Raw genomic sequence first — 67072 nt, 5'->3', positions numbered from 1 at the left:
TTTTTAATATTTGCTGATTTGAATGAATAAATGTCTTTTTTCAAGTGACTTCAAATATGGCCTCATTTCCTCTTCTGTAAAATGAGAGGATTGGCCTGGAGTAGTGATTCTCAACACCTAGCATGCACCCCCTCTATAATCTCTTTGGGTGATTCTTCCTCTTAATTTCGGTATGATTCTGGCAATTTCCTGTTGCTTCCCCCACTCTGTCCCTGCATCCCTTAAAGGGGTGGCAATTTTCTCTTCCTGAGCTTGCTGGCTGACCTCTTTTCTCTGGGGAAGCAAACCCCTCCAACCTTCACATCTGGGTCTCCCCTAGATTGGAGGAGAGCTGGGTAGCAGCCAGAGAGCTAGCTGGCTGGACACTTGGTGTGGGTTAGGATGGGGGGGGCAAGGGGGTGCTTAGCTTTCCCTGGTGGGGAGAAGCACTCTGGGAACTGGCCCTGCAGCTGGACCCCAGGGAGGTGAAGCCCCAAGTAGAGGGAAAGAGGTGGAGGCCAGGCATGGGGGTAGGTTTGGTGGTGCTGAGGCAACCCAGCCAGGCAGGGAGGTGGGGGGAGTGGTGCAGAGCAGAGAAATGCCCTTTTTCACTGAGCGTGCCTCGTGCCTCAGTGATGGAAGGAGGGCTCTTTTTTTCCCCAAAAAACCTCAGAACCTGCTTTGCACTTTGGGAAGTCAGGTCACTTGAAGCTTTGGGTTAGACTGCCTGCCTCCCCCTCCCCAGGTGTGTCCTGAGTTAAACTGGGGAAGCTGAGATGGATCTAGAGCCTCCATTTGGGTTGGGAGCAGGTCCGAGGGGGGAGATGGGAGCAATGCCACTGCCCCTTCACCAGCCTGGGCAGTTGGAGTGCGCAGATGGTTCTGGCACTGTACTCTAGGAGTATTCGACCTGTCAGTCTGGGACCAACCTAACTCCCAAGATGAGCAGGGTCTTATAGGAGGGACCGCCTAGGAAAAGGTTGACTTCCATCATACGCATACAGAGAACCTCAAACCCTCAATCCTTAGCACTCCCGAATTCTCTTAACTGGTCTTTAGTCCCCACCCAGGGGTGCTTTCCTCTTTTTCACTTGGGGGTCGGAGAGGAGCACTTGGCAGGGCGGGGATCTGGGCTAGGATGGAATATGAGCCGGTTATTTTGCTCACCTCACCTCTTTTCTGCTTCCTTTAGGTCCCACCTGAGGTGTCCTTGACCATCCCTGACCCCCACCCCGGATCCCGGCAATGCTAACCGCTGTCTGTGGCTCTCTGGGCAGCCAGCACACGGACGCGCCTCCCGCCTCCCCGCCGCGCCTCGACCTGCAGCCTCTGCAAACATACCAGGGCCACACGAGCCCGGAGGCTGGGGACTACCCCTCCCCACTGCAGCCTGGAGAGCTGCAGAGCCTCCCGCTGGGCCCCGAGGTGGACTTCTCACAGGGCTATGAGTTGCCGGGGGCCTCCTCTCGGGTAACCTGCGAGGACCTGGAAAGCGACAGTCCCTTGGCCCCGGGACCCTTTTCCAAGCTCCTGCAGCCGGACATGTCACACCATTACGAATCGTGGTTCCGGCCGACACACTCAGGCACCGAGGATGGCTCGTGGTGGGACCTTCATCCGGGTACCAGCTGGATGGACCTCCCCCACACTCAGGGAGCCCTGACGTCACCTGGCCACCCCGGGGCGCTTCAGGCCGGCTTGGGGGGCTACGTCGGAGACCATCAGCTTTGTGCCCCGCCGCCCCACCCACACCCGCACCACCTCCTCCCAGCCGCGGGAGGGCAGCACCTCCTCGGGCCTCCCGACGGGGCGAAGGCCTTGGAAGCGGCCGCCCCAGAATCGCAGGGGCTGGATACCAGTCTCGACGGGGCGGCCCGGCCCAAAGGCTCCCGGCGATCAGTGCCCCGCAGCTCAGGCCAGACCGTGTGCCGCTGTCCCAATTGCCTGGAGGCGGAGCGACTGGGGGCTCCGTGCGGGCCCGATGGAGGCAAGAAGAAGCATTTGCACAATTGTCATATCCCGGGCTGCGGGAAAGCCTACGCCAAGACGTCGCACCTGAAGGCGCACCTGCGCTGGCACAGCGGCGACCGTCCCTTCGTGTGCAACTGGCTCTTCTGCGGCAAGCGCTTCACGCGCTCCGACGAGCTGCAGCGCCACCTCCAGACCCACACCGGCACCAAGAAGTTCCCTTGCGCAGTCTGCAGCCGGGTGTTCATGCGCAGCGACCACCTGGCCAAACACATGAAAACCCACGAGGGCACCAAAGAGGAGGCTGCCGGAACGGCGGCAGCAGCGGGCGAGGGCAAGGCCGGCGGAGCAGAGCCCGCCGGGGGCAAAGGCAAGCGCGAGGCCGAGGGCAGCTCTGCTCCCTCCAACTGAGCTCCTCGGTCCCGCCTCCCCGCTGGTCTCCCCTGGGGCCGTCAGAAGAGAGTCCTCTGGCCTGCTGCCTTTGGGAGGCGGCTTGAGTAAGAAGAGAAAGTGGTTATTTATTGAGAGGGAGGAAAAGTGGTGCGGGGATCGGGGAACCGGGGCGCTGGGGGTTGCTTAGTCTCTGGGGCTAGATGGGATGGATGCGTTTGTTTGGCTGGGTCGGGAGGAGCTGCACATGCCCTCCAGTGCTTGCCTTGCTCGCTCTTTCACTCAGGCCCCTGGGCTAGGGGTTGGGCTGGGGTACCCCTAAGGCTCCTGCGGCGTCTGGAGGGCGGAAGGGACAGGCTGGAGGAGACAGCGCGTCCCCGGAGCAGAGAGGAGTGGGGCCGCCCCGGGCGCTGGGAGTAGCTGTCTGGACACGTCCCTAGTGCCTGGGAACCCGGACATAAAAGGGTCTCCGAAGCCGCCCTGCGGCCCGGGTCCCTTTCATCCCCCTTAGAGTGCTTCTATCCTGAGGGAGAGCCGAGATGGGGTAGCAGAAGCTGGGGGGGGGTACCCCCCTAAGGGAGGAGTTTCTATCTGGCTGGGAGGATTGTCCCAGTGGAAATAACGCCTTTGATGTGCCTCCTTATTAAGCCTTCCAGACCCAGTCTGATGGAGCCGTGAAGGAAGAGGGGAAGAGGGCCCGAATGAGCGAGGGCTTCCAGCCGGAACAGTGTGGTGGAGGAGAAGAGCTCTAGATGTGGGAGTTGAGCAAGGAAGTCCCTTCTCAAAAGAGAGAAAGAGATTTGGTCAGGGAGTGGAACTAAGCCCCTTGGTCTTTATAAAAATAAAGTTGAGTAGGCCACTCTCATCTGTCACCTCCTGCAGGCGTTTCAGACGGCCAGGAGCCCCTGCTTCCCAGCTGATGTATTTCTCACCCTAGATCCCTCCGCATTTGCCTTCCCCTTAGGGTTGGAAGGGGGAGGGTTACCTGGATTTGGGTGGGGGTGGGTGGGGGTGTCCCAGCAGAGGGACCCGCAGTGGTTAGTGGAGGACTCTGGCCCTGCCTGGCGGTTTTCCTCCGGGAGAGGCTAAGCCCCTCTCTTTCTTTAGCCGGGCCCTCCCCTTCCCCACTGCCCACAAGCCTTGCCCCCTCCGTAGAGTGTGTTAGGAAGCTCTTTCCCAGCTCATCTCTTGGAGGAAGCTCCCCTTCCAGGTGAAGAATGTTGTTCTCTCACTGGAAGGGGCCGGCCTTCTGCAGGGATGTCCAGACAGCTATCCCTGTCCCTTTCTTTAGATGCTAGAAATACATCCCAATTGTAACCATGGAGTGGGGAACATGGGGAGGGGGTAAGCCCAGCAGAGGCTGAGCCAGGCAAAAGGAAGAGAGCTGATGGGGGAAGGGTCTGGTGGGCCACGGGACCCTGGAGCTAGTGGGCTTTCCCAGGATCCAGGTGGGAGGCCTTAAAAAAGGCTCCCCCAACTCCCCTTCCCCTGCCCTTCCTTCTCCACCCAGAGCCCTATGCGAGGATTAGTTGTGTATTGATTTTTTTAAGTTATAAGCAAAGGGTATTTTATTTAATATTAGGACACGTGTGTGCATTGTATGTACTTATGAATGTGTGTGTTCCTGTGTGTGTGTGTGTGTTTCTCTACTGAGCCTGGGGTCTTCAGCCAGGGAGACCTTATCTTGTTCACCCCAGCCAAGGTCCTGGGGTCTAGACCAACAGCATCTCCCTTCCTTGGGGATGCTGGAGCCCAGTGCAAGGACTGGGTGCTCTTGGGAAGTAGGGCTGGGATCTGGGTGGGAATATGTTTGCGTAGAAAAGAGCCCTTCCTAAGAGGGAAAGCGCGGCTCTCCTCGAGGGACTCATGGGCCTGGGGTGGTTTAAGAACGAACGTTCTTGATTTCTGCTCCCACTTTCCCTACCTCCTGCGCCTCTGAGCAGAGGTCCCTTTTCTTGCTGAGAGGCTCGGGGGGGTCAGAAGAGGGCTGGTGGCGCTCACACGTTGCCCGGCCAGGGGGAGGAGGGGGAGAGAGGGAGGGCACCTTGGGTGTAGGATGCCTTTGTCCTCCACCCATCGAAACCAGCCACCCCCGCCCTGTGCCACCAGTGACCATTCTCAGGGGAACTCCCCAGTGGGTGTCGGTGGAGGGGGGGGAGCATACGGATGTTCCCCCCATTAGAGGCCCCGAGCTCTAAGGTGTGTGGGTGAGGGCTTTGGATAGGTTTCCTTCTGCTCCCCTCTTTTCTAGACCTAGGTTGCTTGGCTGTCTGCCCCCTTCTAGGCAGCCCCCTAGAGGAGAAATGTAGGATTTTTTTTTTCTTTAACTGCTGTGAACCCACTTTGGGGGGAGGAGGAGGAAGAAGAAACAGCCTGTGTTTTTTATGCCATAATAAAGTCGTCAGCCACATCACTGCTTCGTTTGTCTTCCAGCTCTGGTTTCCTTTTTTTTTTTTCTTTCTTTCCATCTTTTGTCTTTTTAGGGCCGCACCCGCGGCATATGGAGGTTTCCAGGCTAGGGGTTGAATTGGAGCTGCAGCTGCCGGCCTACACCACAGCTGCAGCAACGGTGGGATCCAAGCCGTGTCTACAACCTACACCACAGCTCACGGTGACGCCGGATCCTTCACCCACTGAGCGAGGCCAGGGATCGAACCCGCAACCTCATGGTTCCTAGTCGGATTTGTTAACCACTGAGCCACGACGGGAACTCCTGCTTTCCTCTTTGACCCAGGGTCTCCGAGCAGTGAGGACCAGACTGGCCGCCAGGTGGGGTGGACACTTCTCTTTGATCCTGCAGCCCTGGGCAACCTCACCTCCCTTTGTTTGGGGCAGAGCAGAGCTGATTGAAGGGTCCGATCCTGCCCTGAGGTTGTTGGTGAAAAGGAGGGGGTGGGGCTCCCTCAGGGATGGAGAGCTGGGCTGACTGTGGTCTTCACCTGTGGAGATGAGAAGGTTCTAGATCTTTCCTTCCTCTTCCACATGCAAGCCCTCTCTGTCACCTCCCCTGCCAAGAATTGCTGGTTCCCTGCCCTTCCTGGAGCTGGCCGGCCCCTTGGCCCCCTCACCCCACGCCCGGTCGGGGTGTGTGTCTGTGTGTGTCAATCAGTCCTTCTGGCTGTGAGTGAGGTGGGGGTGACCGACAGCGATTTCTTCACCCAGGATGATCTCTATCAGGGACAAGGCGATGAAAGGCAGTCAAGATTATCTGATGGGCTCCCGCCCAGTTGGAAAGTATGAGGGAAAGATTCCTACTGCAACTCCCAGCTAGAGTAGAGACCCGCCACAGTTACACAATCGCCGTGTGCCCAGAGGTACCTCACTGGACGCATCGGGCCCCCTCAGGGAGGAACACATGCACTTTCCGAGGCTGCTCGGTGCCCAATGCGCAGTTGGTGCTCCACACGCGTCAAAGAGTAAAGGCCTTGGAGTTCCCACCGTGACGTGGCAGAAACGAATCCGACTAGGAACCATGAGGTTGCAGCTTCACTCCCTGGGCTCTTCAGTGGGTTAAGGATCCAGCATTGCGTTGCCGTGAGCTGTGGTTGTAGGTCGAAGATATAGCTCGGATCCCTCTTGGCTGTGGCTGTGGCCGGCAGCTGTAGCTCCAATTCAACCCCTGGCCTGGGAACTTTCATATGCCCCGGGTGGGGCCCTAAAAAAGCAAAAAAAAAAAAAAAAAGTTTTTTTTCCCTCTGGGTCTGCAGAGCCCCAGAGCTAGGAATGGTAGCAGAGGATCAGTGTCTGGCGCCAAGGGTGCGGAGGCAGTGATTGTGTTTTTTCACCCTTCCCATCTTACACCTTGGCCAAAGCTATCATCTACCCTAGCGGGATTCCTACTTCCCCGACTCTAAGTCTCACCCAATTTCTCAGAGCCAAATCTAGTACCCAAGTTGGCCCGTTCCATCACTTGTCAGGGAGAGTCTGGGGTCCCAAAGTTTAAGGCCACGTGGGGATGGGGCTTCAGAATGATTAGGCGTGGAGTTCCCGTTGTGGCACAGTGGTTAACAAATCCGACTAGGAACCATGAGGTTGCGGATTTGGTCCCTGCCCTTGCTCAGTGGGTTAGGGATCCGGCGTTGCCGTGAGCTGTGGTGTAGGTCGCAGACGCGGCTCGGATCCCGCGTTGCTGTGGCTCTGGCGTAGGACAGTGGCTACAGCTCCGATTTGACCCCTAGCCTGGGAACCTCCATATGCCGCAGGAGCGGCCCAAAGAAATAGCAAAAAGACAAAAAAAAAAAAAAAAGAATGATTAGGCGTCACGGAGGAAAGCAGATCGGTTGGGGTGGGGGGCAATGTTTGTTTCCATCAGCTGCTGGACTTTTGACACCTGGATGGAGGTGTGGTTTTCCCATGACCTCATGCCCACCCCACTCCCTGAGGCTCCTCTTTTGGCTTCCTGGCTCTGGGGGACTTAGACCCCAGGAGCCTGCGAGTCCTCTCCTCCTCTCCCCCATCACTGTCCCCAGGGACGGGAGGGCAGCTGCGGGGCCTGCTGGGCCTGTCTGGGCAGGACCGGGGCCACCCCTCCTCCCCTTGCAACTCCTCCCGCTGACCTGCATTCTTAGTGGGGGCCTTTGGTGGGGCTGTAACGCTCACTCTCTGGCCCTGGCAGCAATGCTGCCTGGCTGGCTTGGCCCCCCCCTCACCGCCCCCTTTCCCTCCATGGAGCCCAAGGCCATCTCTGACCCTTCAGTTCTGGCGCCCCTGGCAGGACAATCCTGGAGGGGCTGAGAGGGAGTTCAGGAAATCAGAACATCTGGGCTGACCCCTCTGGGCACCCTCTCCTGGGAAGTGGGAGCAGGATCCCTCTAGGGAGGGTGAGTGAAGTCGGGAACCAGAAAGTGACAGGCAACAGGCCTCCTGGGAGTGCTGCCTGGGGCTGTGCGGGCCTCTCCTCCAGCCTCAACACGCCGCCCAGCGGGCATCCGGGGAAGTGCAGAAGGTGAACTGGCTTTCCGGCTCGCCGCGGGCGCACTCTGCCAGCACACAGCCTGAATGTTTGCTTCTGGAAGGACGTCCTATGGCAACCTCACGATCCCACCACCCCACCCTGTACCTCACACCAGAAGCAGCCTTCACTCCCCATCAACCCTAGTGAGTCTGACTGCTCAGCATCTTCGTGTAGGTTTGAAAGGCATCTCAGCAACGACATAATCCAAATCCAGTTGTTCTCACCCCATAGAATCACCCATGGAGCTTTTCCAGATGCCCTGATCCACTCCCCAACGTCCTACCGAATTCTGTCCCCTGGGGATGCAGTAGACTAGCACTTCTCAAACTTTACCCTTGGGGGTCTTGTTAATACTCAGATTCCCATTCAGTAGGTTTGAGGTGGGGCCTGAGATTCTTTTTTTTTTTTTTTTTTTTTTTAAGGCCTCACCTGTGGCATATGGAGGTTCCCAGGCTAGGGATTGAATCAGAGCTGTAGCCCCTGGCCTACACCACAGCCATAGCAATGCCAGATCTGAGCCTCGCCTGAGATCTACACCACAGCTCACGGCAACGCCGGATCCTTAACCCACTGAGTGAGGCCAGGGATTGAACCTGCAACCTCATGGTTACTAGTTGGATTTGCTTCTGCTGAGCCACGATGGGAATTCTGCACTTTCTTTTTTTTTTTTTTTTTTTTTTTGCCACAGCATATGGAATTCTCAGGCCGGGGATCAGATCTGAGCCCACAGCTGCAATCTGTGCCACAGTTGCAGCAACACCAGATCCTTTAACCCACTGTGCTGGGCCAGGGGCCGAACCTGTGTCCTGATGCTGCAGAAATGCAGCCAATCCCATTGTGCCACAGTGGGAACTCCCAGACTACTTTGGGGGGGGCACACCCACACCCGAGACACATGGAGGTTCCCAGGCTAAGGGTCGAATCAGAGCTGTAGCTGACAGCCTATGCCACAGCCGCAGCCACAGCCATGGCAACACCAGATCCTTAATCCACTGAGCGAGGCCAGGGATTGAACCCGCAACCTCATGGTTACTAGTCGAATTCCTTTCCGCTGTGCCACAAGGGAAACTCCGATTCTGCATTTTAGTAAGCTTCCAAATGATGCTGATGCTGGCAATCTGAGGACACTTCGTGAAGTAAAATATTAAAGTTGTGCAAGGGGAGTTATGTGGTTGAAAATTAACCCCTCCTGGCCCCATGCATGCCTGAGAACCACTGATCCAGTCCAATGCATTCACTTGCCCCTGGGAAAACAGACCCTTGCCGATTAACTGACCTGCCTGAACTGCAGAGCCAGAGAAGGAGTGGGATGCGATGTCAGTCTGCACAGTTCCAGCCAGTGCTGGTCTCTGCCTCCTGCTCAGCTTCTAGGTCAACCTTCTCTGCAAGTGACAATCCCTTTCCTGAAAGTGAAGCCCATTTCTGTGGAGTCAGCATCCTCTTGGGAATCAGCCTTATTTATCTAGAGACAATCAGAAAATACTTCAGATTTCAGAGGCCCCAAGAACTTTACTTGGTGCCTTTCCCCAGGCCATCACCCAGCACACCTGCCCACAGCCTGCCTCCTGGGGAAGCCTCGGCCTCTGCCTTCAGCCTCATCCCTGGAATGACCAGAGGCTGGGAAGCTGTGGCCAGGGCTCTGAGCAGCAGCCCTGATTGACAGTCTGGATGTGGGTGGGGGAAGTATGTAATCTGCAGTGTCTCCCCTCCCCCCATTCCTGGAGGGCTCCATAGAGCAAAAGGGTGTGAGATGCATTTGCTTAAAGGCTGGTGATAGAGATGGTTTATAGAGGAAAAATGACCAGGAAAGCAGAAAATCTGGGCTCGGAGTCTACCTCCACATGAATATCTGTGCCCTCTTGGCCAGACTTCTCCTTTGCTGTTTCAGTTTCACTAGATGTAAAGGCACCAAATCTTTAGACTAGAAATTTCCAAATTTCCTTTTATTGTTTTTAATTTTTAAATTTTTAAAATTTTTTTTGTGGCTTTTTAGAGCTACACGTGTGACATATGCAGGTGCCCAGGCTAGGGGATGAATCCGAGCTGTAGTTGCTGGCCTACAACACAGCCACAGCAAGGCGTGATCTGAACCACTGTCTGCGACCTATGCCACAGCTCATGGCAACGCCAAATCCTTAACGCACTGAGCAAGGCCAGGGATCGAACATCCTCATGGATGCTAGTCAGTTTCGCTTCCACTGAGCCATGAAGGAAATGCCCAAATTTCCTTTTAAAGCTAACTTCCAATGGGTTGTTTGAGCACTCTGAGGCAGAACTGGCCTTTTGGGGGTCAGAAGGATTTTCTGCACTTGTGCTTTTTAAAAAATGCATTATTCTTAAATTATTATTATTATTTTTGTCTTTTGTCTTTTTTGTTGTTGCTATTTCTTGGGCCGCTCCCGCGGCATATGGAGGTTCCCAGGCTAGGGGTCGAATCGGAGCTGTAGCCACCGGCCTACGCCAGAGCCACAGCAACGCGGGATCCGAGCCGCGTCTGCAACCTACACTACAGCTCACGGCAACGCCGGATCGTTAACCCACTGAGCAAGGGCAGGGACCGAACCCGCAACCTCATGGTTCCTAGTCGGATTCATTAACCACTGCGCCACGACGGGAACTCCATATTCTTAAATTATTCTAACACCTCTTGGCCTGGGACCACTCTTATAGATCTTATTTCCAAGGGGTTGGGAGTGGAAGGTGGGTGATGGCGGGGAGTAGGAGGAACAGGGGAGGAGGGTTGAGGCGGGGGTGGGGGCAACCACCTGGAATTGTGCTTTCGGAATTCAAACCAAGATGCAAATAGCTGAAGTTCTTCCTTCATCTCCAGATGGCCCAGCAGTCCCTGGTCTCTAACAAATCAGCCAGGTTTTTCCTTCCTCCCTTTTCATGTGGTCACCTTGCCACTCCCACCTCCCGCTCCCGGCAGGACCCCATTGGAAGAGCTCGCAGCTTCGTTGTGGCTTTTATCCGGCCTGGAAGTGACGCTCGGATAGCGCAGGTAGGCGGCCTGCAAGACTTGGAGGGTCGCCTCGCTCCAAAAAGCGGTGCTGGCGCGCACCCTGGTGGAAAACGGAGGAACTGCAGATCCGTTTCCGGCTCCGCCCCCAGGTCCAAAGCCTTCCAGGTCACCTAGGAGCCTCCGCCCCTTGGGACGGACCTGACCCGAAGCCGAGGCAATGGCTCTCAGGACTAAGCTGGAGATCTTGGAGGGAGAGAGGGTGAGGGGCGTACAGTACTGGAGCAGCAAGAAAGGGTGGACAGAAGAGGGGCGTGGGACTCTTGGAGGGGGGTGGGTAGCGCGGAAGAAGCTCCCGCGACAGTTTCAAAGGGCCAAGACCCCCGTCTTGGCAGGGCCTTCGGGGCGTGCGGTCGGCGCATGTCTGAGGACTCCCGATCCTGAAGCTTGGGGAGAGAGTGGTTGTCTCCATTAGCGCACGCTGTGCATCTAGCGTGCGTGCGGTGCTGAGCGTCCAGAATCCTACGGCGGTGTCTTCCCTGAGTGTCTGCGCAAGTTGGGAGAGGGGCTTCTAGGACTGCGCCCCGGCCAGGACGGTGGAGAGGTGGCTTGAGAGGGGCATACTCATCCCCACCTCCCCCCAGATGGCATCGTGGAGCCCTGACACCCCATGTTCCTGCGACTGCTTTGTCTCAGTGCCCCCAGCCTCAGCCATTCCCGCCGTGATCTTTGCCAAGAACTCGGACCGACCCCGGGATGAGGTGCAGGAGGTGGTGTTTGTCCCAGCAGGCACTCACGCCCCAGGGAGCCGGCTCCAGGTGGGTTAGGCCTTATAGGATGCTGGGTGGTCTGGCAGAACTAGGCATTCTTCTAAGACCTTCCTTCCCTGCTCCCCACTCCTGGAAAGCTGCCAGATGTGGTGAAAGGAGCATGAGCTTTGAGTCTAGCAATTGGGAACTAACCTATAACTTAGCATCTGGATCTCAGTTTGCTCATCTGGAAAACGGGAATAATAAGTGCTTCCTCAAAGGGCTGTGGAAAGTGATGCGCACCAGGTCCCCACTTCGTAGGTACTTCCCCTTTCTGAGTGGACCCTCTCTCTCTCCTCCCTTATCTCCAGTGCACCTACATCGAGGTGGAACAGGTGCCAAAGACCCATGCTGTGATCCTGAGCCGCCCTTCTTGGCTGTGGGGGGCTGAGATGGGCGCCAATGAGCATGGCGTCTGCATTGGCAATGAGGCGGTGTGGACCAAGGAGCCAGTTGGCGAGGGGGAAGCCCTGCTGGGCATGGATCTGCTCAGGTGTGGACCCTGCCTTCGCTCGTCCCCTCCATACACCAGTAATTTGGGGCTAAGAACTTACCCGGGCCATCTTCCCAAGTCTGGTTCATAGGTGCCGCCCCCTTTGGGCCTACTTTATCATCTCCAGGGAGGCTGTCCCTGCCCCTCCTCTCTCCTGGCCCCATGTCCACAGTCTGGAAGGAGGTCCCAAATGTGGCCATCTTTGGATCTCTCCTAGCCCAGAAATAGGGCAGTGGTTTAAACGTTTTTTTTTTTTTTTTTTTAGGGCCATGCCCTGGGCATATGGAAGGTCCCAGGCTAAGGGTCGAATTGGAGCTGTAGCTGCTGGCCTACACCACAGCCACAGTAAAGTAGGATCCAAGCCACATCTGTGACCTACACCACAGCTCACAGCAACACTGGATCCCCGACCCACTGAGCAAGGCCTGGGATCAAAATCGCCTCTTCCTGGATACTAGCTGGATTCACTTCCGCTGAGCCACAGCAGGAATCCCCCCACCATATTTTTTATTAGAGTTGATTTACAGTGTTCTGTAAACTTTTTTTCAATAGGAGTAAACTTTTTTCAAATGAAACTTCATGTAGAATTTTGATTTTTTTTTTGTCTTTTTTTTTTTTTTTTTGCTATTTCTTGGGCCGCTCCCGCGGCATATGGAGGTTCCCAGGCTAGGGGTCTAATCAGAGCTGTAGCTGCCGGCCTATGCCAGAGCCACAGCAACGCAGGATCCGAGCCGCATCTGCAACCTACACCACAGGTCATGGCAACACCGGATCCTTAACCCACTGAGCAAGGGCAGGGACCGAACCCGCAACCTCATGGTTCCTAGTCGGATTCGTTAACCACTGCGCCACGACGGGAACTCCAGAAGTTTGATTTTTAAAACCAATAAAGGAGAGCCACTCTGACTGAAGAAGCTGGAGGGCTCAGGGCATGTCTTTTTCCAAGAATATGTTTCAGTCCTGTTTGTGACTCCTTTGGCGCATAGCTTGAAAACCACTGGCCCGCATGTGCTTCATACAACCAGTGTTGGCCAATTTTCTCTGCAACTGGGGCCTGTCACCAAACCTCACTGGGTCCCTTCTATCCACTGAAGCTCTGCCACCAGCCATTGATACCCCATCACCCTTCTGTCACCTGGACTCTCTTTGTGCCAGGCTGGCTTTGGAACGGGGCAGCTCAGCCCAGGAGGCCCTGCACGTGATCACAGGCTTGCTGGAGCGCTACGGGCAGGGGGGCAGCTGCCGGGAGGACCCCACGCCCTTCTGCTACCATAACACCTTTCTGCTGGCCGACCGGACTGAGGCCTGGGTGCTGGAGACGGCGGGGAGGCTATGGGCGGCGCAGAGGATCCCGGGTGAGGGGCCTGGCATTGGGGCCTGCCTCCCAGAGGTGTTCCCCTTTTGGGTGGGAAGGGTGATGAGGGAAGGGAAGGCCCCATTCAGGTGCAAATCTCTTGGGTGGGTGAGGCATCCAGGGAGATGGGAAATGAGTCCGTTCAGGACCCATCCTCCCTCTTCACTTGGTGGAGTCCTCTTGTGCTCCAGCCTGCCGCTTTCTCTGGGGAGCCTTCCTGGATTTCCTGGTAGTCCCATTTCTCCCGGGTGCCTCTTCCTGATGACAGCACATTCGTTTCTGTGATGGGTTTGTCCATGAGGGTTGTCTGTTCTTTTCTTTTCTTTCTTTTTTTTTCTTTTTGCCTTTTCTAGGGCTGCTTCCACGGCATATGGAGGTTCCCAGGCTAGGGGTCGAGTCGGAGCTGTAGCCACCTGCCTACACCACAGCCACAGCAACGCGGGATCCGAGCCGCGTCTGCAACCTACACCATAGCTCACGACAGCGCCGGATCCTTCACCCACTGAGCAAGGGCAGGGACCGAACCCGCAACCTCATGGTTCCTAGTCGGATTCATTAACCAATGGGCCACAATGGGAACTCCTGCCTGTTCTTTTTACCACTGTGTTCTCAGCACCTCGCTGAGTGCCTGGTGCAGAACAGAGATTTAACTGGAAAGCAGCGACCCCCATTTCTTCCACAGCGGGGGCCCGCAACATCTCCAACCAGCTGAGCATCGGCACCGACCTCTCGGCAGAACACCCCGAGCTGCGGCCCCACGCCCGGGCCCAGGGCTGGTGGGATGGGCAGGGCGCCTTTGACTTTGCCCAGGCCTTCTCCCTGACCCAGCAGCCTGTGCGCATGGAGGCAGCCAAGGCCCGCTTCCAGGCGGGGCGGTTGCTGCTGCAGCAGAAGCAAGGTCAGTGAGTGGATGGGGCGAGGGCCGGCCTCTCCCCACTCCCGCTCCCACAGGGGGCTTAGCCTGAGTCCCGAGGGCCCCCACTCTGCCCTGGGAACCCCTCACCGTGCTCTCCTGGGCAGGGGCCATCACGGCAGAGGTGATGATGGGCATCCTCAGGGACAAGGCGAGTGGCATCTGTATGGACTCCGGAGGCTTCCGCACCACGGCCAGCATGGTGTCCCTCCTGCCCCGGGATCCCACCCAGCCCTGTGTCCACTTCCTCACCGCCACACCAGACCCAGCCCGGTGAGAAGGAGGGGGAGGGCTGGGCAGAGCGGGCCAGGCACCTGAGAGGGGAGGGTGGGATCGCCCTCGAGCGTTCCATCCCTGTCCCCTTAGGTCAGTGTTCAAACCTTTCATCTTCGGCGTGGGGGCGGCCCAGGCCCCCCTGGTGCTGTCCCCCACGTTTGGCGCACAGGACCCTGTTCAGACCCTGCCCCGATTCCAGACTCAGGTGGATCGCCGGCACACCCTCTACTGCAGACACCAGGTGGCGCTGGGGCTGATGGAGAGCGAGCAGGTAACCCCCAGGGAATGGGGGCTCCCCTGGGGGCACTGCTCCCCTCCCCTACCCCAATCAGATTCTGGGAAGGTGAGCAGACCCGGGAGCTGGGGAGAGGGGCCTCTCCCCTCAGAGTCAGCTGTTCCTGCTTATGTGAGATGGCAGCCACCCCGCTCCCCTTAATCTGGGGGGGAAGCTTGTCTCCAGGACTCATTGCTACCTTTCCCCGGGCAGGATCGGGGCCAGCAGCTCAGGCAGAAGCAGCAGGATCTGGAGCAGGAAGGCCTGGAAGCTGTGCGGGGGCTGCTGGCTGGGGAGTGGGCCCCATGCCCCCAGGAGCTGGGCGGCCTCTTCCAGGCCTTTGTGGAGAAGGAGAGCCAAGCCTATGCCTGAGCCAGGCTCCTCCCGGCCTGGGGCGGGGTGCAGCGGCCTGGGCTTGACACGGGTCCCCTGGGGCAGTGGGACAGAGCAATCCCTTCACCCCCTCAGCCTTGTTCTGAGTGGCCAGGCTGGCCTTTGCCGTAATAAATGTGTTTTATTTCCTCGTTCGGTGTCCGTGCTCAGTGGGGGTGGGAGAGCCAGCAGAGGGCAAAGGGGAGCCCTGAGATGGCTGCCAGGCCTCCAGAGGCCTTGCTAGGCAACACGATCTCCTGATTTGGTGATGGTCGGAGGACATTGTGGAGAGGCCTGTGAGGAGAAAATGTGTGTGAGTGTGTGAACACAGAAGAGCATGCCTGGCACAGCAGGTGGCTGCTGTGCAGGGAGAATTAGAACCTCAAGGTTTTGGTCCTGGGCTTGAACCTTGGAAGGGCATGCCCTAGGGGCAGCGGTGAGATGTGCCCGCTGTGAGATGGCATCCTCCTGGAGGGATGCCCGCCTCCTGCCCCCTTAGGAGCCAGGGGGCCAAGTGGGGGCCTGAGATGGGGTGGCCAGGTCTTTGGGGAGTTCCTGAGAGATCTTATTCTTTATTTTAATTTTATTTTTTGTTTTTTTTTGTATTTTCTAGGGCCGCCCCCACGGCATATGGAAGTTCCCAGGCTAGGGGTTCAATCGGAGCTGTAGCTGCCAGCCTACGCCACGCCCACAGCAATGTGGGATCCAAGCCACGTCTGCAACCTACACCACAGCTCACGGCAACGCCTGATCCTTAATCCATCCAGCGAAACCAGGGATCGAACCCGCGTCCTCATGGTTCCTAGTTGGATTCGTGAATCACTGAACCATCATGGGAATTCCAAGAGGTCCTGTTCTTTAGAATCAAGCTTTGGGAAGTTCCCACTGTGGCTCAGTGGCAACAACCTGTCTAGCATCCATGAGGACACAGGTTTGATCCCTGACCCTGCTCAGTGGCTTAAGGATCTGGCGTTGCCATGAGCTGTGGTGTAGGCCGGCAGCCACAGCTCCGCTTTAACCCCTAGCCTGGGAACCTCCATTTGCTGCGGTGTGGCCCTAAAAAGACCATAAAAAAAGAATCAAGCTCTGTATTCCTGCCACTGTTTCTGGGTGCCTTTACCGACAGCTTCCCCCGAGAGGCCCCCGAGTGACAGAGAAGACGTACACAGGGCCTGGAGGTACTTTATTGGCGACAGGACTCCTGCCACAGGTGAGGCTTCTGAGGAGGAGAGGAGGCCCACCCACCCCTCGTTCCTCCTTGTTCTGCGGCTTTGCTGATGGCGAAGGGCCCAGCTTCACTTCTTGATTCTTTTGGTCACAGCTTTGGTGGTGCGGGGGGCACCAGGCAGAGAGGCCTTGGAGGTTGTGGATGCTATGGCCCCTGTGGCCCCCTTCCCGGTGCTTTGCTGGCTCCTGGAGGCCAGAGGGCATGGTTTCTTGGTGACGGAGGAGGCTTGTGGCGAGGAGGCGGGCTCAGGGGATGTCACCTTCCCTTGACTGGGAGGGACGGAAGGGCTGCTGTCCCCAGCCATGGGCGCCCCTGGCAGCAGGGGGAGGGCGGTAAGGGCGGGCTGCGTCTCCACCCTCAGCAGGTGCTCCAGCAGGGCTGCCTGCTGCCTGCGCTCCTGGTGCCTGCTCATCTCCTGGTCCAGCTCCTTGAGGAAGCCTGTGAGGGGCCAGGAGCAGGGGTCATGGATGGAGCCTCGGGCTTCGCAGCCAGAGGGCCCCTGGGCTGAGGGGAAGGTCTCTGGTGGACCCCTCGAAGCAAGCTCTCCCCTACCATCCCCCGTGGGGAGGGGCCTGAGGCGGGGCGGGGTGGGTGAGTTGCGGGCACACCCAGATCCCTCCTGGCCCTGGGGCCACCCGCACCCCCGACACCACTGCCATCTTAGCTTCACTAGGACCTCACGGGGCAGGGGGTGCGCTCTGGGGAGGCTGCACGCCTTGGAAAGCAGGGTCACCTCGCTCTGAACAGAATGGGCCTTTCAGCTCCGGGAACTCCTTGTCCTCATCGCTCGAGGCTTCATCCTCCTCGTCCGAGGTCCAGCGCTCTGACACAGGCTGCCCATCCAGGTCCAGGAGCAGTGGCAGGGCTTCTGTCACCAGCTTCCTGCAGGGCAGAAAGAGCAGAGGTTACCCAGGCAGGCACCCCCTGGGGGCGGAGCCTGGGAGGATGCGTAGACACGGCAACCCCGCTGGGAGGGGTGGTGTTCTCCAGAGGGAAGATGGGTCTGTCCTGTGGTCAGGCCAACCAGCGAGCTGAGGGCCGGCTCCAGGTGGAGGTGTGGGGGTGGGAGGACAAAAGGGGGCCGACCTGAGCTGGGGGAAGGGGGAGAGGAGGAAGGACCAGGGATGGTGCCCCCAGGGAGCTCAGCTGTCACCTCTTTCTTCCCACTTTCAATGCCTCCTCACCGGTAGCCCTCCTGGTTGGTGCAGCTGTTTCCAGTCAGATTGAGGATGAGAAGGCTCTCGGGGAATTCATCTGCACCCAGCCAAGAGCGGGGAATGAGCTCCTGGCACCCACTTCCTCTTTGTACCCCCACTCCCACCCCAGCCCGCCTGCAGGTGTATCCCTAATGCAAGCGCAGAGCGACGGGGGCAGAGAGGAGAGTGAGTCTGGGAGGGCCCCACCGGGATTTACTCCCAAGAGCCAAGGGCCTTCCTACCTAGCTTCAGTATTTCTATCAGGTTCTCAGAAAGGTCCAGGAACTGGAGGTATGGGAGGTCTCGAAGGTTTTCCACCTGCCTGATTCGGTTTCCTGCCAGAGACAGGAAGCTGTATGGGAAGGGAGGGGGAGAGACAGCTGAATCACAGGGCGGCAGGAAGAAGGAAAGGGGGCGCCAGGCGCCCAGACCCCCTGGCTGGGCAGCTGGATGATGAGTGGGGATACATGGCCTTCTGGGGTGTGGGAAGCAGAGCTGGGCTTTCGGGGTCCCTGGCTGACCAGCAGCCAGGTTTGGGGAGGTCCGAGCCAGCCCTCTGGGGGTATTACCAGGTCTCCTCCCCTTCACCCTCCTTCTTCTCCCTGGCCCCCACCCTGCCTGAGCCCTGGCCCCACATACCGCAAGGAGGGGACGCAGGCCAGGTTCTCAATTCGCTGGATCTTATTCTGCAGGAAGAAACCAAGGTGGGGGAAATCAAGCTGAGGTCAGTTGGGGGCGGGGGGGCTTGAAGGGCACAAAGCCCAAGCCCGCGTCTATTTTGAGGCTGGAGATCTGGCACCTTAGGAAGGATCACCCCACTCCTTGAACTGGTTGTCAACCTGCGCATGAGTTGCTTTCTGCAGGGGGATGGTTGAGGGTGTAAACTTACGGCTGGCTACCTTGACTTTTTTTTTTTTTTTTCTTTTTAGGGCTGCACCTGCAGCATATGGAGGTTCCCGGCTAGGGGTCAAATCAGAGCTACAGCTGCCAGCCACAGCCACAGCCACATGGGATCCAAGCCACATCTGCGACCCACACCACAGCTCATGGCAATGCCAGATCCTTAACCCACTGGGTGAGGCTAGGGATCAAACCTGCATCCTCATGGATACTAGTCGGGTTCATTACTGCTGAGCCACGAGGGGAACTCCTGGCTACCTGATTTAAGTGTACCTGTTCACCTCGCAACCGGAGAGTGACCTGGACATTGGAGAAGGAAACCAAGGGGCCACAGGAAAAAGGAAAGGGCCTTGTGGTGGACTGCACACATAGTGGGAACAATGAACATACACAGCTTTGATCTGTAAAGTTTCCGTGGGGAAAGGTTAAGGGATCTAGGTATATTCCACCTGGGAGAGGCTGAAGATCAACCACCCCCACTGGCAAACCAACCATCTTTAAAGGTTTGAAGGATACAGAGGAATCTCATGGTTCTCTCTTCCTTTTCTTCAAAACAGGAAATGGACTTGAGCTATATAACATGAGCGATTCAGGGTAGCTACCAAGAAGGACTTCTAGAATAAGAGCATTGGGAATTTCCATCGTCAGCGGTTAACGATCCCCACTAGCATCCATGAGGATGCAGGTTTGACCCCTGGCCTCCCTCAGTGGGTTAAGGATCCGACATTGCTGTGAGCTGTGGTGTAGGTTGCAGATGAGGCTCAGATCCCAACATTAAGGTTAAGGGTTAAGGATCTGGCATTGCTGTGGCTGTGGCGTAGGCCAGCGACTACAGCTCCAATTAGACCCCTAGTCTGGGAACCTCCATATGCCGAGGATGCAGCCCTAAAAAGACCAGAAAAAAAAAAAAAAAAGGAACAAGAGAAGTGTCTGACCAAAAAAACCAGTGATTCAAAAGCATGGTCAGAACCTCTCTTGAAGGAGTTCCCGTTGTGGCTCAGCGTTAATGAACCTGACTAGTATCCATGAGGATTTCGGTTTGATCCCTGGACTCGCTCAGTGGGTTAAGGATCCAGCGTTGCTGTGAATTGTGGTGTAGGTCACAAATGCAGCTCCTGCATTGCTGTGGCTGTGGTGTAGGCCAGCAGCTGCAGCTTCAATTCATCCCCCAGCCTAGGAACTTCCATATGGCACAGGTGCAGCCCTAAAAAGACAAAAAAAAAAAAAAGAGAGAGAGAAAGAAAGAAATAAACTCTCTTGGGTAGATTGATCTTTCTTTTTCTTTCTTTTTTTAAATATCAAGCATGAAGTGTCTATTACCCTAGGGACATCGCACAGAATATTCTAGTTCTACTCTGTGCCTTTTCTTTTCTTTTCAAATATAGACAAAAACATAGACAATTATATCACCTATACCATTGTTTGTGATTTTGTTTTCTTTTGCATTATGGATTGGTCTTTCAATTCAAGAGAATTCCTGAATCTTCTGGAAACAGTTTCAATGACGGTCTGCTGGCCTGAACACCAGGAAATGGGCAAGATGACCTGGTTGGCTCCTTTCAGATTAGACAGACATGGTGCACAAGGGACAGAGTCCCCTTCACAGGAAGGAGGAAGGGCAGGAGGCGGGAAGTTACCCCTTGCAGATAGAGGCTGTGAAGGTTCTGGAGGCCCTCTAAGTTCCTGATGGTGGTAATTCCCTCTCGGTCCAGGCGGACAGTCTGCAGTTCAGCAAGTGTGTGGAACCTGGGCAAAGAGGCAGCAGGGTGGTGTGACAGAGTGGCAATTCTGTGCTCTCTTAGCAGGGAGATGGAGGGGTCGGTGACTGAAGGAGGGGCAGATGGCTCAGTGATTGTGATCAGATGTCAGGAATCTTGACTCTTAGGGGGGCATCTAGATCGTGAAACTGGGTTGATTTGGAGACCTGGGTCTCTGTCAGTAGCACTGGGAAGATAGGAGTGAAAGGGGAGTAAGGGTCCTTGGGCCAGGAAATAGTGATGGCAGCTTATGATTTCTGGAGAGACACAGAGGCAGAGGAAGCCTTCCTCCAGCTAGCTTGGGTTGGGGAAGCAGGGGCTGGGAGAGGGGACCATCTCTGCAGAGAGATCCTTTCTCATCTCCCTTCTGAGTGGTCCAGGGAGGGGAAAAACAATCACTTGGTCCATCTACCCTTTCATTAATTCCACAATGTTTACTGAGTGCTCACTAAAGACAAATGAGAGAGTCCCTGCCCATGAGTACTAGGGAAGCTGGCCAGACATCTATGACAGGTGGATGGCAGAGGCAGTGCAAAGGACTAAGGAGAGTGAGTGCAGACTGGGGGTTCAGAGGATTTTTTTTTTGGTCTTTTTTTTTTGCCATTTCTTGGGCCGCTCCCGCACCATATGGAGGTTCCCAGGTTAGGGGTCGAATCGGAGCTGTAGCCATGGGCCTAAGCCAGAGCCACAGCAATGTGGGATCCGAGCCGCGTCTGTAACCTATACCACAGCTCACGGCAACGCTGGATCCTTAACCCACTGAGCAAGGCCAGGAATCGAACCCGCAACCTCGTGGTTCCTAGTCGGATTCATTAACCACTGAGCCACCAAGAGGATGCTTTTTGAAGGAGGTGACATATGAGGAGTTAGCCAGGAAGGTGAGGAGGGAAGAGGAGAAGGCATTTCAAGCAGAAAGAATAGTATATGCAACTCCAGCCCTTCTTGAACTTCAGTGTGCCCGCGAATCCCTTAGGGCACGGGGCGGAAGGGGGGTGTCTGTTAAAATGCAGATTCTGATTCAGTGGTTGGTCTGGGGAGTCTTCATTTCTAACATGCTCCTAGGTAGTGCTGTTGCCCATCCCTACCCCCACCACTCTGAGTACGAAAGTGCTAAGGTATGAGAACTTGGGGTCTTAGAGGAATCACACACTTGTGGAGAGTGGCAAAATATAACGTTGAAAAGCAGTGGAGTCAATTCATGCTAAGACGTTTGGATTTGAGGAGTTCCTGCTGTGGTGCAGCAGCTTAAGGATCTGGTGTGCTCTGCAGCAGCTCAGGTAGCTGCTGAGGTGAAGTTTTGATCCTCTGCCTGGCACAATGGGTTAAGGATCTGTCGCTGCTGCAGTTGTGGCTGGGATTTGATCCATGGCACTGGGAACTTCCAAATGCTGAGGGTATGGTGGAAAGAAAAAAATAGATGTTTGGATTTTATTCTGGAGATACTAGGGAGCCAAGGAAGGTTCTATCACTGGGTGCCTGATCAGATATGTCATTTAAAAGGATCACTTTGGCAACAGTATGGGGTGCTTAGACTAGGGGTAGAGAGACTAATTAGGAGTGATGACATTTAAAACCCGTATCTAAAGCAATTGAGTGGGCATGGTAAACAAGAGAGAGAATGATTTTTTTTAATTTTATTTTATTTTTTTCTAAAATTAAAGTATAACTGATTTACAATGTTGTGCCAATTTCTGCTGCACGGCGAAGGGACCCAGTCATGTGTACATATACATTCCTTTCCTTATATTATTTTCCATCATGTTCTGTCCCAAGGGACTGGATACTGTTCCCTGTGCTGTACAGCAGGGCCTTATTGCTTATCCAGAAAGAGAATGATTTTTAAGGAGGGAGAATCAACTGGACATTGCCACTGACCGAACGCGTGTAGTAAGTAAAGACAGGGACTAAGCTGACAAATGAGTGGAGCGCATGGGACGAGTCATCCTGTGTGTTTCAAACTTCCAGCACCCCTCTCCTTCCCCATGCACTCACATCTTTTCTGACAGATCCTCATCCTCAGGGAAGGTCAAGTTCCGCTTAGTGATAAGGGCTTCAGTAATGCACACGCCACCTTCCTCTGGACTCTGGACAAGCTTAGCTGTGAAAAGATGCATCCAACTGTAACATTTCCTTATTCTTGGAGGGCTGACTCTACCGTTACCCACCCCACCGACCTCCCTACTCACCTCCAGGCATGATCTAAAAGCTGTTGGCCTGGGGCGGAACTGGAACCAAAAGGAGCAGAGCAGCTGGGACGGCTCCTGGGAATGGCGGAACCCAGGAAGGTATGAGGAGAGAGAAGCTCAGAGAATTGGAGGACCAAGGAAAGGGGTTAATTCAGGGCAAACTGTTGGGGTGGGGTAGAAAAGGGAAGTAAATCGAAGTGGAGGGTCAGGAGTGTGAGGGGTGTAAAAAGGGCCTCTGCTGACCGCCAACAGGGGACTTGTAGGTAGATGGTAGAGTGTACAAATGGAGAAAACAGTTCCAGGAGTGTAGCGTCGTTGCTAGGAGACTGGACGCCAGGTGGGCCCTCGGAGAGGGCGGGCTCTCAGATGCCAGGCTCGGCGCATGCGGATTGCTACCCCGACCGGCGGCTCCGCCCTCCGCTTCCGGCCTAGAACTACCCACAATCCTTAGCTCCTTCCGTCTCGTTCGGCTCCCGGCCGTTCGTTCTTCCGGCGGCAATGGCTGCGGTTGTGGCTGGGATGCTACGAGGGGGTCTCCTGCCCCAGGCGGGTAAGGAGCGGCCCAGGTCCTCGCTGCACGTTCTGGCCGATGCTCTCTACTCGTCTCCCTCCTCTATTACTGATCCCCTCCCGAAATTTCTGACCCCAGGCAGCTCTCGATGGCCCCTTGACCTCCGCTAGATCGCCGGTCCCCTTCCCTCACCTAATTTTCTGTGACCCCAGACTCTAGTCATAATGGCAACACAGCCAAAACTTCCGCAACAACCAAAGTATTTATTCTTTACTCCCCAGTCACCCTATCTTGTTTGGAGTTTTTCTAACTCACCACCCAGATCTTTGTGTTTCCAGAGATTCCTCTACTTGGACCACTCCCCGCCCCGACCTTGGTGCTGTGCCCCCTCCTTAAAGTCTCAGCCTAAATGTCATCTCAGGCCTTCCGTCGCCATCCTCCTCAAGGCAGGTTTCCCCTGTTAAATCTGTATCTCGCACCCTGTTTATTGACCTCTTTGCCCCATCACACTCTGTAATTTTGCGTTTATTTGTTGTTTCCTCTTTTAGACTTTGAACTCTATAAGGGCAGAACCATGTTCATTCAGCATAGCCAGCAGGTGGCATGGTGCCTGACGTTAGCAGGCATGCTGTGGATATTTGTTTAATGAATGATTTTGAGCGTGTAATATAGGCCAGGCACTATGATAAATATTTTGCATGTATTATTTCATTTAAACCTTAAAGCATCCTATGAAGAAGACATTTTTCCCCCCCACTTTACAGCTGAAGAAACTCAAATTTAGACCAATTGAGTGACTGGTCAAGGTCACAGCTAGTAAGTGGCAGAAGAGAGATTAAATTTGGGTTCCATCTCAACAAAACTGGAAAAAAAATTTGAAAAATCTGATTCCATCTGCTCTAAAGCTTATGCTATTGGTGGTTAGGTTTTGTGGCCGCTGTTAAGAAAATCTCTCACTTCAGCAAATGTCCATGCTCTGTGACTGCCAGAGCCACCTTCTGGCTGAATCTTCCTCTGAGATCCCACCCATCCCAACCTTGGGAAGGTGGGAAGTAGGGAAGCCCTAGCCTGGGTCCTTTTGTTGAGGATGAAGGGGTTCCTTTGGCTTAGGGCTTTCAGGTGGCTCCCCTGTCTTCTAAGGGGTGCTGCTGTCCAGCAGTGCTTATAAACAGGAAGCATAGAGAGGAGGCAGACTTGTTTGGGGGAGCTGTGAGGACAGTATAACTTTTCTGTCTTGCTTCAAATCATGGGTTCTCCAAGCAGTGCTTCGAGCAGTGGGCCTCAAACTTTAGCCAACATCGGCATCACCTGGAGGGCTTGTTAAATTGTTTTCCTGGCTCCACTCCAGAGCTACTGATTCAGCAGATCTAGCACAGGGCCTGAGAACTTGTATTTTCTAACAAGTTCCTGGGTGATCCTGGTGTTGGTTTAGGGAGGTGGTGGTGCACATTTTGAGAACCATTAGCTTCAAGGGTTGGCAAATTACGGCAGGGCTGGACACCATCTTTTATGCATGCAGTCGTATTGGAACACAGCCACATCTGTTTATTTACATATTGTGTATGGCTGGCTACTTCCATGATACAGTGGCAGAGTTGAGTAGTAGTGACAGGCCATGTGGCTCTCAAACTTAGTTTTTGTTTTTGTTTTTTTTTAAGGGCTGCACCTGCAGCATATGGAAGTTCCCAGGCTAGGGGTTGAATTGGAGCTGTCGCTGCCAGCCTATGCCACAGCCACAGCAGTGCGGGATCCAAGCCATGTCTTCGACTTACACCGCAGCTCAGGGCAGCGCTGGATCCTTAACCCACTGAGCGAGGCCAAAGATCAAACCCACATCCTCATGGATACTAGTCAGATTTGTTACCGCTAAGCCACAACGGGAACTCCTCAAACTTAAAAATTTTATTGTTGGGTCCCTTAAGAAAAAGTTTGCTCAACTCTCACCTTTTTAAATCATGTTCAGAATACTTTCTCCTCTATTCTCATTTTTTTCCCCATCTCTGCATAAAGAAGTGGTGAAGAAATGGCAGCTTCTGAGGTTCAGGCACCTGAGCTAAGGTCACCCATTAAAGAGAAGAGAAAGATTGAGAGTTCAGGATTTCTAGTAGATAGTTCCTTGTCCAACTCAGTGCTCAGCTCTGGTTGTCTCTTCCTAGAGGGTGGGCTTTTTCTCCACCCGGGCCAGACTAAGGCCTCCAAGAGGCTGCATCTCACCACAAGGCCATCTCTCTCCCCAGGTCGGCTGCCCACCTTCCAGACTGTCCGGTATGGCTCTAAGGCTGTTACCCGCCACCGTCGCGTGATGCACTTTGAGCGGCAGAAGCTGATGGCTGTGACAGAGTATATCCCCCCCAAACCTACTATCAACCCAAGATGCCTCCCGCCCCCTCCCACCCCTCCGCAAGAGGTAAGGAGGGGACTGGGTCTGCCGCCTGGTGGTTGGATGGTGGTTAAAGTGATCTTGTCTCTGTGGCCATCATGAAATAGCACTTGAGCACAGGGTCATCCACGTCATTCCTTCCCCACTTTGACCCTCTGGTCCAGAGTCTATAATCTTTTTTAGGGCCGTACCTGCGGCATGTGGCAGTTCCCAGGCTAGGGGTAGAATCAGAGCTGTAGCTGCCAGCCTACACCACAGCCACAGCAACGCAGGATCCCAGCCACATCTGCGACCTACACCACAGCTCTCGGCCACGCTAGATCCTTAACCCACTGAGCGAGGCCAAGGATAGAACTTGGATCCTCATGGATCCTAGTCAGGTTGTTTCTGACGGGAACTCCTGGTCCAGAGACTTTAAAATGAAATCTGCACGTGAGTAGGGTTAGGGGAGAGCACTGCTTCCATCTTGAAGCTTCCGTGTTCTCTTAGAGGAACAATATGTGTTTGGTTTTGTTTTTTTGTCTTTGAAAAAGAACGGAAAGACCAGTGGAGAACTGGTAACTTTCTGGTGGTTCTCAGGTCCACAAGTTCTCGACTTGGAGAAACACTGTCTTGAGAAAATGAAGTCTTGTCCTGTGAAAATGCTTCCGTGTTGAATTAAACTGTGAAAGCATCATCTTGTATTTATAATTGGTCAAATAATCCAACATGGGTTCAGTGTGGGAGGGATAATGAAAGTAATTTTGACAACGTTATTATCAAAATAATGTCAGCCGGGTCAGACTGCTGTCCAGTTCAAGGGGCCTGAGCACCCTCAGGTGTGAAAGACACGGCCCTAAAGCCTGCAATTATCGGATGGAAATGAAAGGACAGAGTGGGAGGTGGAACGTGTCTCTGAGGGTCAGGGGCCGGCTCTCCCGCCTGCACACCCATCTCGCCCACGCTGGGCATCGCCAGAAGCCCGTCCCTGAGGGAGTAAGGGGTGCGAGGGGGAGGGGCAGCTTACATGCCCTTGGTCCTCCCTCTCTGACTTCAGGAGACAGGCCTCATCCGGCTCCTGCGTCGGGAGATAGCAGCCGTTTTCCGAGACAACCGGATGATAGCCGTCTGCCAGCATGTGGCTCTGAGTGCGGAGGACAAGCTGCTCCTGCGGCACCAGCTGCGGAAGCACAAGATCCTGATGAAGATCTTCCCCAACCAGGTAGGGAACAAGCCGGCCCGGGGCTGCCGGGGTTGCCGTATCTCCTGCCTGCTTGGATCCCAGCCTCTCTCCGAAGATACGGGGCTTCCGACTGCTTCCCTCCACGGCAACCCTCTAGTCTGGTGCCTGGGCTTTGGCGGGTAGAGGAGACCCTCGGCTTGCACCCTCAGCCTGGTGTGGCCTGTGACCCGGGTGAGTGACTTCCTTCTGCTTGTCCCCAATAAGCCCTTCTTTCCTGTCATTCCAGGTCCTAAAGCCCTTCCTGGAAGAGTCCAAGTACCAGAACCTGCTGCCCCTCTTTGTGGGGCACAACCTGCTGCTGGTCAGTGAAGAGCCCAAGGTCAAAGAGATGGTGCGAATCCTGAAGGGCATGCCTTTCCTGCCACTGCTGGGTGAGTGAGTGCCCCTGCCCGCTGGTGGTGGGGGAGAGGGGGAGAGGGTGCTCCACAGCCCGGTTCCACCTTCGAGGCTTCTGTGGGTAAAGCGTGGACGTCCTTGGAGGGGACATCCTCTCACGGATGGCCTGAGTGAGTAGCGCCATTTGTTGAGGGCTGCCTGCCTGTGTCACCCCAGGGAGGAGGAGTTCAGACACCCTGAGCTTAGTAAGGGGGTAGTGTGTGCTGAAACGCACACAGACAAAGATACTTAAAACAAATAGCTCAGGGAGTTCCTGTTGTGGCTTAGCAGTAACGAACCTGACTAGTATCCACGAGGATGTGGGTTCCATCCCTGGCCTCGCTCGTGGGTTAAGGATCCAGCGTTGTGGTGAGCTGAGGCGTAGGTCGCAGATGCAGCTCAGATCTGGCGCTGCTGTGGCTGTGGTGTAGGCCAGCGGCTACAGCTCTGATTTGAACCCTAGCTTGGGAACTTCCATATGCCGGGAGTGCAACCCTGAAAAGAAGAAGGAAAAAAAAAAAAAAAAAAGCTCAAGTGAAGGGTGCTGAGGGACAGTGAGCAATCCAGACTCCCCAGATGCTGAGATGGAGGTGCTTCTTCTAAAGAATACTGATTTCACAGGTTTCTGTTGGTTGTGGGGAGGCAGGAATTCATGTTTATAATACAGATGAACACTCCCTTATGCAGACTCCATGATTTTTCAAGGAAGTTTAGGAAACAGCGACTTCGTGGGGGTTGGGTCAGTAGATGTATTGTGTAAGGGTTTTCTAGGGAAGAGTTAGGAAGGAGGGGAGGGGATCCTTCCAGAAACAGTGGGAGTGGCTGGGGTGCAAGTAGGAACGATTTGAGGGAAAGCGAGAGGTGGAGAAGGGCAGTGGAGAGCAAATTCCTAGGGTTGCGAGAGGTGTGAGAAGGGCAGTGGAGAGCAAATTCCTAGGGTTGGGCCATTCTTTTTATTTATTTGTTTGTTTGTTTATTTATTTATTTATTTGTTATTTTTGCCTTTTAGGGCCGTACCCTTGGCTTATGGAGGCTCCCGGGCTAGAGGTCAAATCGGAGTTGTAGCCACAGCAACGCAGGATCCGAGCTGCGTCTGCGACCTACATCACAGCCTATGGCAACACTGGATCCTTAACCCACTGAGCAAGGCCGGGGATCGAACCTGCGTCCTCACGGATGCTAGTCAGATTCATTTCCACTGAGCCACAACGGGACCTCCGGGCCATTGTTTTTAAAGAAGAAAGGCATTTGTGGGAGCCTCGCTGATCCTGTGTTCTTGCAGGTGGCTGCATTGATGACACCATCCTCAGCAGGCAGGGCTTCATCAACTACTCCAAGCTTCCCAGCCTGGCCCTGGTGCAGGGGGAGCTGGTAGGAGGGCTCACCTTCCTCACAGCCCAGACCCACTCCATGCTGCAGCACCAGCCCCGCCAGCTCACTGCCCTGCTGGATCAGTACGTCAAACAGCAGCAGGAGGGGGACCCTGCCGTGCCAGCCAGTGGGCAGCCGGAGCCTCCTGACCCTGTTCCGGACCCGTAGCCAGCCTCTTGTACCCAGCCTGGCCATAAATACACTCTGCCCCTGTTGGCTGTGCCCCCCTGTGTTGGAGATGTGGGGAACTGAGGGAGGGGAGTGGCTTTTGTTACCTGGCTTTCGCTGACAGCAACCACTGCCAGTACAGGGCCGCCTGGAGATGCAGAGGGCTTCCATTTCAGAACAGAGGCTCCTCAGCACCATCTGTGTCCCTAGTTTTCCCCAAATTGGGGCCTGATAGGAGCGGTCTCTTTCCACTCTCCAGGTCCAAGATGGAGAAGCTGAATGGCTGAGGATATTGCCCTTGGCCTCTTTGTTCACTGTCCCTTGTCGCAAGCGTCTCCCAGCCCACCTCCTCAAGATTCCAGTGTGCCAGAATAGCTCACCTGAGTAATTCATTGTGCCGAGAACGGCATCTGTTGACAAGCCTACTGTGCCAGGCTCCATGTGAACCACTTTACACGTGCTAGGTCCTTGATTTCTCTCATGTTAGTCCCATTTCACAGAGAGGAAGACTAAGGGGAGAAGTTAAATAGCCTACTCAAGGTCACGCTGTTAGGAGGAGGCAGCACAGGGACTGAACCAGGCTCTCAGCCCTGGATTTCCGCTCGAGAGCTTTCTCATTAGGTGTGCTTGGATGTTAATTTTCCAAACGTAAATTTGGGGTGTGCCATGTTGTGGAAAGGTTGGGAGCACTGCCTTACGATAAAGTGAAATGCTTTTTACTCACTGTGTTTTGCTGTTTACAAGCTTACCTTCCCTGTGGACTTAATCCCAAGGCCATCTGTGACTCACTTCCCTCCCTAGAAAATCCTTCCTCTTCCCACGTCCAAGCCTGTTACCTCTCTGTACCTGCATTCCTTCCACGTTTGATCTTTTGAAGGCAGCTGCCCACTTTGCCCAGGAGCTAATGTATCTCAGGCGGCTCTAAGGGAAAAAGCTGAGGGAAGAACCAGGATTCTCTTTCAATGAAGAGGGTCTCAAGTGGGAGACTTCATCCAGATCTCGGGGAACTGGAAGTTTCTCTCGAAGAAGGGATGTTTAGGAGCCTGCCCTTGTCCTTGACGAGCAAGTTCAAGGCAGACACGGGTGATGTGGGGAGGTGGCTGTTGATCATTTCTCTGGGACTTGGAGCGTTGCCACAGCTTCCTTAGTCCTGGACAGACACTGCTTTGGCAGTGACGATCTGCGGCAGCTTTGCCATCCCTGGTCCAGGACCAACTTCCCTCAGTGCCCAGCTCTGTGCCGAATGCCCGGGGATGCTCCATCAATAGGACATGAATTAAAAGGCCCTTGAGGCTCCTGGCCTCAGAGCTGGCCTGGCCAGTGCTGTCTAGTGCTCTCCCTGACTCTCAGAATCCTGCCAGGTGCCAACACTGCCCTCCTGGGGTGGCAGGAAGGGTGCTGAGGTTCTGGGTGGAACAGAGCAGGCATCTGAGAGATGTGTAAGACCCTAAAGGGTAAGCCAAGGCCTAGATGGGGAAGTGGCTTTATCATTTTGGAAATCAAAGAAGAACCTTACATTGCATTTTCACCTGCTGGCATTGCCTGAGGCCCCGCCACTAAAATTCTACTTCTTGGAGTTCCTGTCGTGGGTCAGCGTCCATGAGAACTTGAGTTCGATCTCTGGGCTCTCTCAGTGGGTTAAGGATCCGGCGTTGCTGTGAGCTGTGGTGTAGGTCGCAGACAGGGCTTGGATCCTACATTGCTGTGGCTGTGGCGTAGGCCGGCAGCTGTAGCTCTGCTTAGATCCCTACCCTGGGATCCTCCATATGCTGTGGGTGCATCCCTAAAGAGACCAAAAAACCCCCCAATTAAAAACAGTTCTTCCTGGAAAGCAACTGCGCTGCACTTAAAGTCCATTTCACAGTCATTCGAATGAATTCTAGACCTTTCTCAAGAGCTGATTTTTTTTTTGTCTTTTTTTTGCTATTTCTTTGGGCCACTCCCGTGGCATATGGAGGTTCCCAGGCTAGGGGTCGAATCGGAGCTGTAGCCGTCGACCAACACGAGGGCCAAAGCAACGCGGGATCCGAGCCGCGTCTGCAACCTACACCACAGCTCACGGCAGTGCCGGATTGTTAACCCACTGAGCAAGGGCAGGGACCGAACCCGCAACCTCATGGTTCCTAGTTGGATTCGTTAACCACTGCGCCACGACAAGAACTCCTCAAGAGCTGATTTTTAATTGGAATTGAGCAGCTGGACACAGTAGTCCAGCAGAAGGCAAAGGTACTCAGAAAGGGAGGCCAAGGGTCCCCGAGTTAGCTCCAGCTAGCCCTTCAACAGCCCGCTGGTTACTGCCCCTGATCCCCCATGGGTCCTGACTTGGTGGGACATCACCCCCAATGACAGCCTTAGTGTGGCCTTCTTGAACCTTGACTGCCTGGCCGACTATGTCCTTGGCACTGTCTGTTGTGGTCCCACAGGGGCATCCCTCCCTTCCCGTCAACCTGATCGCTTTGCTGGCTCTAAATTCAGCAATCTATTTTCAGATGTAAAACGAGAGGCGGGGGTTAATAAGGAAATGGCCTTGGGTACTAACTTGGGTCAAGGCCATGCTAGTCTGAGTAAATTCTTTACCACCACTGGCTGAAGGCCAGCAGCTTCCCAGTCCTCTGTGATCCATCTGGAACTGTGCCCAGTGGGGACTCTGTCCCCATTCCCAAGCCTCCTGGGCGCTGGGGAGTCAGCTCAGCCCTGAGTCCTCCCGGGAGCAGGGGGGCAGAGCTGAGCGGCTGCCCGGCGCTCGGCGGGAGGAGGGGCCGGGGAAGGGGGAGGTGAGGAGATCCGGCTAGAGGGGAGGCTCCGACGTCTCCTTCCTTCCTGGTTCCTGCAGCAGCTGCTGCCACTGCTCAGCTCTGTGAGCAGGGAGCTGGTGGCTCGGAGACGGTGACTCAGAGACGGAGCGGTGCGCGGGCCAAGGAGCACGGGTGTCCATGGACCCTGGGGTAAGGGGGCCACGCTGGCATCAGCTGACATCCTCTGAGAGGGCTTCCTCCCACCTGAAGCTGGCAGGTCTGCTTTTCCGGAGATGAGGGCGGGAATGGAGATGGAAAGCCTTACCTGGCTCGCCTCGACCCGCACCCTCTAACAGAGCCTCCCTCTCCGCCCGTAAGCAGCGAGGGGCCAGGTTCCCAAGGGGCCAGGGAAGGGGCGCAGAGATGCCCAAATGCCAGAAGAGTTTGGGAACTTTCAATGGCCGAATGCAGGAGTTTCCCCCCAGATCAGCCTCTAGCAGCATGGACCCCTCTGCCCTGACCTCTCGGCCACCCATACCCCGCCACGTCCCTGTCCCCTCCTGGCCTCAGCTCCTCAGGTGCTTGCTAGCTTCACCGGAAGATCTGGGCTGTTTCTCCAGCCTCGGGCCAACCTCGCCCCTCCAGTCCCCTCCCCCGTCTCACACACACACACTGCCTCATGCATTATTGATCTCCCTGTGGAGCCAGGATGGCCGGGGCTGGTGCCAAGGGCGCCTGTGGGCACTGCTGCGGGACCTGTGCGGACCTCAGCTTGTGTCTCCATCGGTCCGTCCCCTGCTCTCTCCGGGTGGCACTTCTCAGGAACCCCAAGGACTGGGCTGGAAGAAAGGAGGCTCTGTGTGTGTGTGTGTGTGTGTGTGTGTGTGTGTGAAGAGGGGCATCCGGACGGTATCGGGGTGGGGGGGGGAATGATGGTTGGAAGTGGGCATCCAAGCGGGATGATGGCTGGGAGGTGGCACAGGGGAAGATGGGAGCTCAGTTTCCCCATGCAGAAAACGGGAGCCCGGGAACTAGAGGCTGTGGAGCCAGTTGGTGGGGAGCTAGGGTCAAGCAGTTGGCAGGAAGCGGGGTGGTCTCTGTGAGGGGTGATGGCAGAGGAGTCTCCAGGCCATGGTGGTGGGGTCAGGGATCCTGGAGCACGAGGAGCTGGACCGAGATCGTGCTTGTCTAGTCTCTGAAGCCCTCTGTCCTATTTTGGAGCCTTTTCACTCCGCGGCCTCACCTCTGATCACCCCCAGGGGATCCTCCAGAGAAAGCACCAAGTGTTTGCTGGAGCCAGAGGATGTGTGCCTAAGGTGGGGTGGGGACAACTTTTCGAGGTTTTCTCTTGGCACCGGCCTGCCTGCTGGTTCACCCCTCTGAGCGGTGGCCGCAGCCCCGTGAGGTGGGGCCGGGCTCGGGGGAGGTGCGGCAGGCAAGCGAAAGATGTGCTGGCGGGCTGTCATCTTGGAGGGGGCAGAGGTGGGGAAGGTGATAGCCCCGTCTGTGCTAACAGGGACTCTCTGTGCTTCAAGGGCCCCCTCAGGACAAGGTGACATCCTTCCCCTTCCACCCTGCTCTCCGTCCTCAGCAGGGAGTGGCCACTCCCTTCTCCATGGACTTCCAGGAGCGGGACCCTCCCTCCTTGGCTGAGAGCACTCAGTCTGCAAAGCCCAGCAGTGCCCAGCAGGTCTGAGGGGGGCAGTAGCAGGCTGGGGGGTGGGGGTGGGCTAGGCTGGGCCCACAGGGGAAGGGCTGGCATGGTTGCCGCCTCGCCTCACGAGCCGCTCCCCAACTCTGTCCTGGACTGCAGGCCTCCGAGCTGTGGGAGGTGGTGGAGGAGGCTCGGGGCCGGCTGGGTGCAGAGGGTATCATGCCAGAGAGACAGGAAGGCCACCTGCTCAAGAAGAGGAAGTGGCCTCTGAAGGGCTGGCACAAGGTAAGCTGGGCAGGGCCAGGGGAGGAGCCAGATGCAGGCGGATGGGACATGCGGGGCTGTGGGCAGCACCCACCGGGAGTTTGCATGTGGGGCAGAAACGGCCGTGCAGTTGCTCCCTCCCCACCCTTTCCTCTTGTCTCCCTGGTCCTGTTCCTTCTGGGCCACATCGCAGAGATACTTTGTGCTGGAGGACGGGATCCTTCACTATGCCACCACACGGCAAGATGTGAGTCAGGCCCTCAGCTGGGGGGTGTGGGAGGTGTTTGGCCTCAGAGTGCCCTGGGGAGGCAGGGGCTTCTGGAATCCTCCAGAGCAGGGTCTGAATCCCGGGCAGGCCATTTGCTGGGTGGGAGGTCTTGGGCTGGTATTTTCCTGGGCCTCAGCTTCTCATCTCTGAGGTGGGGAGAATGCGATCACACATCTGTAGAATCTGTGTCTTGGTGTAAGCTCTCAGGACAACGATTGGCACAAAATAAGTGCCCAAGGCATAGGGGCTTTCTCATTCTTGTCCTTGTCGCATGCTCGCCAGGAACTGAAGGCCCAGACACTCAGGCTCCCTCCACAAAGGGGATTCCTGAGGATTCCTGAGGATGGGAGAAGTTTTCCTCCCTCTCTGACCCCCCAGAACTCAGATTGTGACCTGGCCTAGTGGGGTGTCCTGTGCACCGCAGGACAACTGACAAGTCCCTGCTGATACTGTGACTTGGGCGTGAGGGTGAATCTGCTGCCTGACCCTCGAGCCTAGAGTGGCCTCAGGGGGATGGTGGCCCTGGTGGCCTAAAACCAGTCCCTCTTTCCCCCTCCACCCCAGATCACCAAGGGGAAACTCCATGGCTCCATCAATGTCCGACTGTCGGTCATGTCCATCAACAAAAAGGCCCAGCGCATTGACCTTGACACTGAAGACAACATCTACCACCTCAAGGTGACATCCCTTGGAGCCAGTTGGTGGCTCGGCCCCATAGCCTGGGGCACGCTGGAGAGAGGGGCAGGGGCTGAGGGTCTTGTCTGAGGTTGCCCAGAAGGAAGTTTCCACCGTATATGGTAGCTAATGGCAAATGGGCCCTGTTGGTTGTTAGGTGAACAGGCACAGAGCTGAGAGCTCAGCCCCCTGCAGAAGCTGTTCCTGCCTCCCCACAAGGGGCCTTTGCACAAGCTGTGTGCTACAGGGAGAGACCCTGCTTGCCCGGGGACCAGAGCCCTGACTTCTTGCTGCTGGAAAGCAGTCCTTCCTTTCAGGCATCCCTCCCCTTCTCCATCACTTCTGCAGATCAAATCCCAGGACCTGTTCCAGAGCTGGGTGGCCCAGCTGCGTGCCCACCGCCTGGCCCAGCACCCGGACCTGCCCCGAGGCCTGCTGCCCAGCGCCACTCACCGGAAGGTAGGATGGGCCCGGGGGGCAGGGACAGGTGACCTGGGGATTCAGGATGAGACTCAAGGGGCAGGCAGTCCTTCCTGACCCTTGACTCACCCCACAGGTTCCTGGTACCCAGCTTCCAGCAGCGGGTAGTGCCTCAGCTCTGCCAGGGGTTGGACCTCGGGAGAAGGTGTCTTCCTGGTTGAGGGACAGTGATGGGCTCGACCGCTGCTCTCATGGTGAGGGGCTCTGGTGCCATGGCTCTGGGGAGGGCATCATCTGTCATGGTACCTCCGTCCCTGCTGCAGGGAGCTCCAGTCCTGGAGGAGACAGCCTCTGCCCAGTGTGATGGGGGGAAATAACTTCTGCCCCCGTCTGATGGGGAGACAGCCTCTGCCTCTAGGCTGATCAGATCTCCTCGGGTCCTGCTCTGAGGAGCCTTGGGCTTACAGAGATTGGTGGGACTCGTGCCCTGGGCACACAGATAGACCCAAGCACAGGGCCAGGACTCATGACGAAGATCCAGGATGCCAGTGGGGGGAGGGGTCCTGCAGAAGAGCACCGGGGGGCGGGGGGTGCTCTAGAACCGGGCTCCTGGAGTTAGGGGCTGTGATGTTGGCCTGGGAGGGGGAGATGCAAACCAAGAGTGGAGAACAAGGGTGCAGCCCCCAGGCCTGTGTGGAGGGAGGCAGCAGAGGTAAGCTGTGCTCCCCGTCCAGAGTGCAGACTGGGGTGCGGGCACTCCCGTGAGGCCAGACCAGAAAGGCTGGGAGCTGGAAAGTGCTTTGGGCTCAGGAGTGGGAGGCAGCGTCGGGATCTCCATGGCTGCCAGGTGAAGTCTTTGGAGGAGAGGGGCCGAGGGACAGATCGGGGGTGCTCGGCCAGTGTTGGGAGAGGGATTTCGTCATTCATCCTTCCCGCAGAGCTCTCTGAGTGTCAGGGGAAGCTCCAGGAACTACACAGACTCCTCCAGAGCCTGGAGTCCCTGCACCGGATCCCCTCCGCCCCTGTCATCCCCACACACCAGGTGAGGTCCAGGGGAGGGGGCAAGGGTCCCACCCAGGGCTCTCTTTCCTCTTCCCATTGTCATCTCCGTCACTCCCCTGGACAGGTCCCCAGTCCCTCTGATGTGCTGTGGTTTCCTGGAGAGCCACCATCTCCTAGTTGCCCCTCCCACCATGCCTAGACTGCCTCCGGGTTGCTTCTCTCTGCCCCTTGGAACGGCCCCTTCCTCCTGTGCCCCGGCGTCTGCCAGGGTGTCATCTTCTGCCTCCGGATACCGGTGCCTCTGTGCCCCCTCTGTGGCCATCGCTTTCTCTCCTGGCTTTGGTAGTTTTCCCCACCCTGAGACTGAAACTCCCCTGCCTCGACTTGCCAGGCCTCGGTGACGACCGAGAGACCCAAGAAGGGGAAGCGGACCAGCCGCATGTGGTGCACACAGAGCTTTGCCAAGGACGATACCATCGGGCGGGTGAGGCGGGATGTGGACCCCGAGATGCTGGGTGGGAGGCTCTGAAGGAGGCTGTGCCTTTCAACCCACACCCCCCGCCCCCATCCCTTCACTTACAGGTTGGTCGTCTCCACGGTTCTGTTCCCAACCTGTCTCGCTACCTGGAATCCCGGGACCCCTCGGGTCCCCGCGGGCTGCCACCCCCAGACTATGCCCACTTGCAGCGCAGTTTCTGGGCCCTGGCCCAGAAGGGTGAGTGCCTCCTGGAGGGGTGGCTGGGGGCGGGCGGGGAGAAGGAGGGGAGGGGGCTCTGATGGCTGGCCCTGCCCCCACAGTGCACAGCTCCCTCAGCAGCGTCCTGGCCGCCCTCACTGCTGAACGGGATCGACTGAGGGACCTGCACCAGGGTTCAGAGCTGTCCAGAATGGGGGTGAGGCCAGGGACAGGGTGGCTGGTGGGAGCAGAGGGCCAGAGGCTGGGGACCGCAGGCTGGTGGAGTGGGGTGGGGGGCAGTGGTTGCAGATCTGGGCTGGGAAGGGGGTTTGGCAGGGACAGTCTGCCTGGCGGGGCCAGGTGAGCCTCACCTCCCGGCACCTGTGCCCTCCCCTCCCCCCTGTAGGTCTCTGAGCCCCCAGCCGGCCCGAGGCGTCTCCACTCGCTGTCCGTCTCCTCCGACACCACTGCAGACTCCTTCAGCTCCCTCAACCCCGAGGAGGTGGGAGCCGGGGTGGGCTGCGGGGGACAGAACCTCTTCCTTCTCAGCAGGAGGGAAGGCATGGTTGTTTTTCAGACCCGAAACTCCAGGCCCTTTCACATGACATCTGGGTCATTCCTAACAGCGTGCAGAGTGCTTTGGCTTTTAAGTCGGAGTCCCTTGGGGCAGTGATTCTTACCCTCAAGTGCACAGATGAGGAAATTGAGACTCAGAGCCTAATTGCGGAGCTCAGGCTCCCGGACAGCACGTGGGTGTGGGTCTGGCTCCACGGCCTGCCGCCTCTGTGACCCCGAGCCTCAGTGTCCCAGTCTGCAAAGTGGGGGTGCTAATTGCCCCTTCCTCATAGGCTGAGTGTCCAGATGGATCAGGTTGATACACACAAAGGGCTTGGAGCCGGGCTCAGAGGCAGTGCCCCAGAAGTGGCGGCAGTTATTATGGAGCCCGTGTCTCCTCACTCCCAGGCTGGGGATCATTCCACTAGGCCTTGATACCCCACTATGCTGGCCCCCCACTCATCTTCTCCTGTTATTTATTTATTTACTTTTGTCTTTTTGTCCTTTTAGGGCCGCACCGGTGGCATATGGAGGTGCCCGGACTAGGGGTCAAATCGGAGCTACAGCTGCCAGCCTACCCCACAGCCACGCCAGATCCAAGCCGTGTCTTCGACCTACACCACAGCTCGGCCTACCCCATGGCAACGCCAGATCCTTAACCCACTGAGCGAGGCCAGGGATCGAACCCGCAACCTCATGGTTCCTAGTTGGATTCGTTAACCACTGAGCCACGACAGGAACTCCCTATTTACTTTTTTTTTACTTTTTTTTCTTTTTTTTTGGTTTTTTGTCTTTTTAGTGCCGCACCCTCGGCCTATGGAGGTTTTCAGGCTAGGGGTCACATCAGAGCTGTAGCTGCCGGCCTATAGCACAGCTCACGGCACCACCAGATCCTTAACCCACTGATCGCGGCCAGGGATGGAACCCGCGTCCTCATGGATGCTAGTCGAGTTCGTTAACCACTGAGCCACGATGGGAATGCCATGGTTTTAGACTCAAGTCAGTAAATGTCCCCAGTCATGCTTCTCTCTCAAGGGAACTGTTGGGCCAGGGGAGCTCTGCTTGACTCCCGGCAGGGCCTTGGGCCTGACACCTGTCTTGCCCCCTCAGCAAGAAGCTCTGTACATGAAGGGGCGAGAGCTGACCCCCCAGCTGTCGCAGAGCAGCGTCCTGTCCCTCGCCGATTCCCACACGGAGTTCTTCGATGCCTGTGAGGTTCTCCTCTCTGCCAGCTCTTCTGAGAATGAGGTGAGGGGGAAGGGCAGCCAGCATCGAGAGGGGAGGGACCCTGGGGATAGAGGGGTGGCTTCCAGGGAGACTAGAATCTATAGACTCCCAAGCCCTTTCAGACCGGCTGGGTTCCTGGAGCCCTGCTCAGAGATCTCTGCGGGGGGCCTTTCCTCCAGTTTAATGTGCCCTGACCCCATGGCTTCTCCTGAAACTGCTGCCTCAGCTCCACCCCGTCCTCTTTCTGTGACCCCATCTCAGCCTCAGCCCTCCCTTGACCCCTCTCCTGACACTGAATCTCAGTAAACCCCCAGCTTCCCATCCCTTTATGTTCCTCCAAGCCCCTGAGTTGTCTCCCCCGAGGCCTCCCCCACTCAAGATGGCAGGGCACACCACGTTGCCAGGCCTCCCATGGCAGTGTCTCAGGGCCTGCCCCCCCCTCCCCAAATACCTTCTCTTGCCCTTCCCACCAGAGGGCTAGCTGGACGGATTCTTGCCAGGCCCTGGGCACTGCCCACTGCTGGGGTAGGGGGTGGGGGGCAGCAGGTCTAGTCTCCGACCAGCCTGTCATCTGTCCCTGCCCAGGGCTCGGAGGAGGAGGAGTCATGCACCAGTGAAGTCACCACCAGCCTGTCCGAGGAGGTTCTGGACCTCAGGGGAGCTGAACCCTGTCAGAAAGGTGCCAGCCAGGCATGCGGGAAAGAGGGCTGGAGGTGGGCACAGAAACGAGGTTTGCCCAGGGCCTGGGCCCCTTGGGAAGCAGCCCCTTATGGTACCGGTGGGCTGACGGTTTTGGATGCCGACTCCAAGGGTGACCCCAGGAGGTGAGGGAGGCTAGGCCGTGAGCTGCGCTCCAGGGGTGGCTCTGGGGGTGGAGCAGGCTCAGCCTGGGGCTCACCTCCCCTCTTCTGAGAAGGTCTGCAGGGGCCTGCTTAGAGAGGCAGAAAGACCCACTTTGCTACTTTTTAGCTGGGTGGCGTTGGACGTGTCATTTCACTTCTGGGAGCCTGTTGCCTTATCTGTGACAGGGGCTGAGTAATCTACATCCTGACAGTGGTTTCTGTGTTTACGAAAGGGAGCAGAAGCTAAGGGTGGAGACTCAGGAAGGGCTTCTGGGGTGCAGGGTTCCTGTTTCCAGCAGTGGGAACTGTCCTTTTTTTTTTTTTGTCTTTTTGCCTTTTCTAGGGCCACTCCTGCGGCAAATGGAGGTTCCCAGGCTAGGGGTCTAATCGGAGCTGTAGCCACTGGCCTACGCCACAGCCTCAGCAACATGGGATCCCAGCTGTGTCTGTGACCTACACCACAGCTCATGGCAACGCTGGATCCTTAACCTGCTGAGCAAGGCCAGGGATTGAACCCATAACCTCATGGTTCCTAGTCAGATTCGTTAACCACTGTGCCATGGTGGGACCTCCCTTTGGTTCTCATCCCTGGGAGCTCATCAAGAATATGCCCAAGGAGTTCCTGTCATGGCTCAGCGGGTTATGAACCTGACTAGTATCCATGAGGATGTGGGGTTCAATCCCTGGCCTCGCTCAGTGGGTTAAGGATCTGGCGTTGCTGTGAGCTGTGGGGTAGCTCGCTGATGCAGCTCGGATCCCACATTGCTGTGGCTGTGGTATAGGCTGGCAGCTGCAGCGCCGATTTGATCCCTGGCCTGGGAAGTTCCATATGCTAAGGGTGCAGCCCTAAAAAAAGCCAAAAAAGAAAAAGAAGGAAAAAAAAGAATTGCCCCCCGCCCCCCACCCCCCGCCAGCCACCTGCCCCATAATGCGTGGAGCCCGGGGCCTAAGAGTGAGGATATGTAGAAGCATCTCAGGAGCTTAGGAGGGGCCTAGATGTCTCGTCCAGGGGAGAGTGACAGGTGTCAGCCCTGGGGGTTGTGTTCCAGGGGGAGCTGCAGGGCCACCCAGGCGCCGATGCCTGCCGGCAGCCAGCGGCCCCGGGGCCGACGTGAGCTTGTGGAACATCCTGCGCAACAACATTGGCAAAGACCTGTCGAAGGTGTCGATGCCCGTGCAGCTCAATGAGCCGCTCAACACCCTGCAGCGGCTCTGCGAGGAGCTGGAGTACAGCAGCCTCCTGGACCAGGCCAGCCGCACCTCGGACCCCTGCGAGCGCATGGTACGCCCGCCCCTGGCCACACCCGGGCTGCCTCTTCCTCCTGCCAGAATACCCTGATGGGCTCTCCCTGGCTGGTGAAGGCCCACCCAGACCCTGAAGGCAGTGGGATGGCGTCTCTGATCCCCTGGCACCCCGTCCCCCCGGCAGGTGTACATCGCAGCCTTTGCCGTCTCCGCCTACTCGTCCACCTACCACCGGGCGGGCTGCAAGCCCTTCAACCCTGTGCTGGGGGAGACCTACGAGTGCGAGCGGCCTGACCGCGGCTTCCGCTTCATCAGTGAGCAGGTGTGGGCCCGGGGAGCCACATGGCCAAGGGGCCAGGGCCTGGGAGAGCGCATCTGGCAATTAGGGAGGGAGCTCCCGCTGAGGGTAGGAGCCAGACTTGAAATAAGCAGTTGCTGTGCAGTGTTCTGGAGCTGGGATCATGGAAGCGCCTAGGTTGTTCAGCTCTAGTGGATGGTCTCAAGCTGAGGCTTTTTTTAAAAAATTTTTTGTCTTTTTGCCTTTTCTAGGGCCGCTCCCACAGCATATGGAGGTTCCCAGGCTAGGGGTCGAGTCGGAGCTGTAGCTGATGGCCTACGCCAGAGCCACAGCAACACAGGATCCAAGCCGCCTCTGCAACCTACACCACAGCTCACGGCAACGCCAGATCCTTAACCCACTGAGCGAGGCCAGGGATCGAACCTGCAACCTCATGGCTCCTAGTCGGATTTGTTAACCACTGAGCCACCACGGGAACTCCTCAAGCTGAGGCTTGAAGGGAGAATTGGGGTTGGCCAGGTGTAAGTACAGGGGCTGGGGGCTGGGATGTTCCAGGCAGTGTAAAGGAAGAGTGGAGCACATTGGGGAGGAGGTAGAGACAGTGCTGGAGGACAAGGCAGGGCCAAGCCCTGAGGAGCCCTATAGGGGAAGGTAGGGAGGAGTTGGTTGGTTGGTTGGTTGTTAAATCCTGAAAACCATGGGGAGTCATGGGAGGGTTTTAAGCAATAGAATGACATGCTTAGAAGTGCACTTTAGGGAGTTCCCACTGTGGCTCAGCGGGTTACGACCCTGACTAGTATCCTGAGGATGCGGGTTCCATCCCAGTGGGTTAAGGATCTGGTGTTGCCCTGAGCTGTGGTGTGGGTTGCAGATGCTGCTCGGACCCTGAGTTGCTGTGGCTGGCACCTGCAGCTCTGTGACACAGGCTGGCACTGGCAGCTCTGATTCAGCTCCTAGCCTGGAAACATCCATGTGCTGCAAGATAAAAAAAAAAAAAAAAAAAGACTTGCACTTTATAAAGAACACTCAGGCAGTGATGGGCTCCCGGGGGACTGGAAGGAGGTGAGGAGGGCAGGTTGTGGGATCCCTGAGTTCAAGGTTCCAGGTGGAGTGTGGTTCCAATGAGGACAGGGCCAAGTTTTTCCAAGGGGGCGTTGTGGAGACGGCAGGGCGATGATGAGCTTCAGAGGAGAAGGTGGTTGGGAAAGAGGGTCCTCACGGAGGGCTGGTTTTCAGTGGCGCACAGTGGAGGCCCCGCCTGTCATTGCTAGAGGACTTTCTAGACTTGGGCAGTGTCTTTTTTTTGTTTTTGTTTTTGGCTTTTTAAGGCCACACCCATGGCATATGGAGGTTCCCAGGCTAGGGGTCTAAGAGCTGTAGCTGCTGGCCTATGCCAGAGCCACAGCAACACCAGATCCCAGCTGCGTCTATGACCTCCACCACAGCTCACGGCAACACCAGATCCTTAACCTACTGATCGAGGCCAGGGATCGAACCTGTGTCCTCATGGATGCTAGTCAGATCCATTAACCACTGAGCCACAACAGGAACTCCACTGGGCAGGGTCTTTGGAAGGCACCGGTCACCAGGTCAGCAAGCAGGCCCTGGAGGGAAATGAGTGAGAAGGGAGAGCATAGGGGCCTCGAGGGCAAGGAGAGGATGATGGAATTTGGGTGGAGGCCATGGGTGCCTGGGACAGGAGACCTGGAACTCAGTGGTCCTCTGGTCCCCAGGGGAATTGGGGGTGCAGGTGAGGGACACTGGGGGCCTGGGATCAGGAGCAGACCCCACAGTCCTTGGAACGGCCTCCAGAGACATGTCCTTCCTCATCCAGGTCTCCCACCACCCACCCATCTCGGCGTGCCACGCGGAATCCGAGAACTTCATCTTCTGGCAAGGTGGGGGCTGGGGCTGGGGCTGGGGGGGGGGGGCCATGCGGGGAGGGGCAGTGAGGGAGGGGCTGGACCCCTCTGTGGCCTTATCGCTACTGTCCCTCTCCCTCCCCCAACCCAACTCCAGATATGAAGTGGAAGAACAAGTTCTGGGGCAAATCCCTGGAGATTGTGCCTGTGGGGACGGTCAATGTGAGCCTGCCCAGGTGAGTGTTCCTCAGGCAGCCAGGCCCCGCCTACAGGCCACCCTCCAGGCTGGGACGGTGGGGGGGGGTGGGGGGGGGGGTGGGGGGGGGACCGGAGGGAGGGGCCTGGTCTGAAGCCGCTTGGGGTGAGGTGGTGTCTCTACATTTTCTACCCGTGTTTACAGCAGTTGTCAATAGAGGAAGGTGAAAAATCGTAGAGCTGGAAAAGCTCTTTATAGAGGCCATCTGACCAAGGCTCTTTCCTACTCTCTGACCATGACTCACCATAAGGAATGCATTTGAGACTTCAGGCACAGTAACTCCACCATCACCCCCCCCACACACCCCCCCAGAAACCTCAAGTGATTTCAGGTGTGGTCACAAACCACATTTGAAACACCCTCATCTGGAGTTCCTGTCGTGTCTCAGCGGAGATGAATCTGACTAGCATTCATGAGGACGCAGGTTCGATCCCTGGCCTCCCTCAGTGAGTTAAGGGTCCAGCGTTGCCGTGAGCTATGGTGTAGGTCACAGACATGGCTTGGATCCTGCGTTGCTATGGCTCTGGCGTAGGCCGGCAGCTACAGCTCTGATTTGACCCCTAGCCTTCGAACCCCCATATGCTATGGGTGCGGCCCTAAAAAGACAGCAAACAAACAAACAAAAAAGCACCCTCATCTAGCTTATGTTACAAGGGGAACTGCAGCCAGAGGCCAGCGTCGGGGTGAGGGACACCCTTGCCTTTGAGGTCAGAAGTCCTAGGTGGGAATCTTGGCTCTGACCTTTTAAAGTTAATTCAAGCAGCAAAAAGACTTGACACCTCAGAGCCTTGAGTCTGCCCGTCTATAAAATAGGAGTAATATGGAGTTCCCATCATGGCTCAGCAAAAACGAATCTGACTAGTATCCACGAGGACACAGGTTCGATCCCTGGCCTCGCTCAGTGGGTTAAGGATCTGGTGTTGCCACGATCTGTGGTGTGGGTCACAGATGCAGCTCGGATCTATCTAGCGTTGCTGTGGCTGTGGTGTAGGCCAGTGGCCACAGCTCCTACTCAACCCCGAGCCTGGGAACCTCCATATGCCATGGTGCAGCCCTAAAAAGACAACAACAACAACAAAATAAGAGTAATAATTCCTGATGGAAGTGACGAACAAACAGGATGATGAGTGACCAGACCTGCCATCCAAGGGCAGGGAGTCCGTCTATATTTTTACCCTATGACTCAGGCACTTAGAGTTTTCTCAACAAATGGAGGCTTGTTAGTTGAATATTTTCTGTGAAGGCTCCTTTGCTTTAGAAATAATGTCATCCTTCTGGCGTTGCCGTGAGCGGTGGTGTAGGTCGCAGACACGGCTCAGATCCCGGAGTTGCTGTGGCTGTGGTGTAGGCCGGCGGCTACAGCCCGTCTGACTTCTAGCCTGGGAACCTCCATATGCCACAGGCGTGGCTCTAAAAAGCAGGAAAAAACCCAAAAGAAATGCTGTCATCCTTCAGGGAAGGACCCTGAGCTGGAGCCGGGATCCCAGGGTTCCTTCTGCAGGCCCCTGTGACTTCTAATGCGACCGGTACCCCCCAGCCCCTGCTGCAGGGTGGCACGCGGGCCCCACCTTGCTCTGTCTCCCTCAGGTTTGGGGACCACTTTGAGTGGAACAAGGTAACGTCCTGCATTCACAACATCCTGAGCGGCCAGCGCTGGATCGAGCACTACGGGGAGGTGCTTATCCGGAACACGCAGGACAGCTCCTGCCACTGCAAGATCACCTTCTGCAAGGTGGGCAGCCACCCTGCCCCCGCCCTTTGGCTCCCGGGGCAGGGGAAGGGACATTCCTCTAAGCCCCCTGCCCCACCCCCACCCCAGGCCAAGTACTGGAGCTCCAACGTCCATGAGGTGCAGGGGGCCGTGTTCAGCCGGAGCGGCCGCGTCCTCCACCGACTCTTCGGGAAGTGGCACGAGGGCCTGTACCGGGGACCCCCACCGGGTGGTCAGTGCATCTGGAAACCCAGTACGTGGGGAGCTCGGGGCGGGCGGGGCGAGGGTGAGGGCCGCTGTGCACAGTCCGCCTGCCCCAGCCCCCTGCCTTCCCCCCCAGACTCAATGCCCCCAAACCATGAGCGAAACTTCGGCTTCACTCAGTTTGCCTTGGAGCTGAATGAGCTGACGGCAGAGCTGAAGCGATCCCTGCCTTCCACGGACACGCGGCTCCGGCCAGACCAGAGGTCAGTGCCCGGCCGGTGCCACCCTGAAACCAGCGGGCTCCTCCCTCCCTGCGTGGGTTTCCACACAGACCTGGGATGGTGTCTTTCCTTCCTCGGAGGAAGGAAGTTGCCTCAGGGGGAGGGGGCCTGCGTGGGGACAGAAGCGGTCAGGGACAGAGGCCCTGGATTTGGGGGCCCCCCTGAGGGCTGGCAGGGAGGGCGGGCAGGTCCGCTGACTGCGGTCCGCGTGCTTAGGTACCTGGAGGAGGGGAACATACAGGCCGCTGAGGCCCAGAAGAGAAGGATCGAGCAGCTTCAGAGAGACAGACGCAAAGTGATGGAAGAGAACAACATTGTCCACCAGGCTCGCTTCTTCAGGTGCCTCTGTCCCCCCATTCCCCCCGACCCACGGCGCCCCACCATCCAGGTCTCTCTGCAACCCAAGCTCCCCTCCTCCTCCCCGCTAGCCCTTTCCTGCTTTGCGTGGGGCCAGCAGGGGGAGGCGGCCTCTCGGACCCCAGCCTCCGCCCTGGATGTTGACCTCTCTCCTTCCACGGCCCCCCTTCCCTCAGGCGGCAGACAGACAGCAGCGGGAAGGAGTGGTGGGTGACTAACAACACATACTGGCGGCTGCGGGCTGAGCCGGGCTATGGGAACCTGGATGGCGCTGTGCTCTGGTAGCCCAGGCCCCGGGGGGCAGGAGGCCCCGGTTCCTCCCTCCTGCCTCCGCATCCCTACGGACACACGGGCGAGGACAGGCTCTCCCACTCTCTGCCCTGGAGACCAAAGGGGCAGCCCTGGCTCTGGCCCTCTCCCCTCTGCCGGCCGGAGGGAGCTGCCTCTCAGCCCATCGCCCACCCCTTGGTCGGGGTGGGAAGCAGGATTCGTGCTTCCCCAGTCTCGTTGCCCCTGACAACTGGCATGGAAGACCCTCCTTGCTCTGTCATCCCCCTTCCTGCCCTGCTGGGGGACTTGGGGGAGACTCCAGCCTCTCCAGGATGTGTTCCCCATTCCAGTGCCTTCCTAGGACATGGGGGACCCCTCGATGCTCCCCAGGTTTCCTATGCCCGGGACTCTGGCCCAGCTGTGAGGTTGGCTGAGTGAAGGAGAGGGCACGGCCTTTTCTCCCAGCCCTGCCCCTCCCATGCCCCATCTCCTGCAACTTCTCCCCATGCCCTGGCCCAGGGGGGCGCTCCCTTCGCTTGGCCCCAGCAATTTCTCCCATCCTCCCGGTTCCTCTTCTCTCAAACTACAAAAGGCCTGCAGCTTCCAGCTCCTTCGTCCCTGGTCCTCAAGTGGTTTCCTTCGGCGGCTCAGCAGATCCCCCAGAGCAGACGAGGCATCTCCGAGAGGCAGGGAGCAGACTGGGCAGGAAGGGCGCCTGGCCTCTGACCTCCCAGGAGTGAGTGTGCATGCGTGAGAGTGTCCATTTGTGTGTGCGTAGAGGAGTGTGTGCATGGGTGTGCCTGTGTACTGCTTGCAGGCGAGCAGGATCCCTCATGAGGCCCGGATGTCCCCCACCAGGTGTCTACCACTGTCACTGCTTTTCACAGTCTGCCTCTGATGCAGGTGAATTGCTAGGACATTCCAAGCACCAATAAAGACAGTCCCAAACTTTGGCCTGTGACCTTTCGTTTTATTTTTATTTTTGTCTTTTTAGGGCCGCACCTGCAGCACATGGAGGTTCCCAGGCTAGGGGTCACACCGGAGCTGCAGCCACCACCCTACACCACAATCATAGCCACGAGGGATCCAAGCTGCCTCAGTGACCTACACCACAGCTCAGGGCCACACCAGATCCTTAACTCACTGAGCAAGGCCAGGGATCGAACCCCCGTCCTCATGGACACCAGTCTGGTTCGTTAACCACTGAACCACAATGGGAATTCCTATTTGATTTTTTTTATAATGATTTTTTTCCCTATTATGGTTGGTTTACAGTGTGCTGTCAGTTTTCTGCTGTACAACAAAGTGACCCAATCACCCACATATATACATTCTTTTTCTCACATTATCCTCCGTCATATTCCATCACAAGGGACTAGATATAGTTCCCTGTGCTATACGACAGGAGTGACGATTTATTTAAAAATATGTGCTCAGTGAAGGCCCACAGCCCCACTCACCTGGGCTAAAGGCCCAATATCATCTTTCCAGCTTAATTCTCACATCCTGTCAATTCTACCTCAGTGTCATTCAGCACCGGCCCCTTCTCTCAGTTGCACCCGGTTTAGGCTGGACCTTTATCAACTTTTGCCTGGACTATTTCAGTATCCTCAGAGCCTCAGTCACTTCCATTCTAATGCTGGCTTTCACAGTGATTTTTTTTTTTCCACACCCATCGCATGCGGAAGTTCCCAGGCCAGGGATCAAACCTTAGCTGCAGCAGTGACCCTAGCCACAGCAGTAACACTGCTGGATCCTTAACCCCCTAAGCCATCTGGGAACTCCCAGGGTGACATTTTCAAGAGAAATATAGTACCTCATGCCTGCTTCAGATCCATCCATTGGTGTAGTTCCTGCTGTGGCGCAGCAGGTTAAGGATCGGGCATTGTCTCTGCAGCGGCACCAGGTACTGCTGTGTCATGGGTTTGATCCCCGGCCCAGCACAGTAGGTTAAGGATCCAGCATTTCTGCAGCTGTGGCATAGGTTGCAGCTGTGGCTCAGATTCAATCCTTGGCCCAAGAACTTTTGTATACTATGGATGTGGCAAAAAAAAAAAAAGAAAAAGAAAAAGAAAAAATCCATTGCTTCTGAGTGCCTAAAGGAAAAGCCCCTACTCTTCATCCAGGCAGAAAACTGTGTGGTCCCTGCCCCTCTCTGGCACAGAACCTGGCCCCCACACCTGGCATCCACAGTCAGGTCTGCTCCCTCAATGACTGCTCAAGGCAAGGTGGGAGAGAAGGAACGGAGGGCCTAAAAAGGATGGGAGAAATGGGCCAGCTGCAGCTTCTCCCCCTCCCCCACTGCCTAGGTTCCCCCCCCCCCACTGCCCCTGGCCCCATCCCCCTAGGCTGGGTTCAAATCCCCACTTTGTTATTCCAAAGCTGTGTGATCTTGGTCAAGTGCCTTACCTTTCTGTTCAGACTCATTCCTCCTCTGTGCCTTCGAGGAGGGCATGTACAGTGGCCCAGGCGCCTGGTTTTGATCAGTGGTCTCCTAGCCCCTCGCCCCACCCCACCGCAACCACAGGCTCTGCACCGGTTCAAGGCATGTCCTAAGAGGAGGTCATGCTTTCTCAGGGGGCGGCAAGGACAGAGGAGACCCCTGAGCTACGGCAGCCCTTCCAATCCCAGTCTTATTCCCTCTTCCCTCTCCTCAGCACCCCCATCCCTGGGGGGGTGTGGTCCACATCTCCACAGTTTATTTACGGAAAGTGCTAAAAAGGAACACGCTCCTCCTGACACCAGGCACCAGAAATAACCCCAACCCATTCCAAGAAAAGCCAAAGCCTGCACACTTTCAGGGTCTTTTAAAAACAAGGTGCCCTGTCTTCCTCCCCTACTTTTTCTACCCAGGGCCACACACAGCCTGACTGACCAGCCTATGTTCAACTTCCACGCTTATTTATGTCTTTTTTTTTTTGTCTTTTTAGGGCCACATCCAAGGCATAAGGAGGTTTCCAGGCTAGGGGTCTAATCAGAGCTGTAGCTGCTGGCTTATGCCACAACCACAGCGACAAGGGATCTGAGCCTCATCTGCAACCTATACCACAACTCAGTGCAACGCTGGATACCCAACCCACTGAGTGAGGCCAGGGATCAAACCTGCAACCTCATGGTTCCTAGACGGATTTGTTTCCACTGCACCACAATGGGAACTCCTCAGCTTCCATATATTTTAAGAATTAGGGTTTCAAGTAGACCAAATTCTGAAGTTCTTTTTCTTTTTTTCTTTTTCTTCTTCTTTTTTTTTTTTTTTTGTCTTTTTGTCATTTCTTGGGCTGCTCCCGTGGCATATGGAGGTTTCCAGGCTAGGGGTCTAATCAGAGCTGTAGCCGCCGGCCTACGCCACAGCCACAGCAGTGCCAGATCTGAGCCACATCTGCGACCTACACCACAGCTCACGGCGCCAGATCCTTAACCCACTGAGCAAGGCCAGGGATCGAACCCGCAACCTCATGGTTCCTAGTTGGATTTGTTAACCGCTGAGCCATGACAGGAACTCCTGAAGTTATTTTTCTAATGGAGACAGGAGACCAGAACGCCTCTGCCCACAGGAACCAAATCGTCTATGGCTTTCACCATCTAATCAGCATCCTCCCCTCTTCCCGGTGCCAGCCCAATGGCAGGAAGATGATGGGTTCGTTGTGCTCTTGCTGGGCATTCTCTAATGGAGGACGAATTACCTCAAAAACCCTCCCCATCCAGGGAGTTCCCATTGTGGCTCAGTGGTAATGAACCCATCTAGTATCCATGAGGATTCAGGTTGCATCCCTGGCCTTGATCAGTGGGTTAAGGATCCAGCGTTGCCATGAGCTGTGGTGTGGGTTGCAGATGCAGCTTGGATCTAGTGTTGCTGTGGCTGTGGTGCAGGCTGGCGACTACAGCTCCAATTAGACCCATAGTCTGGGAACTTCCATATGCCGAAGGTACATTCCTGAAAAGAAAAAAAAAAAAAATTAATTAAATAAACCCTTCCCCATCCAGCCAGGGTATGGTGGGTTGTTGCTAATGAGGTGCTCAAGCCAGCCTCTGACCCCAGGCTGGGCTCTGTGGACAGATGAAGGAGCAAAAGCCGCTGAGGGTGGAGTTCCTGCTGTGGGACAGTGGGGTTAAGAATGCAACAGCAGCAGCTTGGATTGCTGCGGAGGTGCAGGTTTGATCCCCAGCCTGGTGCAGTGGGTTAAAGATCCAGCCTTGCTGCAACTGTGGCATAGGTCACAGCGGTGGTTTGGATTCATCCCTGGCCAGGGAACTTCCATATGCTGTGGGTGTGGCCATAAAATGAAAAATAAATAAATAAAATAAAAGCAGCTGTGGGTGAAAAAGGTCATGGCCACCCCCTGGGGCACCAGGAAGACAGGTGTGGGGGTGCTCAAATCTGGTCTGAGGAAGGAGTAGTGGGTCCCCTTCTCAGACCCACCTCAGTCTAGTCTGAGGATGCAGGCTACAGGGCCTTGGTGCAGCCCAGACACACAGATGCGGATTGCTGGTCTCTCTTGGAGGATATGGAGGCTTCTCAACAGACAGGAGGATGTGGGCTCAATGGCCCACTTTTTTGGGGGGTCTTTTGTCTTTTTAGGGCCGCACCCATGGCATATGGAAGTTCCCAGGCCAGGGGTTGAATCAGAATAACAGCTGCCAGCCACAGCCACACCAGATCCGAGCCGTGCCTGCGACCTACACCACAGCTCATGGCAACACCAGATCCTTAACCCACTGAGCAAGGCCAGGGATCAAACCCTCATCTTCATGGATACGAGTCGGGTTCATTAACCACTGAGCCACAACTGGAACACCGATGGCCCACATCTCGGCTCAGCTTGGGAAAGGTGCGAGGTGGGGCACACCAGTTTGTAAAGCTAGGGACCTGCTTCTCCACGTGAGCAAAGAAGGTCCAAGCTTGGACAGCAGGGGAAAACCTGGGCCCACTGATGGTGGCCGAGGGTGCTGGGGGCAGGTGAGAGCTGACAGTCCTCACCTCACCTACGGATGACTCTCCAACCCCAAACTGCTCCACCCAGAGAGAGATGGAAATTGTCTTTTTGTTTGTTTGTTTTGCTTTTTAGGGCCATTATCAGAGGCATATGGAGGTTCCCAGGCTAGAGGTCTAATCAGAACTGCGCCTGCTGGCCTACACCACAGCCACAGCCACACAGGATCCAAGCCGTGCCTGTGGCCTACACCACAGCTCATGGCAATGCCAGATCCTTAACCCACTGAGCGAGGCCAGGGATTGAACCTACATCCTCATGGATGCTAGTCAGGTTCCTTTCTGTTGAGCCACAAGGAGAACACCTCTTTTTAAAGAGTGATTTGCTGATGTGAGGGCCTGGGTAACAAGAGGCAAAAAAAAAAAAAAAAAAAGAGAAACATTTAATATTCCCCCCAATTCCCTGAGTCTTCTGAATAAGACGGGGCTGTGTGTGGCTGGGGGATGGGGGCGCCTGTGTGTTTGTTGTGAACCGCAGCGGGGAGGGAGCGCCACACCAGGCTGGGGAGCCAGATGTCAAAGGTAAACACAGCGGGACATTGGCTGAAGTGGTGAAAACAGATTCTATTCAGTGACTCCTGAGAGGAGAGGAAGAGCTGAGCTCTGTTCCCATCTGTGCAGAAGAGACCGGGTGTTTTCTTTTTCTTCCTTCCTTCCTTCCTTCCTTCCTTCCTTCCTTCCTTCCTTCCTTCCTTCCTTCTTCTTTCTTCTTTCTTTCTTTCTTTCTTTCTTTCTTTCTTTCTTTCTTTCTTTCTTTCTTTCTTTCTCTCTCTCTCTCTCTCCTTCTGCTTTTTCTTTTTTTATTGGCTATGGCAAGCAGCAGCTTGATGGGGGGATCTCGGTTCCCAGACCAGGGTTGCACTCAGGCCACAGTGGAGAAAGCACCGAGTGGTAACCACTAGCCCACCAGGCAACTCCCACCTGGGTGTTTTCTGATCTGTGCAGAGGAGAACGAAGGCGTGGGGAGGGCAGCAGGGCCTCAGGGAGAGTCAGAGAAGCGATTACACAGGGTTGGGTCTTGTCCATGCCATGAGGCCAGGGTGCCCCTAGTGGTGGTCATCTTAGGATGCTGTCCTCAGAGAGCCTGGGGGACAGGGCCTTACCCTTCCAGGTGATTGCATCTCAAGGCATGGCTTTCAGGCCCTTGAGAAAAACATTCCTGTTGTGGGAGGGACAGAGTTACAATTGTCAGCCCTTTTGAGTAGATGCTCTAAGATGCTACCCGGGCAGGGGCCTAGGGGCAGGTGTAGACGAGAACAAGCAGCGAGTTCTCCTGGCAGCGCTGAGCTCTCTCAGGCAGGCATTCAGGGGGCGGGGGGCCGGGGGTCATTCCAGACATGGCCTTACACAGCTGTGAGCTGTGCCAGTTTGGTCATCTCCTAGCGTAGGCGTTTGGGTGCAGTTGTCACATGCTGTTCTGCAGGACTCATGGGCCTTCACACCCCCTTCTGGAGGTTGGGGTGAGGACCCAGTCCCCCGAAACTGGAGTGGGGGTGGGTGGGGTGGGCAGAAAGAGGCCGATGGGCCAGAACTTGCTTCCTTGCTGCCCTGATGACTTGGATGTGGGTGTTTGGGGGGGTTCCCACCAGCGCTGCCTCAGGGAGAAGGAAAAGCAATGCTCAGTGGTGGGGATCCCAGGAGTTTCTGACCCAGGCCTGACAGGATGCAAAGATCTTTTTTTTTTTGTCTTTTTAGGGCTCACCCACGGCATATGGAGGTTCCCAGGCTAGGGGTCAAATCGGAGCCGTAGCTGCCAGCCTATGCCAGAGCCACAGCAACACCAGATCTGAGCCACGACTGCAAAGTACACCACCACAGCTCACGGCAATGCCGGATCCTTAACCCACTGAGCAAGGCCATGGTTCCTAGTTGGATTCGTTAACCACTGCGCCACGACGGAAACTCTGGAATGCAAAGATCTTGACTTCAAGTCCGCTGGTTTCAGTCTGTCTCTGGGAGAGTACACAGCCCTCCTGTCTTAGGCCCTTCTATTCCAGTCCCACCTGTCTTAAAGATCTGGGGTCGCATTGCCTGGGATACCCCTTAGGGGATGCTTGGAGGCCCCTGGTGGCAGGGTCCTTAGCTTAACAATGCCTCCTTCCGGGAAAGGACCCACTGAACAAGTGACTTCCTCATTCAGACACACTCTGGTTGCAGCATAGACAGCAGACTTCAGAGGGACCCTCACAGGCTGGCTAGCATTGAGTCTTGCTCACCCAATGACCTATTTCTGGTACAGACTCTTTTTGCCGGGGGGAAGATGTGCCTGAAGCATGCAGAAATTCCTGGGCCAAAAATTGAGCCACAGCAGTAACCTGAGCCATAGCAGTGACAAGCCTGGCTCCTTAGCCCACTAGGGCACCAAGGAGTCAGTTCCCTGGTATAGACTCTTAACCCGGCCACCTGGCCTAAAGAGTTCAGAGAATGATCCATGTTTGATTCTTGCCACACTCCCATTCTTTCCTCACCTGCCCCCTAGAAGCCAATGCAGAGAAGGTCACTGAGAGCTCTTGAGAGTCCCCGTACACCAGAGTCAGCTCAGGATGTGGCTCTGGGGCAGGGTGCCCCTGGTGGTGGTGGTGGGGTGGCCCTGTGAGTGTTTTTGTTTGTTTTTTGTTTTTTGTCTTTTTAGGGCCCACCCCCCCAGCATATGGAGGTTCCCAGGCTAGAGGTGGAATCAAAGCTGCAGCTGCCACCCTTTGCCACAGCCACAGCCACAGCAACGTGGGATTCGAGCCACGTCTGCGACCCATACCACAGCTCAGGGCATTGCTAGCTCCTTAACCCACTGAGCTAGGTCGGGGATCTAACCAGAGTCCTCATGGATACTAGTTGGCTTTGTTACTGCTGAGCCACGATGGGAACTCCAGGGGAGTGGGGTTGATGAGACTACCTATGTCTCAATAACATATGTCATCATGTGGTACAAAATCCTGATTGCTGGAAGATGCTTCTGGGCCCTAACGTAATGCCAAGGCCCTGAAGGATGCTGAGCCTTACTGGTTTCTAACATGAGGTCTGTCAAAATGATGGCTGGGCTGGACTATGGGGAGGGCGTTGGGGAAGCGTCTAGACAGGAGCCAGAAGGAGAGAAAAAGGGGAGGAGAGTCCCTGGGCCCAGGATGGAGGTGATAAAATTCTTCAAGCATCCTCAAGAGGGCGCCTGGGTCTCTTGAAAGGACCAATTCAGGCCCATCCTGAGCCCACAGGGTGAGTAGCTGCACCCGCTGTTTGCTCAGAGTATCAGGCTCCCAAGAATCTTCAATGGCCAGCTCAGTAGTGACAAATGACAGGAGACACCATTTATCAGCAGTCCACTCAACCACTGTCCACCTTCACTTTTCAGAAAGTGGGCCAGGAACCCTCCTTTTCTGGGAGACTCAGGTGTTCCCACCAATTCCCAAAGACTGATGGTCTGGGAGAGGGGGGTTGGCTACCTTTGCTGGTGCTTCCTCACTGCCAAGGATCAGCCTCCCAGGTGCTATTTCAAGACTTTTCCACACACGCGGAGCCCCTCGTAAGAGATCTTTCCCCTAAGTTTTCGCTAAGTTTCTACTAACACCTCTCTTGCTTCTATAGCCCCCAGATGCATCACACACTGGGTCAGGAAACCCCGAATTAGTACTGTACTCTAACTTTGAACTTCCAAAGAGAAAGGCACAGCCTCGCTAAGCAGCCTGGCTGGTCGGGTGCAGCTGGCTTGGTGGCCGCGGGGCGGAGCCCGAGGACCGCAGATGCCCGGGCGTCACCCGGGTTGGGCCGTAGGGAGCAGGCCGGAGACCCGCACTCCTTCCGGGCTGCGGGGCTGTGGCTTCGCAGAAGGCGCGGGATCTGCGTTTGTTGGGGTGGGGGGGTGCGGGGGCGGCCGGAGTCTCCGCATCCTCCCTCTGCGCGCAAGAACGCTGGTCCCCTTGCCCAAAACGCGCCCCAGACGCTGCGGGACCCGGGACCGTACCCAGGTGCCCAGTCCTGGACGGCCTCCCCCAACAGCCTCGACCACTCAGCCTCTCCATCTCAAGGTGTATGAGGTGTATCCTGGGCATGACCATCTAGAAAAGGAAGTCTTTTTTTTTTTTTCTTTTTCCTTTTAGGGCTGCACCTGCGGCGCATGGAGGTTCCCAGGCTAGGTGTCCAGCGGGAGCTGTAGCTGCCGGCCTACACCACAGCCACAGCAACTGAGGATCCGAGCCTACACCACAGCTCATGGCAACGCCGGATCCTTAAGTCACTGAGCGAGGCCAGGGATGGAACCCGCAACCTCATGGTTCCCAGTCGGACTTGCCTCCGTTGTGCCACGGCAACTCCTGGAAAAGGAAGTCTTCACGGAGGGGAGGGCTGAGAAGGGACAGCATGGGCTGGAAGAGCTGCAAGGGGTGAGGAAGAGGCGTGGAGGCAGGAGTAATTTAGAGCCCTGTGACATGGAGAGGAGGTAGTAGTGATCAAGTTCCTTTTCTAGGTCGTCAGTTTCTCCTTGTATTTCTTTAAAAGGACAACAGTATGGGTTTTTTGTTGTTGTTGTTTTTTACCCCCCCCCCTTGTTAAAAATAATGCATGTTCATTGTTGGGACAATCAGAAAATACAAAAAAGGAATGAAGATCTGTCTTCCAGAACAAAGGAAACAAAGCAAAAATAATCAAATGGGACCTAATTAAACTTAAAAGCTTTTGCACAACAAAGGAAACCATCCACAAAATGAATAGATAATCAGAGTTCCGGTAGGTCACAGCTCATTGGAAACAAATCTGACTAGCATCCAAGAGGACATAGATTGGATCCCTAGCCTTGCTCAGTGGGTTAAGCATCCGTGTTGCTCTGAGCTGTGGTGTAGGTTGCAGATCGGCTGGGATCCAGCGTTGCTGTGGCTGTGGCGTAGGCTGGCAGGTGCGGCCCTAAAAAGACAAAGACACACACGCACAGGAAAAGACAACCTACTGAATGGGAGAAAATATTTGAAAATGATATGACTGACTGATAAAGGGTTAATATCCAAAATATACAAACAGCTCATACAACTCAATATCAAAAAGAAAACCTAATTTAAAAATGGGCAGAATATGTGAATAGACTTTTTTTTTTCCAAAGAAGATATACAGCACATACACATATAGAAGCACAGCTCAGCTCACAGCAACACCAGATCCTTAACCCACTGATCAAGGCCAGAGACCTACAGCACAGCTCACGCAATGCCAGATCCTTAACCCACTGAGGGAGGCCAAGGATCGAACCCTCAACCTCATGGACGCTAGTTGGATTACTTTCCACTGAGCCATGATGGGAACTTCCTTCATTTTCTTCCTGTTTCATATTTTATTAATGGCTACCCTTTGGTTTTTATTTTTTAATTTTTAAATTTTTTCTTTTTTGGCTGCCCCAAGGCATATAGAAGTTCCTAGGCCAGGGATTGAAACCAAACTGGAGCTTTGACCTATGCCACAGCTGCAGCAATGCCAGATCCTTGACCCAATGCACCAGAGCAGAAACTCCACCATTTGGTTTTTTAAAGTTTATTATTTCTAGAGTGAGCATAATTAAATAACACAAGTGCTATGTGCCCAGAATTGTCATGACTGGCTTTTCCTAAGGTTTTTCTAAATCATTACCTAAGGATTGTTATGAACCTTTCCGCTAAGGTTTTTAAAAGCAAATGGTAATTTTAATTGTCGTAAAAATGCACACAACATAAAATTAACCATCATAACTATTTCTTTTTTGCCTTTTTTTTTTAATGGCTGAACCTGTGGCCTATGGAAGTTCCCAGGCTAGGGGTTGAATCAGTGCTGCAGCTGCCAGCCTACATCACAGCCACAGCAACGTGGAATCCGAACCACATCTGCAACCTACACCACAGCTCACGGCAACACTGAATCCTTAACCCGCTGAGTATGGCCAGGGATTAAACCTGCATCCTCATAGATACTATGTCAGGTTCTTAACCCACTGAGCCACAACAGGAACTCCCCATTCCACGTTCTGTCTCTATGAATTTGAGTACCTTATATAAGCGGAATCCATACACTATTTGTTCTTTTTGCCTGGCTTATTTCACTTAGCATAATGTCCTCAAAGTTTATCCATGTTGTAGCATGTGTCAGAATTTCTTTGCTTTTTAGGGCTGAATAATGTCCCATTTTATGTAGGTCGCAACTGCAGCTTGGATCTGATCACTGGCCTGGGAAATCTACATCCCTCAGGCGGCCAAAAAAAAAAAAAGAGAGAGAGTCAATGAAAAATAAAAATATATAAGAACATGTTTATATATCTAATTTAATATATATAATTTAATATGTATATTTAAAATATTTAAATATTTAATTTCTTTTAGTGTTGACAATATGGCACTAGACGTATCTTGCAACTTAGGCAATGCTGCATCCTTTAACCTATTGTGCTGGACAAGGGATCGAATCTGCCTCCCGGCGCTACATAGACACTGCCAATCCTGGTTGCATCACGGTGGGAACTCCTATATTTTTATGTATCAGAAAAATATCAGGTGAAGGAGATAGAATCCTTAAGCATCTTAACTCCAAGACTGGATCCAGTACAAAGCCCTTGTCTCCCACCTTGGAAAAAACTCAGAATCGGAAGAATCAGTGGGTCCCTGATTCAGAATTGAAAACACTGATGATTTACGATAGTGATACAAAATCCTGAGGAGCAAAAGGAGAAGTTATTTTTGTCTCAGGGAAGGGAAGGAGGAAGAACACTTGAGATGACCCTGATCTGTCCAGGGTGCTGACAACTCACAAGACATCCTGCCAAACTGGTTGGAAAGACTTGATGCTAATTATGAAATTAGCTTCCAGTCTCCAGGAGAACTGAGGATCCAGACTCCTCCCCATCCCTTTACCCCAGAGAAAATTAAGTAGGAGATATCCTATCTTGAATACCAGAGGAATCCCAAGGAGCCTTGAAAAGAGTTATAAAGCTCAAAAAAAGTACAACTAAACAATACCTTGTTTAGAAAACATGAACAGGAGTTTCCGTCGTGGTGCAGTGGAAACGAATCTGACTAGGAACCATGAGGTTGCAGGTTCGATCCCTGGCCTTGCTCAGTGGGTTAAGGATCCAGCTTTGCCATGAGCTATGGTGTAGGTTGAAGACATGGCTCAGATCTGACATTGCTGTGGCTCTGGTGTAGACTGGCAGTTGTAGCTCCAATCCGACCCCTAGCCTGGGAACCTCCATGTGCCATGGGTGCGGCCCTAAAAAGACAAAAAAAAAATTAAAAAATAATAAAAGAATACATGAACATTGGATTACCTTTTTTTTTTTAATTTAATATTTTTGGTTTCTTTAGGGCCCCACCTGTGGCATATGGAGGTTCCCACGCTAGGGGTCGAATCAGAGCTACAGCTGCCTGCCTACACCACAGCCACAGCAATGCAGGATCCAAGCCACGTCTGGGAACTACACTACAGCTCACGGCAACACTGGATCCTTAACCCACTGAGCGAGGCCAGGGATAGAACCCTCATCCTTGTGGGTTTTTATTTTTTGGTCTCTTTTCGATTTCTAGGGCCGCTCCCGAGGCATATGGAGGTTCCCAGGCTAGGGGTCTAATCGGAGCTGTAGCTACCTGCCTACACCACAGCTCACAGCAACGCCGGATTCTTAACCCACGGAGCAAGGCCAGGGACCGAACCCGCAACCTCATGGTTCCTAGTCGGATTCGTTAACCACTGAGCCATGACAGGAACTCCTGAACCCTCTTCGTGATGGATACTAGTCAGGTTTGCTAACCGCTGAGCCATGAAGGGAACTCCCTCCACCATTCTTCACTTTTTTTTTTATGGCTGCACCCATGGCCCATGGAAGTTCCTGAGCTGGGGCCTATGCCATAGCCACGGCAATGCTGGATCCTTAACCCATTGAGTGAGGCCAGGGACGGAAGCTCACAGAGATGTTGGGTTCTTGACGTGCTGAGCTACAACAGCAACTCCTCTTTATTTCTTTTTTTTTCTTTTCCCTTTCTTTCTTTTTTAGCACAGCAAATACTGGAGTTGAGCCATATCTACAACCCACACTGAAGCTTGCAGCAACACCAGATCCTTAACCTACTAAAGGAGGCCTGGATTGAACCCACGTCCTCATGGATACTAGTCAGATTCATAAACCGCTGAGCCACAACAGGAACTCCCTCCTCTTCATTTCTTCAGTGGACCCACACTTCTGTCTGCTTATCACATTCACAAGGTTATTGTATTTTACTTTTGCTTTTTTAGGGCTGCACCTGCGGCATATGGAGGTTCCCAGGCCTGGGGTCAAATCGGAGCTGTAGCCACTGGCCTGCACCACAGCCACAGCAACCCCAAATCCGAGCCGTGTCTGCAACCTACACCACAGCTCACAGCAATGCGGGATCCTTAACCCACTGAGGGAGGCCGGGAATCAAACCTGCATCCTCATGGATGCTAGTCAGATTTGTTTCTGCTGAGCCATGACAGGAGCTCCCTAAATCCTTATTTTCCATCCTGGCACGTAAATAGATAATGTCTCAAAACTGGATACATATATAAATAGCTATATAAGCATGTTATTTTTGAGCTAAAAGTTGGAAAAATTTGCCTCCAAGGAGCAAATAATGGGGGGATATGGGAGGCTAAAGCTTTTCATAACAAGGCTTCCAGAATCATTTAATTCTTTAAATTACTGTATGATAAACAGATAGAAAGAGGCGTTCCCACTGTGGTGCAGCAGGTTAAGGATGCGATATTGTCTCTGTGGCAGCTTGGGTCACTGCTGAGGCTCTGGTTTGATCCCCAGCCAGTGCAATGGGATAAAGATCTGGCCTTGCCACAGCTTCGACTCAGATTCAGTCCCTGGCCAGGGAACTTTCATGTGCCATGGGAGCAACTATACTTCAATAAAAATAAATAAAATTAAAGCACTTATAGATCTGTTCTTAAAGTGGTTTAGACAAAGATTTGCTTCTTTTGTTACAGAAAGGGTGCATTCCTGATGCAGAATGAATTTATTTATTTATTTAGTCTTTAATGCCGCACCCACAGCATATAGAGGTTCCCAGGCTAGGGGTTGAATCCGAGCTACAGCTGCTGGCCACAACGGGAACTCCTGATGCAGAATAAATTTAAATACTATAGGTATATAAAATAAAAGGTAGGCGTTCCCGTCGTGGCTCAGCGGTGAGCAAACCCGACTAGCATCCATGAGGATGTGGGTTCGATCCCTGTCCTTGCTCAGTGGGTTAAGGATCCAGCATTGCTGTGAGCTGTGGCGGCTACAGCTCCTATTGGGCCCCTAGCCTGGGAACCTCCATATGCCGTGGGTGCAGCTCTAAAAAGACAAAAAGACCCCCAAAATTTTAAAAAGAATAAAAAACTAAAATAAAAGGTAAAAGTGACTCTTCCTCCCATCCCCACTTCCCACACCCTACTTTCCAACATCATCAGTCTTTTGACTTGACGGTAAATGCATTCAAGCGTGATTTTTCAAAGAATTTTTATTGAAGGAGTTCCCGTCGTGGCTCAGTGGTTAACGAATCCGACTAGGAACCATGAGGTTGCGGGTTCGGTCCCTGACCTTGCTCAGTGGGTTAAGGATCCAGCGTTGCCGTGAGCTGTGGTGTAGGTTGCAGACGCGGCTGGGATCCCGCGTTGCTGTGGCTCTGGCGTAGGCCGGTGGCTACAGCTCCGATTGGACCCCTAGCCTGGGAACCTCCATATGCCTCGGGAGTGGCCCAAGAAATAGTAACAACAACAACAACAAAAGACCAAAAAAAAAAAAAAATTGTATTGAGATAATTGTAGGTCCACCTTACAGTTGTAAGAAATAACACAAAGAGATCTCAGACATTTTGTCCAGTTTCCCCCATTGGTAACATTTTGCAAAACGATAGTATGATATTACAACCAAGACATGAATAGTGATCCTATCCACACAATTTACCCAGAATTCCTTAGTTTTCCTTGTTCTCATGCATGAGTGTGTGTGTTTAGTTCTGCACCATTTTATCACCTGTGTAGGACTGTATGTCCACCCACACAATGACGATACTGAACAGTTCCAAATTCAAGGTTCCTCTCCAGTTGCTTATTTATTTATGTATTTATGTATTTATTTATTTTGATTTTTAGGGCCACACCCGTGGCACATGGAAGTTCCCAGCCTAGGGGTCAAATTGGAGCTGCAGCTGCCGGCCTACACCCCAGCCACAGCCACAGCACCTCGGACTCCAAGCCGCATCTGCGACCTGCACCAAAATGTGCGGCAATGCCAGATCCTCAACCCACTGGGCGAGGCCAGGGATCAAACCCACATCCTCACGGATACCAGTCACAGTCTTTTTTTTTTTAATTTTATTTTTATTTATTTATTTGTCTTTTTTTGCCATTTCTTGGGCCGCTCCCGCGGCATATGGAGGTTCCCAGGCTAGGGGTCAAACTGGAGCTGTAGCCACCGGACTACGCCAGAGCCACAGCAACGCAGGATCCGAGCCGCATTTTCGACCTACACCACAGCTCACGGCAACGCCGGATCGAACCTGCAACCTCATGGTTCCTAGTAGGATTCGTTAACCACTGCGCCACGATGGGAACTCCGCAGTCACATTCTTAACCCGCTGAGACACAACAGGCCCTCCTCCAGTTGCTCTTTTATAATCACACCTCCTTCCCTTCCATCTCTTTTCCCCACCATCCCTAACCCCTGGTAGCTACCCAGCTGACAGCCATTTCCAAAAATTTCTTTAAAAACTATGATATAAGTGGGATAAGACCGTACACATTTCAAGAAATGCTCTCTTTGCTCAGCATAGTTCCATGGAGATTCATCCAAGTCGTTGGTCTGTGTCATTCCTTCTTATTGCTGAGTGGTTTTCTATGATATGGATGCGCCACAGGTGGCTTAACCATTCATCTGTTGAAGGACATCTGAGCCGATTCCAGTTTTTCAGTTATTATAAGCAAAGCTGCTATGAACTTTCACGTGGTGTGAACATGTATTTTCACTTCTCTGGGATAAATGCCCAGGAGTGCAATTGTCCTGTGTCAGTTGCATCATCCAGATTTTTTTGGGGGGTGGCTGCATGTAGGGTGCCGAAATTCCCAGTGGGACCAAACCTGCGCTATAGCAGCAGCCTGAGCCACAGAGTGACAATGCTATGTCCTTAAACCAGTGAGCCACCGGGGAACTCCATCTAGATGTTTTTGTTTGTTTCTTTGTTTGCCTTTTTGTCTTTTCGTCTTTTTAAAGCCATACCCACGGCATATGGAAGTTCCAGGCTAGGGGCTGAATCAGAGCTACAGCTGCTGGCCTATGCCACAGCCACAGCAACGGAGGATCCGAGCCACATCTGTGAGTTATACCACAGCTCATGGCAATGCCAGATCCTTGACCCGCTGAGTGAGGCCAGGGATCGAACCCTCAATCTCATGATTCCTAGTCAGATTCGTTCCGATGGGACCTCCCATCTAGATGTTTTTGTACATGCAACGTATGTATTTTTTAAAAGAGCCATCATTCTTTAAACATCCTTCTTCAGCTTTTGTTACTTTTGGAATCAAATTGTATATCTTGGGTACCATTTCCATGTGTGTAGAACTACATCATTCATCTTTTTTTTTTTGTCTTTTTGCCTTTTCTGTGGCCACCCCCACCGCATATGGAGGTTCCCGGGCTAGGGGTCGAATCGGAGCTGTGGCCACCGGCCTACGCCAGAGCCACAGCAATGTGGGATCCGAGCTAAGTCTGCAACCTACACCAGAGCTCAAGGCAATGCTGGATCCTTAACCCATGGAGCAAGGTCAGGGATCGAACCCGCAACCTCATGGTTCCTAGTTGGATTCATTAACCACTGAGCCACGATGGGAACTCCCATCATTCATCTTAGCAGATGCATAATACATTTTATTGCATAGATTTACAAGAAACTGTGGCCTGCACCAAACAAGATCCTTAGAAACTGTCCATTGCCATCCTCTCCCCAGAGGCCAACAATTACTGCCGTCAACCCCCAGAGTGAGATAACCTTAGGTGTGCATTCCAGCTTTGTTTCTTCATTTTTTGGCCGCAGCAGCTTGATATGGGTTCTTTTTTTTTTTTTTTTGTCTTTTTGCTATTTCTTTGGAGCCATGGCGACACGGGATCCGAGCCACGTCTGCAACCTATACCACAGCTCACGGCAACGCCGGATCGTTAACCCACTGAGCAAGGGCAGGAGCCGAACCCGCAACCTCATGGTTCCTAGTCGGATTCGTTAACCACTGTGCCACAACGGGAACTCCTGATGTGGGTTCTCAGTTCCCAGACCAGACCAGGGATTAAACCAGCCCCAAGTGGGAAAAGTTCATTGTAGCTAGAGCACCAGGGGACCCCCCCAGCTTGCTATTTTCCCCATGTTGTTTATCAGCAATTATTTGGACTTAAGGACACTAATTTTTTGCCCTATGCTCTTTACCCAGATCTCCCCCCACCCGCCCCGCCTTTTTTTTTTTTTTGTCTTTTTAGGGCCACATCTGCTGCATATGGAAGTAAGTTCCCAGGCTAGGGGGCGAAGTGGAGCTACAACTGCCTGCCTACCCCACAGCCATAGCAAAGCAGGATCTGAGCCATGTCTGCGACCTACACTGCAGCTCACAGCAATGCCGGATCCTTAGCCTACTGAGCAAGGCCAGGGATCGAAAGAGAGTCCTCATGGATCCTGGTTATGGATTCATGGTTCATTACCTCTGAGCCACGGTGGGAAATCCTATTCAGTCTCTTGACTTCATCTCTCCAGCCGGGTAGCCGGGCTTCTTTAAAGGATGGCTCAGGGCTGCCATGAGCAAAAACGGGGAACATGCCAGCTCTTCTGAAAATTTAAACCTGGCACTGGCATACTTCTGGCATACTTCCACCATAGCGCACTGATCAGAGCAGGTCCCAGGCCAGCCCGGAGCCCACATGAGAGGGGGCTACCAAAAACATACAGAGCAGGAGGTGTGGTGTTTGGGGGACTGCCCATGGGGCAGGCTGCTAGCCATCCCTCTGGTGATACTGTGCCCCTTCACACATCTCATTTTTCTCAGTGAATTCTCAGGATGTGCGTCTCTAGGAGGGACAAGCTGGGTGTTTGTCTTCTGGGTGTGAGGACAGCTTGATCCTGCCTTTCTAGTGACGGGGCCCATACTTGTTTTTATCATTTCTGCAAGTGAGCGACCCTCATGCCTGCTGCTCAGCAAGAGTGACAAAGAGGAGGTGAGGCGATGTGCCTAATCACCCAGATTCTGGTTCCAGAGCCGCCCTCTACCTAATGTGTGTTGTGTCCAGGCAGATCTGGACTGATGGCCATATTGAAGAAATTCTGCAGCATTTCCCGTTTGCCCACACTGTTTCCCCTCCCAACTTTTTTTTTTTTTTCCTTTTTACAGCGTCACCTGCATTTTTCCTTTTTACAGCAGCTGGCCTACACCCCAGCTACAGCAACACAGGATCCGAGCTGCAGCTGCAACCTACCCCGAAGTTTATGGCATTGCCGGATCCTTAACCCACTGAACAAGGCCAGGGATTGAACCTGCATCCTCATGATTACTAGTTGGGTTCGTTAACCGCTGAGCCAGGAAGGGAATGCCATCCTTCACTATTTTTAGATGCTTCTTGTTCATTTCGTTAGATATGAAATGAGGGCTGTTGTGATCAAGTCACACTCTTTTAGCTTTTCCAGAAATGTGGCTGCAGAAGTTTTGATGCTTTGTTATTTGACTCACAAAAGGTCATTACTATTATTTCTTCACTATTTAATGCAGCTTTGACTGAAAAAATACATATATACATAGGAATAAATAAATATGCTTATTTTACTGAATATATATGAATACAAGCACACAGAGCCTTTAGTTAATGTAATGAATTTTACCTTGAAATTAAACAGCCTGGTATTAATATGCTAATGTGGCTTGTTTTTATTTGAATTTATCTGATAAATTTTCTCATTTTTAGTTGATAGTGCCTTCGTTCCATTTTGTTGTAGTTATTTCTGTGCTAAGCAGCAAGCTAATGAACTTAAAAACATATTTTAAGACTCTTAAAATATTTTTTAAAATATTTTCAATTGTCCTCATTGACCCCATGTTGGGTTACCTGCTGAGCCACAAAGGGAACGCCCTTCCCCTCCCATCTTTTCTGTCCTTTTGTCACAGTGTGAAACGGGGTGTGCAGAGGCGTGCTTAATCTGCCATGGCAATGCCAGCCCATCCCAAGGATCTGTCATCCTTTAGGTGACCAGGTTCCTCTGCCAAGTCTGTTGCTCAGCCCTGGATCTCTGGCCCAGCCCTGGATCCTGCCCCCTCCTTCTCCCTGTCGGTACTGAACAGAGTATGAACACAGGGGCCAAGGGAGTGGTGGGTGTGGATTTGGAAGATCCCGACTAGACATCTCATCACCCTTGGTGTCTTTCAGCTGTGCTGCCCACCCCATGTCCTGCTCCAGGTCCCACTTCTTCCTGAGGGTAGGCAGGCTCCAAACACTCCATGGACAAACCACAATGTCATCTGTATAACCAATACCCTATATCTAATCCCCTCTCGAATGAAGGCGCCTCGGGCTGTGAGGAGCTCCTGTCCCACCCTCTTCAGACACAGGAGAGACACTCTAGGCTAAAAGTGCCCAGAAATCTCATAACGGCAGCAAGACTCAGACTGGCAAAGATGAGGGTTACAGGGGCAGAAAGAGGCACCTGTCCCAGGCATGACCTTCACCTTCACCTCTAGCACTGAGGTGGCCGGGGTGAGAGGTGGCCCGGGAGCCTATGGACACCCAGTTCCGCAGGGGCACCGAGGGCAGAATCGCGCCACGCAGCCAGCCTCTCGGGTGCAGTGAGCCCGGTGGCCGCGGGGCGGAGCCAGTGGACCGTAGACAACTGAGCACGGGGCCGCGGCGGGAGGAAGCAGTGCCCGGAGGCCCCTGGCTGCGTAGGGCTGCGCGGCTTGGGGTGTGGGGGAGGCGTGGGGTCCGCGGGGTCGGCAGCGGTCTCCGCGCCCTCTCTCTGCGCACAGGATCGCGGTCCCCGCGCCCAACGCCCGCACCAGGCGCTGCGGGACCCGGGACCGCGCCCTCACCTGCAGCGGCCCAGCGGCCCGGTCCTGGCGACCTTCTGCCCCTTAGAGTTAGTGATCAAGGGGATGGGGAGGCTGCAGGAAGAAGATGAAGACACCTCGAGTGCTGTGAAATAAAGGACTGAAGGTCAAGAGGTGGCTGGATTTGGGAAAGCAGAGTTTGGAGGAAGAGGGAAGAGGTGTGGAGGGCGGGGCGGGGGTGGGGAGCACAAGACAACGCAGACATCATTTTATGGAGGGGTTGGAGGGTCTGGCCCCTTTCCAGGCTTAAATGCTCTTTTAATTCGTTTAATTAAATTACTGCTTTTTTTTTTTCCTTGCAAATAGAAGTGATGCAAATCTATTTTAGAAAATTTGAAAATTTACAACAAATTTAAGAAAATTATAAATTGCTCCTAATCTTATCACTCAGAAGCAATCATTTATATAACAAATTTAAATGTGCCGCCTGCTTTTAAGGTTTAACTTTATATCAAGAGCATTTTTCCATATCATCAAATAATTTATAAAAGTGTGATTTTTTTTTTTTGTCTTTTTGCCATTTCTTGGGCCGCTCCTGCAGCACATGTAGGTTCCCGGGCTAGGGGTCGAATTGGAGCTGTAGCTGCCTGCCTATGCCAGAGCCATAGCAACGCAGGATCCGAGCCACATCTTCGACCTACACCACAGCTCACGGCAACGCCGGGTGGTTAACCCACTGAGCAAGGGCAGGGATCGAACCCGCAACCTCATGGTTCCTAGTCGGATTCGTTAACCACTGCACCACGATGGGAACTCCTAAAAGTGTGATTTTTGAAGCTGTATTGTATTTTATTGGAAGAGTAGATGACAACTTATTTAGCCAGTTTGTTATTTTAAAACATTTTTTATTATAGTTGATTTACAATGTTCTGTCAATTTAGCCAGTTTGTTACTGATGGAAGATAAGGTTGGTGGTTTTTAAATATTCTCTAAATTATGCTGCAGCCAACATCCTTGCACATGAATCTGTGCCAACATATGCTTATTCTTTTCGGATAAGAACTAAGAGTAGAATCACTGAGTGAAGTATCATGAATATTTTTTCTCAGATTTATTTCAATTCCAAAGGAAGTACTTGTAAAATAAGCAAATCCTAAAGGGTACAAAATAAAACATTGAGGAGTTCCCTGGTGGCTCAGCAGGTTAAGGATCCAGTGTTCTGCTACATGACCTCTCACTGAAACCACTGAGTCTCCTTGAATGACCCGTTATCTTTGTCCACACGCACTAAGTCCTGTGGTTTCCCCGCCTCAGTTTGCTGGTCAGGTGGCTAGAATTTCCTCAGCTCTGAGGGCCGCCTGAGGGTTGGCGTAGGTAGAAGAGTGTCTTCCTGCCTGAGGGGCGTCCTGAGGAGGGTAGAAGACGCCTTCGGGGTCTCAGACCCCAGGTAGGGGGGTGGGAGGAGCCGTTCAGCCCAACAGACCCCCAGTGTGTAGGCAGGGGAGACCCCTTGATTCCATCTGCCAGCAAGTCTTTGCTCCTGCCTGGTCCCACCAAACAGCCCAGTCCTTCCACAAGCCCTGGAGGCGCAGGGGGGAAAGGGGGGGCCTGTCCCCCCAGAATCCCAGCAATGGCACTGGGATGGTCGCTTCCTCTCAGTGGGCACCACCACCCTCTGGGGTCTCCCGGGCGGCCCCCAGCTTCAGGGGTCTGAGGGCCTCTCCTCCAGGCCCTCAAGGGGGAGGGGCCAGGCTTTTATCATGTGACCAGGAACCAAGCCGACCTGGGCACTGCAGGAGGCTGGTGGGACAGGCAGTCATCTTTTCCGACGCTTTCTTTCCTAATGGTATTTGATTTCTTAGAATTATTATATTTTTAAAGGGGGATGAAAGGTTTGTGTGATCTGCTGTTCGCCTGCTTATACAAATGTACACCCTTAATTCACCGCACCTCGTCATCCTTCAGCCTCCCACCTCCTTGGTCACTAACTCTGAGGGGTAGAAAGTCACCAGGCCTGGGGCCCTGGGCGGGGGGACAGGGGACGGAGGAGCGCTGCGAAGGTCCCGCAGCGTTCGGGGCGCGCGCGTGTTGGGCAAGAGGACCCGGAGATTCCTGACGCCCCCACCCACCCCCAAGACCCTGCACCCAGCAGCCCCAAAGGAGCCGTGCTCCAGCCCCTTCCTCCCGCCCGGCCCGGGGGCATCTGCGGTCCTCGGGCTCCGCCCCG

At 54.4% G+C, this 67072-nt stretch overlaps 5 protein-coding genes across 12 annotated transcripts in view; 4 read left to right on the top strand and 1 right to left on the bottom strand.

Annotated features, from left to right (window-relative positions):
* The window catches only part of SP6 (Sp6 transcription factor), a 3649-nt gene extending 1137 nt beyond the window's left edge, over positions 1-2512 (top strand). For both annotated transcript variants that reach the window (XM_047758846.1, XM_047758847.1), the window contains exon 2: positions 1172-2512. In XM_047758846.1, the coding sequence (XP_047614802.1) occupies positions 1225-2358 (1134 nt within the window). In that variant the 5' untranslated portion in view covers positions 1172-1224 and the 3' untranslated portion in view covers positions 2359-2512. The remainder of the gene's footprint in view (positions 1-1171) is intronic.
* A 7908-nt stretch (positions 2513-10420) lies between these two features.
* Positions 10421-14893, top strand: SCRN2 (secernin 2). 3 transcript variants are annotated; one of them, XM_047758181.1, is made up of 8 exons: positions 10421-10512; positions 10895-11068; positions 11371-11552; positions 12708-12907; positions 13589-13804; positions 13927-14092; positions 14186-14366; positions 14583-14893. In XM_047758181.1, exons 1-8 carry the CDS (start codon positions 10471-10473, stop codon positions 14739-14741), a joined length of 1320 nt encoding a protein of 439 aa, XP_047614137.1. In that variant the 5' UTR covers positions 10421-10470; the 3' UTR covers positions 14742-14893. The 3 variants fall into 3 exon arrangements, with proteins under 3 accessions (XP_047614137.1, XP_047614135.1, XP_047614136.1); XM_047758179.1 differs by having other exon boundaries at positions 14186-14438; XM_047758180.1 differs by having other exon boundaries at positions 14186-14719.
* A 1014-nt stretch (positions 14894-15907) lies between these two features.
* On the bottom strand, positions 15908-22395 carry LRRC46 (leucine rich repeat containing 46). Of its 3 annotated transcripts, XM_047758125.1 has the most exons (9): positions 22252-22393; positions 22009-22083; positions 21815-21920; positions 19703-19811; positions 17805-17851; positions 17408-17517; positions 17154-17223; positions 16703-16851; positions 15908-16407 (listed from the first exon to the last, which is right to left on the bottom strand). In XM_047758125.1, exons 2-9 carry the CDS (start codon positions 22016-22018, stop codon positions 16037-16039), a joined length of 972 nt encoding a protein of 323 aa, XP_047614081.1. In that variant the 5' UTR covers positions 22019-22083; positions 22252-22393; the 3' UTR covers positions 15908-16036. The 3 variants fall into 3 exon arrangements, with proteins under 3 accessions (XP_047614081.1, XP_047614080.1, XP_047614082.1); XM_047758124.1 differs by having other exon boundaries at positions 22009-22393; XM_047758126.1 differs by lacking the exons at positions 17154-17223; positions 17408-17517 and having other exon boundaries at positions 22009-22395.
* A 61-nt stretch (positions 22396-22456) lies between these two features.
* MRPL10 (mitochondrial ribosomal protein L10) lies at positions 22457-28754 on the top strand. 2 transcript variants are annotated; one of them, XM_047758128.1, is made up of 6 exons: positions 22477-22558; positions 22858-22965; positions 24757-24926; positions 25936-26100; positions 26348-26492; positions 27779-28754. In XM_047758128.1, exons 2-6 carry the CDS (start codon positions 22929-22931, stop codon positions 28033-28035), a joined length of 774 nt encoding a protein of 257 aa, XP_047614084.1. In that variant the 5' UTR covers positions 22477-22558; positions 22858-22928; the 3' UTR covers positions 28036-28754. The 2 variants fall into 2 exon arrangements, with proteins under 2 accessions (XP_047614083.1, XP_047614084.1); XM_047758127.1 differs by lacking the exon at positions 22858-22965 and having other exon boundaries at positions 22457-22558.
* A 2048-nt stretch (positions 28755-30802) lies between these two features.
* On the top strand, positions 30803-45790 carry OSBPL7 (oxysterol binding protein like 7). 2 transcript variants are annotated; one of them, XM_047757725.1, is made up of 23 exons: positions 30807-30980; positions 32306-32460; positions 32584-32709; positions 32882-32935; positions 33521-33634; positions 33980-34090; positions 34188-34305; positions 34990-35093; positions 35445-35537; positions 35636-35768; positions 35852-35946; positions 36136-36231; positions 37395-37532; positions 38097-38190; positions 39403-39635; positions 39783-39920; positions 41731-41794; positions 41916-41994; positions 43602-43746; positions 43834-43978; positions 44066-44192; positions 44427-44549; positions 44744-45790. In XM_047757725.1, exons 2-23 carry the CDS (start codon positions 32386-32388, stop codon positions 44850-44852), a joined length of 2514 nt encoding a protein of 837 aa, XP_047613681.1. In that variant the 5' UTR covers positions 30807-30980; positions 32306-32385; the 3' UTR covers positions 44853-45790. The 2 variants fall into 2 exon arrangements, 1 of the variants encoding a protein (XP_047613681.1); XR_007131802.1 differs by lacking the exon at positions 44744-45790 and having other exon boundaries at positions 30803-30980; positions 44110-44192; positions 44427-44547.
* Positions 45791-67072: the final 21282 nt, after the last annotated feature.

Source organism: Phacochoerus africanus, chromosome 14 (assembly GCF_016906955.1).
Source record: "Phacochoerus africanus isolate WHEZ1 chromosome 14, ROS_Pafr_v1, whole genome shotgun sequence".
In the NCBI taxonomy this organism is placed as follows: domain Eukaryota; kingdom Metazoa; phylum Chordata; class Mammalia; order Artiodactyla; family Suidae; genus Phacochoerus; species Phacochoerus africanus.
The sequence above is the reverse complement of the archived record's forward strand: the minus strand, read 5'-3'. Positions and strand labels throughout refer to the sequence as shown.

Bases quoted from the DNA above. Each gene is read 5' to 3' on its own strand.
- SCRN2 (XM_047758179.1), top strand. From the start codon at position 10,471: ATGGCTCTCAGGACTAAGCTGGAGATCTTGGAGGGAGAGAGG. The intron at 11,069-11,370 runs GTGGGTTAGGCC...CCTTATCTCCAG, and splicing joins CCCCAGGGAGCCGGCTCCAG to TGCACCTACATCGAGGTGGA. The intron at 14,093-14,185 runs GTGAGAAGGAGG...CTGTCCCCTTAG, and splicing joins GCCACACCAGACCCAGCCCG to GTCAGTGTTCAAACCTTTCA.
- LRRC46 (XM_047758124.1), bottom strand. The intron at 17,852-19,702 runs GTAACTTCCCGC...TTCTTCCTGCAG, and splicing joins ACAGCCTCTATCTGCAAGGG to AATAAGATCCAGCGAATTGA. The intron at 16,852-17,153 runs GTGAGGAGGCAT...TCTGCCCTGCAG, and splicing joins ACCAACCAGGAGGGCTACCG to GAAGCTGGTGACAGAAGCCC.
- MRPL10 (XM_047758127.1), top strand. From the start codon at position 22,507: ATGGCTGCGGTTGTGGCTGGGATGCTACGAGGGGGTCTCCTGCCCCAG. The intron at 22,559-24,756 runs GTAAGGAGCGGC...CTCTCTCCCCAG, and splicing joins GGGTCTCCTGCCCCAGGCGG to GTCGGCTGCCCACCTTCCAG. The intron at 24,927-25,935 runs GTAAGGAGGGGA...CTCTGACTTCAG, and splicing joins CTCCCACCCCTCCGCAAGAG to GAGACAGGCCTCATCCGGCT.
- OSBPL7 (XM_047757725.1), top strand. From the start codon at position 32,386: ATGGACTTCCAGGAGCGGGACCCTCCCTCCTTGGCTGAGAGCACTCAG. The intron at 35,769-35,851 runs GTGAGTGCCTCC...CTGCCCCCACAG, and splicing joins CTGGGCCCTGGCCCAGAAGG to TGCACAGCTCCCTCAGCAGC. The intron at 43,747-43,833 runs GTGGGCAGCCAC...CCCCCACCCCAG, and splicing joins GCAAGATCACCTTCTGCAAG to GCCAAGTACTGGAGCTCCAA.